The 72,089-nt window shown below is 34.5% G+C and overlaps 2 protein-coding genes across 3 annotated transcripts in view; both read right to left on the minus strand.

The window, feature by feature from the left end:
• Positions 1-1,055: 1,055 nt before the first annotated feature.
• LOC145256370 (uncharacterized) lies at positions 1,056-59,574 on the minus strand. Of its 2 annotated transcripts, none has more exons than XM_080115195.1 (7): positions 59,041-59,445; positions 58,615-58,688; positions 47,149-47,245; positions 41,817-41,938; positions 40,104-40,218; positions 23,738-23,836; positions 1,056-1,469 (listed from the first exon to the last, which is right to left on the minus strand). In XM_080115195.1, exons 1-7 carry the CDS (start codon positions 59,153-59,155, stop codon positions 1,351-1,353), a joined length of 741 nt encoding a protein of 246 aa, XP_079971321.1. In that variant the 5' UTR covers positions 59,156-59,445; the 3' UTR covers positions 1,056-1,350. The 2 variants fall into 2 exon arrangements, with proteins under 2 accessions (XP_079971321.1, XP_079971320.1); XM_080115194.1 differs by lacking the exon at positions 1,056-1,469 and adding an exon at positions 15,002-15,420 and having other exon boundaries at positions 59,041-59,574.
• Positions 59,575-66,699: 7,125 nt separating this feature from the next.
• LOC145256371 (thioredoxin reductase 2, mitochondrial-like) overlaps positions 66,700-72,089 on the minus strand; it is an 80,651-nt gene continuing 75,261 nt past the window's right edge. The window contains exons 16-17 of the mRNA XM_080115197.1: positions 71,083-71,180; positions 66,700-67,611 (exon numbers count right to left, since the gene is read on the minus strand). Coding sequence (XP_079971323.1) covers positions 67,488-67,611; positions 71,083-71,180 — 222 coding nt within the window. The 3' untranslated portion in view covers positions 66,700-67,487. The remainder of the gene's footprint in view (positions 67,612-71,082; positions 71,181-72,089) is intronic.

Here is a 72,089-nt window from a genome sequence, read left to right on the forward strand (position 1 = left end):
TATAATATGTTTCCATTACACCATTTTGAATTATAATATGGTTCCATTACGCCATTTTGAATTATAATATGTTTCCATTACGCCATTTTGAATAATAATATGTTTCCATTATGCCATTTTGAATAATAATATGGTTCCATTATGCCATTTTGAATAATAATATGTTTCCATTATGCCATTTCGAATTATAATATGGTTCCATTATTCCATTTTGAATTATAATATGTTCCCATTATGCCATTTTGAATAATAATATGTTTCCATTATGCCATTTTGAATTATAATATGTTTCCATTACGCCATCATATACCTTACGAACTCTCGCATACACAATGGACATTCAACGCATATTTTATTGAACTCTTGCGAGCAGACACACACGCGCGCACGCGCACACACGCTCGCGCGCACACACACACACACATACACACATGCAGATACATGTATGCACAAGTATATACACGTATAACAAACGTTCTTACTCCGTACACATATATACGATGAGCTCATATCCATAACGGATATTGCACTTCATACATGATATATACACACACACGTGTGTGTACACAAACACACTTTGTATTATTGAATGCTTTTGTGTAAATAAATAATCCTCGTATATACGTAAATGCGTAACCCTGTTTTAGCGTGCTTTATTTTTAATACTTCAAATGTACTTTGCTTGTAATATTAATATCGGCATATTTCGTGGACTCATTTCTCATCTTTATGAGCATGCTACTACCATCCTTTTATTCCTCTACTTAACATGATTTCGCCAGCTACAAGAAAAGGTGCTTTAAATTGTAAACATTATTAATTTACGTAGTCTTACTTTTGACTTTAAATTGCAAATTTGACCCTAACTTAACGAGGCTGTCTGAGCAGAAGGAGTTCTAAACTATGTGAGAATAAATTTCTCACAGCGGTTAGCAGAGTCTTTTTCAGCACATCGAAATCTACCAGAAGAATATTTTTTGTTCTACTTATGAGTTAACGCCTTTTTAAAAAAAATTACCAAGTTTTTTTTTTTAATAAACAAACAAACGAAAAAACATTTTAAAAACACATTTTATTTACAATTCTTTGTATAACTTCTGTGTTTATTTAAAAAGAAAATGGTATATACTTGCTTCCCTTCGAGGACACCGTTAAAATTTTACTATTTGCAAAAAGGTCCTTTTATTTAATGAGTTTTATTTCCGAAAAGGTTTTTCTTTTTTTTAAATTAGAAATGTTCGTATGATAAAACCCGCTTGTAAATAAATGTGCAAAATGAATGTCTATGCTCAAAATGTATAAAATATCTTGACCTCTTCTTTACTTAAAAATTCACCGGAAGTCAGGAATTCAACCAAATCTAATGAAATTTTTATTATTCATTAAATTATAAAGTTTAATCAATTTGCGGTAATAATCGGCGTCCGAATTCTTGATGCTGGCAGAAGCATTGATCGAGACTCCTTTCCCTAAAAGAGAAAAACAAAAATATAGCATCAGTTAACAGCAACAACTCAGGAACAAATTCTAAAACTCAAACTACTACATTTTATTTGTAAAGGTAACCAGATGGGGTTCGAAAATCTAGCTTTTGTCATATTGTGGAATATAAGATCTCCATCGAGCCTATAACATGTAAACAAAACGCAATTATGCATGAAATGTTGCATCCCTCTGCCTTTTCTACAAGTACTTTAACGGTGAATGCTCTGACGAACTGCAAGCACTTGTGCCCCCTCGACGTAAATACCCCCGACAAACCCGACAAGCAGCTAAATCCCACCCCTTCACAGTAGAGATCTCTAGATGTAAGAGAGCCTTCTACTCTAGTAGTTTCTTCCCCAGGACAGCTAGACTTTGGAATTCCCTGCCGGGTCCCTGCTTCCCCAACTGTACTGACATGCAGAAGTTCAACTGCAACGTGAACCGACATCTTGCTGCCCAACTCCCTACAAAGTACCCTTGATGCCTATGTCCCTGATAGTAGCCCCCCCCCTACACCAAAGTGGCAATATGCCTTGTTTGGGGTGAAAATGTAATCAGAAATTTTAAAAAATTGAATTATAATGTTTCCATTACGCCATCATGTACCGTACGAACTCTCGCATACACAATGAATATTCAACGCATCAAGGAAGGTTGGCTCCCTCTACCGTGCTAGAAAACTCCTTCCGCCTGACATTATCCTATACCTCTATAAGGCAACCATTCGCCCATGTATGGAGTACTGTTGTCACATCTGGGCTGGTGCATCTGCTGCTTGTCTCTCGCTCCTGGACAGGGTTCAAAAGAGAGTCGCCAACCTGATAGGTCCTGAACTATCATCTAGGTTTCAGCCTCTGTCCCATCGACGAGATGTTGCATCCCTCTGCCTGTTCTACAAATACTTTAATGGTGAATGCTCTGACAAACTGCAAACACTTGTACCTCCCCGACGTAACTACCCCCGACAAACCTGACAAGCTACTAAGTATCATCTCTTTACAGTAGAGATCCCTAAGTGCAAGAAAGCCTTTTACTCCAATAGTTTATTCCCCAGAACTGCGGGTCTTTGGAACTCCCTTCCGGGATTCTGCTTTCCCAACTGCAATGATATGCAGAAGTTCAAGTGTAATGTTAACATGTCACCACCTTCAGCCGGTCGGTTGAGACAATCGTCGACCTCAGAACTCTTCCACTCCAATTACGGCAGCCTGAAAACAACCCGACTCTGGCGGTTTGCAGCTCACTATTTTCGTCCTTCCAGTGACCACTGCCGGTGATAATTCTTAGCCGTTTTAATGTTGCTGGTATTGGGTAGTGACAGAACTGTCAGTTGATCGTCTAAATTTATACTCCGGACCTGTCATTGTGTACTCGCTTACCGGCGAACATCGCCGATAAGAGAGCCGTGGATTTTAGTGTGGTGAAAAAGGAAATAAAAACGATTCCACACACGAATAAACAATTAATCTGGGTTTATTCACAATAATAATGGTCTAATAATATTTCAGAGTTTGAAGGAAGTTGGCTGTAGCTATTTTAAAACGATAGCTTGTGACTCGAGTTCGGATAAGTTTTTCGGCCATTGGAGATACGTGTTTTAAGTCAAAAGCCCTCTCTGCCCGACTTTAACACCATCTGAATTCGCCAAAATCGAATTCTCTCTTCTCCTTCTCTTCTCCTCTTTTTTCTTCTCTTTTTCTGTTTACTGTGTTCGAGGAATATATACATATCCATCAATGCCCTTTAAACATCACGAGTTTGTATTTATTTACAACAAGAAAACTTGCCTGTCATCAGCCTTCAAACCTTGTTTTCTAAAATAAACAACCGCCTGTCATTTCATCTCGAATTCTGTGTTTAAAAATAAACAGCCAGCTCACTCCAAACTCTGACCGTTACAACAATAAGTATCTCTTGACATACTTTTTCCTTTGTTTGTTCTAACCACAGAGTCATTTGATCGTCTTATTTTTTCGTTCTTTTTGCTCTTTCTCTACAACGGCATATCAACTCCATAACTTGGTTACAAACAAACATCTTTCTACTCATCTCCCTTCATAATGACCCCGCTAATTAAGTCCCTGATAGTATCCCCCTGCTTCAAAGTGGCACTGTGCCTTGTTTGGGGTGAAAATTTAAAAAAAAAAAAAAAAATATTTTATTAAACTCTTGCGAGCACACACACACACACGTGCGCACGCATACACACACTCCCAAACACACGTATGCACAAGTATATACACGTATAACAAACGTTCTAACCCCATACACATATATATGATGAGCTCATATCCATAACGGATATTTCACTTCATACATGATATATACACACGCACGTGTACACAAACACACTTTGTATTATTGAATGCTTTTGTGTAAATAAATAATCCTCGTGTATATGTAAATGCGTAACCCTGTTTTAGCGTGCCCAACTCTCTTCCTGATCTACATCAACGACCTCCCTAAACACATACTTAATCATTCGTTGACATCTATGCTAATGACACGACCATCTACGGCAACACATCAAAGGCTGTAAATGACAAAGCTCTCTGATTCTCTCTCCTCTGATCTTGAGCGCGTGGTTCAGTGTATACACACATGCTAACATACACACATGTACTCACATACACGCACGCATGGACAACGTCACTTCCCCTTTCAAAGGAAATCCACACATGCGCAAAAGACACACCGGAAACACCTATAAAAGGAAGAGACAAGCTGTTTCCAACCCCTTTTCCAGACTAGCCTCTGAGGTGGTTGGTTGGCGCACCAGCCACCGCCGTTTCGGCAGGCGCACGCACGCGCGTACCTCACGCCATTTACTACTATGTGGGACAAAAGGCCAACAGACATTACGTACACTCTTTCTCTCTCTATCTACTGTTTGTGCCAGAGAACACCACCGCGTAGCTGACGACTAACATGGCGCACAGCTTAACCTCTGTCCTTTTCTTTGTCTACTACTGGACTATCATTCCCATTTTCCACTACCTCACTTCTCTTCCCACGTGTGAACAAACGATAGTGAGATGAACATACATTTCCTTTTCTTTCTACAATCCAGTCCCGCAACAAACGATGGTTACACCCGCGCGGACATGAACACATGTTATATCTAAAACATTCATTCTTTCAACAGTAAATAAATGACACGTTTATCTTATCTATCAATTGAGTTTTTGTTTCCTTCAATTCCATTCGTTTCATTATTTTCTTTTGTAACAGGATTGGGATTTATATATACTAGTCCTCTACAAACGCAATATTAATTTTGAATCGGTTTTAATCTGGCCATACAATAGGTGGCAAGAGTTATGTTTATATTATAACTTTATATTTTCAAAAAAAATTTTCACACAATTAATTAAAGAATCTATGTTGTACCTATTTACTATGCCTCCCCACGGGACAGAGTTAGACACCAGGGTCGTTTTTTAACGTGGAGAAAAGGTACAAAAATAAAAATTGTCTCAGACGTGAAGGATTTCTCCTCCACCGAAAGAGAACAAGAAATAGAAGTGCAGCATCTGAAGAACAGATGGTATTTATTTGCTCCCCCACTGAGCAAATTAGGCACAAGGCCGTTTTTAGTGTGAGGTAAAAACCAGCTCCCCTAAAAGTAGGCAAAAAGGGGGCACTCTGGTTACCAAAAATAATAATTGTCCCAGTATAGAGGGTTTCCCCTCCATTGACTGGTACAAATTATCTTAAGTGCAGCATCTGAAGAACAGATACTACACTTTGAGATATTAAATCTTTTATTCATGTTAAAAAAATACAGAAAAAAATCAACGATGAATAAAAAACTTAGGCACATGGCCAACTCAAAAGGGGGGATTTTGGGGGTCGTTGGTCATCCTTGTCACTCCAGAACTAAACAAAGTCAAAAGTTTCTCCCAGCTAGTATCTTCTTTCACCATAATACCGCATTCACCCTTTCATATTGGGGGACGTCCTAGTAACTCCCAATTTTTAAAACATTTTTTATTGACGTGTAAAACCAAAAAAGATAACAATAAAATGGTAACAATAATTCATTTGTGTCGAGGGAGGGGGAAGAAAAAACAAAAGGTGATTAGTAGGACCCTCCCAACCCCGTCTAGTTGATAGACTGCCCGTTCCACTAGGTTTGTAAAAGGAACCTCGCTTCTGCGGGTCAGTCTCTAGGTGGGGATGCCCTCTAGATGGGGGTGAATGGAGAAAAGAAAATTTTTGTGCATAAGGGATGGAGGTTAGTTTGTATTTCTTTTTCTCCAAGATGGGTAAAATTTAGAGGAAGGGGTGAAAACAAAAATTGCAGGTAAGAGGGGATGGGGATCTTGGAGGCTTCCTAATCGGGGAGGGATGGAACACACACTCAGCTAGCTGAGAGACTACTTGTTTAATTTAACTTTACAGAACTGCGCGTTCCACACCTAGGCGGGGAACACGTATTCATATTTGGCTCCTCTTCGTACACACAGACTTGCCACATGTATCCATCTTCTGTCAAATGCCGCGCGATGCAGCCTTCTTCTATCACATCTGATCTTCACCCGTAGTTGGTGTTTAAAGAACGCGATCAGATCTTGATCAGAAAAAGACAACACCCCCCGGCAACCTTGCAGACGCGACGTCCAAATCACCATTCTCGCCACGGCCAGGATCGTAACGTAGACCATTTGTCTTTCCCGATCCCACGGCGGCCTCACGTTGTCCACAACATTGGATACAGTAATTGGGCGAGGATGCTCAGGATCGATGCGAGCCGTCACCCCACTGACATACGACCAGTACTGGCGGAGTTCGCGGCAATCGAAGAAAGCGTGATCCGTAGTTTCCACGGCCGTTGTCCCACAACGGGGATAATCAGGCGACTCCAGAAACCCAGAACTGCATTGTATGTTGTTGAGTGGAAGTGCATTTCGGGCCAATCGCCAGGTCAGAAGGAACTCCGAATTGTTCAGATGACTCGAACCTGGCGCCCAGCTCCACGCGGAGCGGATCTCACTCTGCTGCCACCCCAAACGCGCGCATAGCGGGTCGTCAGCGGCCCCCTTCACTAGATCCCTGTGGAGTTCCCTACGGGTAGCAGTCACAAGGTCACTGGACCTTGGTAGTCGTTTTAGCGCGGCTCGGCACTCTTTCATGTAGGCAGATTCTCCCCGCGGCCTGCGACGGCTCTCGATGGAAGGGTCGAGAACGAGGTCGGGGAAGGCGGCAGTAACCACGGGGTGCCATGGTTGGTCATCCTGCATATAGTGGCTCAGGAAGGCCAGTCTCTCAGCATCTCGATGACACTTCAAGTCCGGCATTCCCAAGCCTCCCTCACACGGACGTTGAATACAGACCTGTCTGCTCACCCAGTGTCTTCCTCTGTCCCAAAGGAGCGAGGACAAGAGTTCGACAAGAGCTTTTAGGTGTTGTGCAGGCAGGGGAAGTACGGCCAGTCGGTAAAGGATGAGAGGAAAGACGTAAGTGGTGCACGCCTCAGCTCTACCCTTTAAGGAAAGTTTCCTAGGAAACCACGAATTGACTGCAGCCTCCACCTTTGACCGTACCTCCAACCAATTCTTGTCAAGCTGGAGACCCGGTCCGAACCACACGCCGAGGATCCGGACCGGGCCATCTGTCCAGCTGAAGGGCGCAGGGAGGTTTGCGTTGCCACTCCATGCGCCCAACCGCAGTCCTACCGACTTGTTGCGGTTTATCTTGGCCCCTGTAATTCTTTCGTACTGTGTGAGTGCCTCCGACACGACCTCAATGTCTCTGAAGCCCGACACGAAGATCGTGACATCATCGGCGAACGCGGATACCTTAGCAGCTGAGCCGCCAGGCAGAGCCATTCCGCGCAGGGCCGAATTTGCCTCCCCATGTCTCAGCTTGCGGAGAAGAGGCTCCAAAGCCAGGACATAAAGCAGGGGCGACAGCGGACAACCCTGACGAACCGACCGAGAGATAACAAAGGGTTTCGAGCGCTTTCCGTTCACTTGCACGACAGCCATGGGCTGTCGATACATTATGGAGATCCACTTGCAAAAGTCCGGTTTAAAACCGGCGGCCTCTAAGACAGATGCCAGGAAACGATGGTCGACCCTATCGAAAGCTTTGGACTGATCTAAGTTTATCAGCGCGGCTTCCGTGTCGTCATCTATTCCCCCCTCTAGGATCATGCGGATCAGGTGCAAGTTGTTCTGAATCGATCTCCCCTTCACAGCGTAGTTCTGTTCCGGTTCAACCAACTCGTCGATAACAACCTGCAGCCGATTCGACAGGACTTTGGCCAAAATCTTCAACTCTGTGTTTAGCAGAGTTATGGGCCTGTAGTCGTCTAACTCTTCCCCTCCATGCCCGTCACCTTTCTTCAGCAATGTGATCACTCCCTTGGTCACCTGCCCTGGGATGGATCCCTGAGCAAACCAATGGTTGAACATATCCGTCAGAAGAGGCAGAAACATGGGCGACAGCCTCAAGTACAGTTCGTATGGCAGACCATCAAGTCCTGGCGATCTGTCACAGCTGACCTGCTTCAGCGCAGTAAAGACCTCCTGCTCCGTCACCCGGCCCTCGCAACCAGCCGCTCTAGCCGCCTCGAGGCGGGGAGAGTCGGCCAAATAGTCGCTAAACTCAAGGACCGGAAGATCGGGCTGCTGCGTAAAACGCTCCTCGAAATGTTCTCGAAACCCCTCGCAGATCTCCCGAGTCGATTCCAGGGTGCGTCCATCCGGATGTTTGATTTTTGCAATGTATTTGTCCGAGCCACGCCTAGAAACCTCACGGCGCACGTCTGCATCAGAATTGACTGCTTCGTTGCCTATCTTTCTAAGCCTAGCTCTAACTACTTGGCCTTCGTAACGCTCGCTAGTCTCGCGTAGAAGGTCCTGCTTAGCTAGTTCCTGACTAACCCTATCACCCTCCCCCATAGCCTGGGCTAGTTTCTGCTCTAGCTTCTTCTTCGTCTTGGCCTTATCTAGTGCGAGGCGCTGGGCATACTTGACGGAGAAGCTTCTGATCTTGGCTTTGAGACCTAACCACCACTTACTCCCGGTAACCGCCCCCACTAGTGCCTTTTTAATCAATTCTCTTAACTGATCTTGGAAGTCTTGTATCTCCAGAAGGGAGGTGTTTAACTTCCAGTACCCCGCTAACTTAGGCCTATTTCCTAGCTTCAGCCGGGCCATAACTAATTTATGGTCCGTCTGGCCTAGCCAAGTGAACGTGGGGCAAGATAAGAAGTCTACTTCGCCTCTCCTAACTAACATCCTGTCCAAATAGGTATTTGGATCGGAGGAAACACTATTGGTCCACGTCCACATCTCCCGCCCTGGATGCTCGAACCGAAACCTGTCGACCAGACCGCATCTAGCCATCAGATCAGCCAGGCTGGACTCGCACCTCTCCGATCCTCTAGCTCCGCCTCCTACCTTATCTATGTCGGGGTCTAAGATGGAATTCCAATCCCCCATTAGCACTACCCGCTTCCGACAATCTACAAACGCGTCAAGCTGACTGAAGAATGAGACCCTCTCACGAGCGGTGCTGGGCGCATGAACCGCAATCACCCGAAACACAGAATCTTTTACGGCAACATCGGCCACAACCAGCCTACCCACCGCATCTCTATGGACAACGTCGACCGTCGCCGACAGGGTACGTTTAACCAGCACGGAAACTCCCTTCCCCCGCGGGCTGCCATATGCTGAGAAAACCTCAAAGTCTCGGGCCAGCACCTGACAGTCCACAGAGGAAACGAAATGCGTCTCCTGAATCGCAGCAACATCCACTCCCAGGGACAAGAGGTCGTGCCGGAGGCGAGCCGCCCGGCCCGATGATCTCAAGCCCCTCGCATTCAGACTAGCCAAATTCAAAGCCATGGTACCTACCTTAAGGTGTGTTACACTCAGCTCCGAAGTCAGCCGGGGAAAGGACACCGACGTTGTGTGCAATGCTCAAGGTGGTCAGGTTTTTCATGTCCTGACCTTCTCTCACAATGCCGCCGACATCCAAAGGGTAAGTCAATTTAAGGGCCCTATAGAGTGACGGATGGACCAACACTGGGACCCTTCCCTTGCATTGTTTTGCGAGTTCCTCAAGGGAAGGGTCATTTTTCCTAATCAGTTCAATTCCCGGACCAGCCCCTTCAGCGGCTTCCAGCATTGTCCACACGTTGGTTTTGCAGGCCTCAGGAAGCCTGACGAAAGTTGTTAGCCGTGGGGCGTCCGGGAAATTAGAGGGGACATTAACGTCTTTTCCCCCTATCTGTTGGAAGTCCAGCAGAGGTTTTAAATTTTTTCTCTGCCGGTGTGGTAAGCCCATTGCCACAGACAAGGGGTCTACAAAACAAAGTTCCTCTCTCGTTTCGAGGGCGAGAGTCCCTGTTGGAGTGAGTCCGTAAGTGGGAGAATCTGAAGGGTCTCTCCCCCTCCCGGGTTCATTCTTTTCTTTCTGGGATGGCGGCTCAATTTGCATTGGTGTGGGGACGAGTGTCTGTGTGGTGTCTGGTGTTGGTGTTGGTGCGGTGTCTGGTGTTGGTGTGGTGTCTGGTGTTGGTGTTGGTGCGGTGTCTGGTGTTGGTGTTGGTGCAGTTTCTGGTGTTGGTGCAGTGTCTGGTGTTGGTGTTAGTGCGGTGTCTAGTGTTGGTGCAGTATGTGGTATGGGGGTGGAAGTGGGTTGTGTTGTTGTTAGAGGTGGTGTATGCTCACAGGGAGTGGGGGCTGCCTTTTCTTCCCCTTTCCTTTTCTTTTTTATTCTTTTGAATGAACCGGGGAGTGGTGAGGTTGAGTTCCTCTCCCTCTCACTAGCAGATTCATCCTCAGAGGAGCAGTGTTTTCTTCGCTTGATCCCCGTCTCAATTGGTGTGGGGACCGTTGGTTGTTGCTGCTCCTCTAATTGTTGTTTCTCCGGTTGGTGCTGTTGCTTTTCTGGTTGCTGCAGCCGTTTTGTGTTGCTGCTGCTGTTCTGGCTGTTGCTGCTGCTGCTGTTTTTGTTGTTGCCGCTGTTTTCGTGGCATTGGTTGTGGCATTGGCCGCGGCAGCTGATGTTGTTGCTGCGGCTGGTTCAACGGCTGGTTTGGCTGCTGCTGCTGTGTCTGCTGCCATGGCTGTTGCTGCGGCTGTTGTGGAGGCTGCTGTTGTTGTTGCTGCCTCAGTTGTTGGGTTGGTTGTGGGACGGTGGCAGATGGGATTGTGGGCTTCCGTTTCCGCCTCATTACCGTGATCCATTCCTCCCCTTTGGCCTCCTGCACAGTTTTGGGTTTCCTCGGTGCTGGGGTTGGTGCTCCGGTTGCAGGAGTTGTGACAGCCTGTTTGAACACTGGTGCTGTCTCAGAGGTTGGGACCGCCTTTAGTGTCACTTGAGTAGGAGTTGACCTTTGAGGGCAGCTCTTGGCCATGTGACCCTGTTTTTGGCAGAACCAGCAGTGCGGACGACGCCCCTCCACTACTACTGTCATAGTTGCCTCCTTAAATGTCAGCTGTGCTGGTATCGCCTGGAAGCCTTCTTTCTTTAGCCTCATGGCCACAGTGTAGCTGCCCAAGTGCATGCCGGTTTTTGACCGCACTGGGGTTATTTTTTCTACCTCGCCGAACTGTGTGAAGAAGGATCCCAGGATTTCTGCTGATATTTGCATAGGTACATTGAATACCTGCACCCGGGTCCTTGTCCTGCCCTGGTATTCGGGCTTTAGTTTTATTCTCCCATACTTAATTTCCTGTAGGGAGAGTCTCTCCGCATCTTCCTTGGTGGGTAGGAGGATGTCCCACATGGCGTAGCTCCTCTGGTACAGGTATAATACCGGGATGTTTAGCTTGTGTAGGAGCCCTGCCATGTCTTCCTTTTTCATCCCTAGGAGGCGGTTTTCCGGCATATCCGAGATGATGAGGGAGAGCACTCTGTCCTCGATTGCCTCCCAAGCGCCTGGCACTGGTTTAATTTCTGCCCCCTCTATGTATTGTCTGTACTTGGTCAAGTACAAGTCTCTATACTCTTGAGGGGACAGTTGCTTCTCTACAGTCTTCCCCCATGCCGACCCTCTTGTTGGTGTTGGATCTTTGGTGAGGTTGGACTGTTTTTGCTGTTCCTTGGCGGAAGGGTTGCTATTTTGAGGGGCATTTCCCTTTCCGCTTTCCTTTGGGACCGACTCTCCCTGCTCTATACTTCTTCCAGGAAATACTTCCCTTTTTGGGGAGTCGGCCTCCTGGGGAGCATTGTCCTCTTTATTGTCCTTGGGAGCTTTTGCCCCTTTTGTTTTGGGGACGTCTAGGCTGTATGCCCCCTCGTTTTCTTGATTTGCTCCCCTTTTGGGGCAGTAGCCCTCCTGGGGAGCACTGTCTCTCTTATCGTCCTTTGGGGCTACTGCCTCTTGATTTTTGTTGTCAGAGCGGGATGCCCTGTCCAACATTGTTTTTCCTCCCCTTTGTGGGGAGTCGCCCTCTTGGGGAGCACTGTCTCCCTTATCGTCCTTTGGGGCTACTGCCTCTTGATTTTTGTTGTCGGAACGGGATGCCCCGTCCAACATTGTTTTTTCTCCCCTTTGTGGGGAGTCGCCCTCTTGGGGAGCTGCTGGTGAGTTTTCTCCCTTCTGGGGGGCGTCCTTCGGTTTAGTGTCCGGGCGGTATGCCCCGTTGCTTTTTGCTTCCCCTGTTGGGGAGTCGTCCTCTTGGGGAGCAGTTTTTCTTGTGGTAGCCCCCTGGCTGGGGGTATCGGTATTGGTGGTCCCCGGGCTGGGGGTGTCCATTTTTGAAAAAAGCTCTCTCTTCCCTGTATAATTCACCAAAATGAGTGACGTGGAGTCGGCGTCCAAAGTGGGAGCCGACTTTGGCGCCAAAAAGAAGTGGCGCCAAAGGCGGCAAGAGGGGAGATAGAACTGAGAGAGGGAGTGGGAAGTTAGTGGAGGGAAGAGAGAAAGTGTTTCCGACCCTCCCTCGCGGGAAGGTCGTAAATTATCAGCTCGGATCCCCCCGTGAGGGGGGAGAGCAGAGAAAGACAGACCAAGTGGGGGTGCGGACAGAACGCTACCCAACAAGCTCGCCGGGCATGAGAATGTGTCGCCAGAACAACACTGCCTATCGCTGTGTATGTATCAGAGAACAGATGTCCCGAAGGCCAAGTAGCGGACATTTTGAAATAATGAAATTTTAATCATTTTAATTTTTTAAGAAGTTACTTTTTCTAGGCAATTCAACTGATTATAGTATATATTAACTAGAAAAAAAACGCTTTTTAAAAAACATAATATTAAGTTTATATCAAGGTAAATTTTTGTTTAATACGTGTATTTAAATTTTTAAAAAATAAATATTTTTTAAAAATTTGAATTCTTATGTTTCATAAAAATTTAAATATATTTTGTTCGAATTTCAAAAAAAATAAATATTGGGGGGAGGAAACATGCACTAAAAATATTTCCCCTCATATATTTTACGGAAACTGCCTTTTATATGTAATCTCATTCTAAATTGAGTTCTTCAACGTTAGTAGGAAGAAGGGGCGGGGACATAAACGAGTCCTTTCACATATTTCCAGAGGAAAAAATCACACGGTGTCAGGTCAAGAGATCATGGTGGCCATCTCAGCAGCCAATTGTCTTCCTCACCACCACACCAATCCATCTCTCTGGCAGATTCCCATTAAGATAGGCCCATACAGTGAGCTTCTAGTCAGGTAGAGCTTCCCGTCCTGTTGAAAAATGAAGCTTCATGTTCATTTTTCAATAAGCTGATCAAATAGCCAGTTCTGAAGCACTACTAAAATTATTGACCTGTGAAATGACATGAATTCTTTTGGAACACCCTGTATAAATCTGATCCCATCACTTTAAATTCTAAATTAAATGTTCTTTTTCGTATTTCTGTCACATTTTTAGGGTGTTCAGAAGTAATCACTTTAAAAAGTAGCATTTTATTTGTTTACATAATTTTGGTTCTTACCCCGAATTCAGCTATTACAAAAATAAAAACCTAAAAAGACTTTACGACGTATAAGCGTGAACTATTTTTCTTGTCGATTTCGCTGTGTGCGCGTGCTCAATCAGACAAATAATGTCATTGCAACTAATTATCAAAGGAAATAATCCATTGGAAAAATTTCTCCAGAACAATTAATTTGCGGTGTAAACAGTATGAAAAATTACATAACTTGAATTGCGAAATTTCATTGGTTGATTTGAATTAATGTATTGTTTTAATTACAGCCTTTCTCATTGGTTGATTTGAATTAATGTATTGCTTTAATTAAATTCAGTTCTAGTGATGCTAATATAATAGGCGATCGCCCTCAGGTTTCGATGGGAGAAAGCGTGCTAATTAAATCTCCAAATAAAACTCGACCTTTTTGGGGTCTAGGCAAGGTACTTTCTCATTGGTTGATTTGAATTAATGTATTGTTTTAATTACGGCCTTTTTCATTGGTTGATTTGAATTAATGCATTGTTTTAATTACGGCCTTTTTCATTGGTTGATTTGAATTAATGCACTGTTTTAATTACGGCCTTTTTCATTGGTTGATTTGAATTAATGCATTGTTTTAATTACAGCCTTTCTAATTGGTTGATTTGAATTTTAACCTGTGAGCGCGAGCGAGTTACATTGGCCAAGTCAGTTTCACTGAAGCCGTCAAATATGATGGACTCGCTTTTGATACTCTTATTAATTTAAGGAGTTTGGCGTCTTATATTGTCATGGTATATTTAAGACAATTTAACCTAACAAATTAGGTTTCCTTTCTTGGCGTAATATCGTCTCTTTAATCAATGTTGATATTGGATTTACCTGACCAATGTTATTAACCTCCTCCTTTCTATGTGAACATTGTTTAAATTGATTCAAAAGCAAAAACAATTGAAAATCTTATCCAAAGAACTTGACTACCACTTAAGTCTAAACTAATAGGCTCAGCCGAGCTGCAAAACGACGCAACATATTTTTGCAATCAAGAAGAACGGACGGTCAGCGTTAACCAACCAGGTAAGTTGCTTTTCGTAGTTGTGTCAATTTTTCATTCAGCCAAACTTCTGAATTATGTGAGAATAAATTTCTTGCACACTTAAAGTTGCAAAAATATGATATTTAAAAAAATCAATTTTAATTTGCTTTAATTACTTATTTAATTACTTATTTAATTACTTATTTAATTACTTATTTAATTACTTTATTTAATTACTTATTTAATTACTTTATTTAATTACTTTATTTAATTACTTATTTAATTACTTATTTAATTACTTAATTTAATTACTTTATTTAATTACTTATTTAATTACTTATTTAATTACTTATTTAATTACTTTATTTACTTATTAATTTATGTAATTTTACCTTTGACTTAAAATTGCAAAGTTATGACCTTTACTTAACGAGGTTGTCTTTGAGACGAAGGAGTTCTAAACTATGTGAGAATAAATTTCTCACAGCGGTTAGCAGAGTCTTTTGCAGCACATCGAAATCTACCAGAAGAATATTTTTTGTTCTACTTATGAGTTTACGCCTTTTTAAAAAAAATTACCAAAAGTTTTTTTAATAAACAAACGAAAAAACATTTTAAAAATACATTTTATTTACAATTCTTTGTATAACTTCTGCTTTTATTTAAAAAAAAACAAAAAAACTGGTATATATTCGCCTCTTTCGTTAAAAGTTTTACTATTTGAAAAAAGAGCTTTTTATTTAATAACATTTTTATTTATAAAATGATTTTTCTTTTTTAAATTAGAAATGTGCTTATGACAAAACGCGCTTGTAAATAAATGTGCAAAATGAATGCCGATTCTCAAAATGTATAGACATTTTGACCCGTCCCTTTACTTAAGAATTCACTAAATATTAGGAATTTCACCAAATTTCATGAAAGTTTGTGTTGTGTAATTAACAAGGTCAGTCAACGTGGAGAGAAATTTGTCAGGGCTGCTCTCCGGATGCTTGACGTTGATATGACCAATGACTGAAACCCCTTCCTCTAAAAAAGAAAAACAAAAAAAAATAACATTAGTAAATAGCAACAACTCGGGAACAAATTCTAAAACTCAAACTAATAAATTTTATTTGTTAAGGTAACAAGATGGAATTCGAAAATCTAATCTCTCTTATATTGTGAAATATAAGATTTCCATCGAGGCTATAACAACATGTAAACAAAACGCAATTTGCATCAACAGGAGCGAAGCCACTGATATCACAACGGCGACACATAAATGAAAATGGCGCCGACCTGTGTTTTACTTTGACGTTCAATCGACTGTTAACGACGCATTAAGTTGCCAGAAATTATGCTTTTTATACCCATCCTCCCACTACAATATACAGTTCAAAGAATTATCGGATAAAACACATTGCCAAAGGAAATAGCTACACTGAGAGCAGGCCAGAGAAATTCAACAGATCAGATAGAGAAATATGTGATAAAATATCTATAAAAAGTCTACAAGTGACAAACTTAAACTAAACTTCATTTACAGTCTGTGGGAGCCTTTCCTAGTCTCATACAAAAACACGCGTTCACATCTCAAGCCATATTTCTTGTCATATATATACGCGCACACAAGCATATGCGCGCACGTCCACACACGTTCATATATTCACATTCGCGTGTATATACACACACGCTAACGCACAAGGGCAACATCACTTCCCCTTTCAAAGGAAACCCACACATGTGCAAAAGACCACCGGAAACAATTATAAAAGCAAGAGCAATAAGCAGCATTTTCCCTTTTCGGACCAGCTTCCGAGGTGAGTGGTCGGCGCACCAGCCGCCGCTGTTTCGGCAGGTGCGCACACGCGCGTGCCTCACGCCACTTGTTACCATGTGAGGCAAAAAGCTAACCGACCGTACGTACACCTTAAATGTTTTCTCTCCCCATGGCCTGGATTGACTTTTTCTCATTTTCTCTCTATATATATACCGCAATAGACTTGAGACGTGCGAGAGACGCACACCAATCTGGATTGACTTTCTTTCCTTCTCTCTCTACAACAATAGACTTTCTCCTTCTCACCAGTAAGCAGCGAGAGACGAACGCGGAAATGAACACGTGTTGTACCCTTTTCTTTCACTTGTTTCTTCACAAAATAAATTCCTGTTCGTTTAATTCAATTTAACACGTAGTTCGTCTCTTTCTCAATTCAATTCATTATTCCTTATTTGCACCACCTCAACAAATTGATGACACCCGAACGCGAGAGGAATACGCATTTCTTTCTATACCCTAGTCCACTACAAATTGGTGACTGACGTGAAACGAACACGCATGGTGACCCTACTTTTTTTAAAGGAATTGTTTTGAGCGAGACGCGCATTTTATTTGATAACGAAAAAAAAAAACGAATTTTCAACAAAGAAATATAAGTGACCTCCTACCGACAAGAACCTCAAAGAACTACAATAACAAGACCCCTCGTCAGACTCGACAGAAAACAAACGCGGAGCTGTCGATTTCATACCGAAATTAAAAAAAAAATTCGAGTTCGACAAACATTTTTCATGGTTTCCTGACATTACCCTGCAACAAACGCGAGGAGCAAAATCACATAGGCCTATGCAATTCTCTCCCGCACAGCAGACGCAACAACAAAGAAACAATTACAGGACATCCCTATCAACACATAGGAAGAAGCTGAGTTAACAATGAGTTGAGATGCACCACGCACATGGATAAACTCACAACTTGAAGTTTCGTTGACACCGGCAACTGGAAACTCGTTCAAAACGAACGAATGCACAACAAACGCCTGTACAGACAATGTACACACACTACCGCAAACTCACATGCGAAGACACTGTCAACTTGAGACACGACGTCAACACAAAACAAAAGATTTTCCTTCCAAACGAACAATTCATTTCACTATCCAAGCAACTCGTTGCACATGTCAGCACACGACAAAAACCAACCAAACAAATGTCAGCCTAAAAAAAGAGTAAACGCTTTTCCACGCGTAAGTAAATACTTTTTTCACAAACACACTCCGTTTTTGAAGTTTTTTAAACAACCACACCAACAGCAAAAAAAAGCAAAAACAAAAAAAAAAAACAGGACGAAAAGTCAATTGTCGAAAACATTACTTATATATATATATATATATATATATATATATATATATATATATATATATATATATATATATATATATATATATATACTGCATATTCTTTTCTTTCCTAGGAAGGAGAGTATTGTGGGAGCCTTTCCTAGTCTCACACAAAAACACGCGTTCACATCTCCAGTCATATTTCTTGTCATATACATACGCGCACACAAACATACGTGCGCACGTCCACACACGTACATATATTCACGTTCGCGTACATACACTCACATTCACGTGTATACAAACACACGCTAACGTACACACATGTACTCATACACGCGCACATATTTTTATTTGAGAACATTTTTATTTGAGAACATTTTTATTTAATAACAATTTGTATTTAAAAACATTTTTATTCAATAACATTTTTATTTAATAAAATTTATATTTCATAACATTATTGTTTGATAACATTTTCATTTAATAACATTTTTATTTTATAATATTTTTATTTCATAACATTTTTATTTAATCACATTTTTATTTAAAAACATTTTTATCTAATAACATTTTCATTTTACATTTTCATTTAATAACATTTTTATTTAATAACATTTATATTTATAAAATTTTTATTTAATAATATTTTTATTTAATAATATTCATATTTTATAACATTTTTATTTAATAACATTTTATTAAATAACATTTTTATGTAATAATATTTTTATTTGATAACATTGTTATTTAATAACATTTTATTTAATAACATTTTTATTCAATAACATTTAATTTAATAACATTTTTATTTAATAACATTTTATTTAATAACATTTCTATTTAATAACATTTTATTTATTAACATTTTTATTTGATAACATTTATATTTTATAACATTTTATTTGATAACATTTTTATTCAATAACATTTATATTTTAAACATTTTTATTCAATAACATTTTATTTAATAACATTTTTATTTAATAACATTTTATTTAATAACATTTTTATTTAATAACATTTTTATATAAGACAATTTGTATTGGATAACATTGTTATTCAATAACATTTTATTTAATAACATTTAATTTAATAACATTTTTATTTAATAAAATATATATTTCATAACATTTTATTTAATAACATTTTTATTCAATAAAATTTTATTTAATAACATTTTATTTAACAACATTTTTTTCAATAACTTTTTTTTATTAACATTTTTATTTTATAAAATTTTTATTTGATAACATTTTATTTAATAACATTTTTATTCAATAACATTTTATTTAATAACATTTTTATTCATTAACATTTTATTTAATAACATTTTTATTTAATAACATTTTTATTTGATAACATTTTATTTAATAATATTTTGATTTTAAAACATTTTTATTTAATAACATTTTATTCAATAACATTTTATTTAATTACATTTTATTTAATAACATTTATATTTCATAACGTTTTTAGTAAATTACGTTTTATTTAATAATAATTTTATTTAATAACATTTTATTTAATAACATTTTCATTTAATAACATTTTATTTAATTACATTTTCATTTAATAACATTTTTATTTAATAACATTTTATTTAATAATTTTTTATTCAATAATATTTTATTTAATAACATTTTATTCAATGACATTTTTATTTTATGACATTTTTATTTTATTACATTTTTATTTAATAAAATTTTTATTTAATAACATTTTTATTTAATAATATTTTTATTTTATAACATTTTTATTTAATAAAATTTTTATTTAGAAACATTTTTATTTTATAATATTTTTATGTTAAAACAGTTTTATTTGATAACATATTATTTTATAAAATTTATATTCAATAACATTTTTATTTGATAAAATTTCTATTTGTTAACATTTTTATTTTATAACATTTTTAATAATATTTATTATTTAAGAAATGTTTTATTTACTAAAATTTTATTTGATAACATTTTTGTTTAATAACTTTTTTTATCTAATAACATTATTAGTTTATAAAATTTTTGTTTAATAAACCTTTTTATTTCATAACAGTTGTATTTTTTAACATTTTTATTTCATAACATTCTATTTTATAACCGTTTTATTTGATAAAATATTTATTTTATAACATTTTTATTTAATAACATTTTTCTTTAATAACATTCCTATTTTATTTAATAAAATTTTTTTGAAAACATCTTTATTAAATAACATTTTTATTTAATAACAGTTTCGTTTGATAATATTTTTATTTAATAACATTTTTGTTTAATAACATTTATATTTGATAACGTTTTATTTCATAACATGTTTATTTTATATCATTTTTATATGAAAACATTTTTATTTTATAACCTTATTATTTAATAACATATTTATGCAATAATATATTTATTTGATAACATTTTTTATTTGATAACATTTTTATTTAATAACATTTTTATTTTATAATATTTTTATTTCATAACATTTCATTTAATAAGATTTTTATTTGATTACATTTTTATTTAAAAATATTTTTTATTTAATAAAAGTTTTATTTAATAGAATTTTTTATTAACATTTTATTTGATAACATTTCTATTTGATAATATTTTATTTAATAAAATTTTTATTTTATAAATTCTTTATTTAATAAATTTTTATTTAATAACATTTTTATTTAATAACATTTCATTTAATAGTTTTTTATTTAATTAAATGTTTATTTTGTACATTTTTATTTCATAAAATATTTTGTCATAATATTTTTATTTTATAAAATTTTGATTGAGTAAAATTGCTATTTGATGACATTTTAATTTTATAGCATTTTTGATTGATAACATTTTTATTTAATAACTTTTTATTTGATAACATTTTTATTTTATAACATTTTTATTTTATAACATTTTTATTAAAAATAAAATTTTTATTAAATAAAATTTTTATTTAACAACATTTTTATTTTATAATATTTTTATTTAATAATATTTTTACTTTATAACATTTTAATTTACTAATATTTTTGTTTGATAACAATTTTATTTGATAACATTTTTATTTAATACCATTTTTATTATAGAACATTTTTATTTTACAACTTTTTATTTTATAAAATTTATTATTTTTTAAAAATTATATTTTGTAACATTTTATTTAAAAATATTTTTATTTGATAACATTTTCATTTAATAACATTTTTATTCTATAACATTTTTTATAACATTTGTATTTAATAACATTTTTATTTAATAACATTTTATTTAATAAAACTTTTTTGTTAACATTTTTATTTAATAATATGATTATTTAATAACATTTTTATTTTATAACATTTTTTATTTAATGACATTTCTATTTGATTACATTCTATTTAATAAAACTTTTATTTAATAATATTTTTGTTTAATAAACTTTTTTTTAATAACATTGTTCTTTAATAACATTTGTATTTTATGACATTTTTATTTAATAACTTTTTTATTAGATAAAATGTTTATTTCAGAAGATTTTTATTTAATAAAATATTTATTTAATAACATTTTTATTTGATAAAATTTCTATTTGATAACATTCTTATTTTATAACATTTTTGTTTGATAACATTTTAATTTTATAATATTTTTATTGTATAACATTTTTATTTTATAACATTTTTATATTATAACATTTTTATTTTATAACTTTTTATAACATTTGTATTTGATAACATTTTTGTTCTATTACATTTTTATTTAATAAAATTTGTATTTAATAACATTTTTATTTAATAACATTTTTATTTCATAACATTTTTATTTATAACATTTCTATTTGATAACATTTTATTTAATAAAATTTTTATTAAATAAGATTTTTATTTAATAACATTTTTATTTTATAATATTCTTTATTTAACAACATTTTTATTTTATAACATTTTTATGTAATAACATTTTTATTTAATAACATTTTTTATTTAATAACATTTTTTATTTAATAACATATTTATTTTATTACATTTTTATTTTATAACATTTTTATTTAATAACATTTTTATTTTGTAACATTTTTATTTAATAACATTTTTATTATATAACATTTTTGTTTGATAACATTTTTATTTTATAACATTTTTATTTAATAACAATTTTCTTTTATAACATTTTTATTTTATAACATTTTTATTTTATAATATTTTTCTTTAATAACATTTTTATTTGATAAAATTTTTTGTTAAAGAATTATTATTTTAATAACATTTTTATTTTATAACATTTTTGTTTGATAACATTTTAATTTGATAAAATTTTTGTTGTATAACATTTTTATTTGACAACATTTTTGTTTAATAGCATTTTTATTTTATAACATTTTGATGGTATAACATTTTTATTTAATAACATCTTTATTTGATAACATTTTCATTTTATAACAATTTAATTAATAACATTTTTATGTGATAACATATTTATTTTATAATATTTTTATTTAAGAAAATTTTTATTTAATAACATTTTTATTTGATAACATTTGTATTTAAGATAATTTTTATTTAATAACATTTATATTTGATAACATTTTTATTTAATAACTTTTTTTATTTAATAACATTTTTATTTTATAACATTTTTGTTTAATAACATTTTTATTTCATAATATTTTCATTTAATAAAATGTTTATTTCATAACATTTTTATTTTATAACATTTTTATTAAATTACATTTTTATTTGATAACATTTTATTTAATAAGACTTTTTTGTTATCATTTTTATTTAATAATATTGTTATTTAATAACATTTTTCTTTGATAACATTTTTATTTAATAACATTGTTATTTAATAACATTTTTATTAGATAACATTTTTATTTAATAACATTTTTATTTAATAACATTTTTATTTTATTTAATAACATTTAATTTATAACATTTTTTGTAATAACATTGTCATTTCATAACATTTTTATTTCATAACATTTTTATTTCATAACATTTTTATTTTATAACATTTTTATTTTATAACATTTTTGTTTTATGACATTTTTATTTAATAACATTTTTATTTCATAACATTTTTATTTCATAACACTTTTATTTTATAACATTTTTGTTTAATAACATTTTTATTTAATAATTTTCTTTAATAAAATTTTTATTTAATAACATTTTACTTTAATAACTTTTTTATTGTATAAAGTGTTTTTTTCTAAACATTTTTATTTAGAACATTTTTATTTAATAACATTATTATTATTTGATAAAAATTTCTATTTGCTTACATTTTTATTTTATTACATTTTTTTGATAATATTTTTATTTTATAATATTTTTATTGTATAACATTTTTATTTTATAACTTTTTTTATTTTCTAACATTTTTATTTTATAACTTTTTTCATAACATTTTTATTTGATAACATTTTTATTCTATGAATTTTTTATTTAATAACATTTTTATTTAATAAGATTTTTATTTAATAACAGTTTTATTTTATAACATTTTTATTTGATTACATTTTTGTTTTATAACAGTTTTATTTTATAACATTTTTATTTAATAACATTTTTATTTAATAACATTTTCATTTTATAACAATTTTATTAATGACATTTTTATTTGATAACTTTTTTCTTTATATTATTTAATTTGATAAAATTTTTATTTAATAACATTTTTATTTTATAACATCTTTATTTAATAACATTGTTATTTAATAACATTTTTATTAGATAACATTTTTATTTAATAACATTGTTATTTAATAACATTTTTATTAGATAACATTTTTATTTAATAACATTTTTATTTAATAACATTTTTATTTTATTTAATAACATTTAATTTATAACATTTTTTGTAATAACATTGTCATTTCATAACATTTTTATTTCATAACATTTTTATTTCATAACATTTTTATTTTATAACATTTTTATTTTATAACATTTTTGTTTTATGACATTTTTATTTAATAACATTTTTATTTCATAACATTTTTATTTCATAACACTTTTATTTTATAACATTTTTGTTTTATGACATTTTTGTTTAGTAACATTTTTATTTCATAATATTTCATTTAATAAAATGTTTATTTCATAAAATTTTTATTTTATAACATTTTTATTTGATAAATGTTCATATTACAGAGCGCGCCTGTAAATAAATGTGCAAAATTAATGCCGATGCTCAAAGTTTATAGATATGTTGACCCCTCCCTTTGCTTTAAAATTCACCAAATATCAGGAAATTAACTAAAGTTAATGGAATGATTACTTATGATGTTTAAAATGTCAGTCAACTCGGAGAGAAATGTGTAATGACCGACGTCCGTTTTCGTGATGTTGACAGGAGTATTGATCGAAACTCCTTTCCCTAAAAAGAAAAACAAAAAAAAAATAACATTAGTAAATAGCAACAACTCGGGAACAAATTCTAAAACTCAAACTAATAAATTTTATTTGTTAAGGTAACAAGATGGAATTCGAAAATCTAATCTCTCTTATATTGTGAAATATAAAATTTCCATCGAGCCTATTATAACATGTAAACAAAACGCAATTTGCATCAACAGGAGCGAAGCCACTGATATCACAACGGCGACACATAAATGAAAATGGCGCCGACCTGTGTTTTACTTTGACGTTCAATCGACTGTTAACGACGCATTAAGTTGCCAGAAATTATGCTTTTTATACCCATCCTTCCACTACAATATACAGTTCAAAGAATTATCGGATAAAACACATTGCCAAAGGAAATAGCTACACTGAGAGCAGGCCAGAGAAATTCAACAGATCAGATAGAGAAATATGTGATAATATATCTATAAAAAGTCTACAAGTGACAAACTTAAACTAAACTTCATTTACAGTCACACCAAGTTTAAATGGAAAAGACAAAGTGGACTCTGGCAAGTGACAATTCTAATTAATTTAATTCGAAGCAACTTTGGTGATCAGGACTTAGCTATTTCGTCTTCTCAGAAAGTTTTATCAACAAGAGACTATTTTAATTAATTTCATTCTAACCAGTCTTGATGGCCAGGACTTTGAATTTCCTCTTCTTTAAAATTCAGCAATTCAATAAATTCTAAATTTTTAAAATTCTATAATTCAAAAAATTCAAATTTTTTAAATTCAACAATTCAAAGAATTAGAATTTTTTAAGATTCAACAGTTAAAAGAATTAGAATTTTTAAAAATTAAACAGTTTAAAAATTAGAATTTTTTAAATTAAAAAGTTAAAAAATTACATTTTTTTAAATTCAACAGTTTAAAGAATTAGAATTTTTTTTTAATTCAACGGTTGAAAGAATAAGAATTTTGTTAAAACTCAACAGTTCAAAGAATTAGAACTTTTTTACATTCAACAGTTCAAAGAATATTTTTTTAAAATTCAACAGTGCAAAAATTAGAATAGTTTGTAAATCAAAAAGGTTAAATAATTAGAATTTTTTTAAATCAAAAAGTTCAAAGAATTTGATTTTTTATCAATTCAACAGTTCAAAAATTTAGATTTTTTAAATTTAAAAGTTCAAAGAATTTGAATTTTTATCAATTCAACAGTTCAAAAATTTAGATTTTTTAAATTTAAAAGTTCAAAGAATTTGAATTTTTATCAATTCAACAGTTCAAAAATTTAGATTTTTTAAATTTAAAAGTTCAAAGAATTTGAATTTTTATTAAATGAAAAAGTTCAAATAATTTGAATTTTTCATTTTTACATAGGCATCACTACTTATCAAGGCCCAGAGGCCACTCGAGGACGAGGATTAAAGAGTGTGCAGTAGTCGATGGGACAATATCATAGTAATCGTAAGGAATGGAAATTTGATAAATTGGATTACTTATGGGGAACGGCTCATCCAGTATTTGTTCATGTTGGACTTGAAGACGACCATATTGTAGTCAGTTGGAAAGCAGGCTAACGGAAAAGAGTTGCACAGGTGTGCTGTTCTGAGAAAAAAGCTTTGTTCATGGAATCTACATTTAGGTTTAGGCACAGATAAAAAGTGGGGAAATTATTGATAGTGTTTTCATCTAGACAAGTGTTTCTCGTGAAAGTTTGACGAGGGGGGACCATAGATTGGAGCTCAGACAAGCACTTTCCATGAAAAAAATCAATAAAGCAGAGACAGGCTCGCAACGTCTCTTCTGTGCGAAAGAGATTGCAGGGAAGAGAAAAGGGACTCCCCAACTAGGTTACAAAGTCTATTTTGAACTCTGTCAAGGCAGGATAAGTAATTTCCAGCAGCTCCTGCCCAAATGCATCAACAATACTCCATCTGTTGACATACCTAGCTCTTATATAGGTAGAGAATTGCATCAGCAGGATCAGGCCTTCGGGAGGCCCAATTTTCTCACAGGCGTTATATATTGGGAATTAACCAGCCATCCTTGATTCATTCGCGGTGTTCCTCTTCATATGCAGTCCTTATTTGGTCGAGCACATGGTACTCGACTACCTCATTCTGCAGTTTGGCTAGTTCCTGCTTTTCCGACCACTTGCATGAGGTGGTCCAAGCTTTCTGTTGCTGGTTAAATTCGACAATAAAGTCTGACTGATCAATCTTCAGTGCTGGAGCCTTCTCCTGAAATTGTACCTCTCCTGCTTGCATTATGTGAACACCACCTAGGGCTATAATGGCATCATAACCTAGAAGCAAGTCAAAGCTCAGGGTGTTTTTAGCGCTACCAGTGCACCAACGTTAGCCGAATTCATAGTTCTTGTGCAAATGTTCACAGCGCCCACCTGCAGCATGTCCATGTCTCTCCACTGATAGTGGTCGCCCTGACATTCTTCTTCTTCCAAGTGTGGCAAAGGTTCATGCATGGTCGGAAGCATCTCGTCTAATTTCTGCTTGAGGAAGAGGTATTTAAAAAAAAATTTTTGCTTTTATTGCAATTTCTCCCCAAACAAGGCACATTGCCACTTTGATGTAGGGGGCTACTATCAGGGACATAAGCTACAGGGGTACTATGTGGGGAGTTGGGCAGCAAGATGTCGGTTCACGTTACATTTGAACTTCTGCATGTCAGTACAGTTGGGGAAGCAGGAACTCGGAAGAGAATTCCAAAATCCAGTGGTTCTGGGGAAGAAACTACTAGAATAGAAGGCTCTCTTACATCTAGGGACCTCAACTCTAAATAGGGTGGGATTTAGCTGCTTGTCATGTATTAATTTAAGGTCGAACTTGTCCCCCATTATGCCGTTAAATGGGCTGATATTTAAGGAGAGAAAAAAAGAAACAAAAAAATCACAAAAGTTCACGTCACTGTATTTCCTGCTCCTCACAAATTTCTCTCTCAACTTCCATCTGCGGACGTTTTATTAAAAAACTGACTTCATTTCATTTGTATATGTGTGCAGTGGGAAGTGTGATCTCGTACGATTCTTGGAGACCACACCTTATAAAGCCACGGTCGCCATCTTTAATTTCTTTCTCTCTCTCTCCCTCCCTATCTCTCTCTCTCTCTCTCTCTCTCTCTCTCTGAAGGTAAGTTGTACAGTCACACAAGGCACACACACGTAGGTACTTGCTTCCTTGATTATTACATTCAACTCCAAGTCCAGGGTTTATTTAATTTATATTGAGAGTTGCATCGTGAGTGGAAGAGATTAAAAACAAACAGGAGGAAAAGGTGTGGACAAATCAAGAGAAGAAAACTTTATTATATAGTCTCTGATGCTTTTAACCACAATCTTTTGAGAGATGTCAGTTGGGTATATAAAGAAATAATGCTCAGCTTTCCTTTTCCTGCATAGTGTTCACGTAATATTCCGAGGGCTACAGCAGATGTGCTAACAGTTATATCTCATAGGATTAGTGAATCTCTCGATGAAGTCTTCCTTTCTGGGGCAATTGCTCTTGACATATCAAAGGCCTTGAATAGGATATGGCATAAAAGTCTAATCTCCAGCTATAGTAGAGCTGAAAATGTCTTTTCAATTCATAAATCATTTCTTTCTGATAGGTTCATAAGAGTAGTGGTTGATGGGCAGAAATCAGAAGCTCATAGTATTAATGCTGGAGTCCCTCAGGGGTCCGTCCTGGGCCCAACTTTCTTCCTGATCTACATAAATGGTCTCCCAAATCACATTTTAAAACCGTTTGTAGACATTTATGCTGATGACACTACCATCTATGGCAGCACTTCAAAGGCCGTAAATGGCCAAGTTCTCTCTGATTCTCTCTTCTCGGATTTTGATCACTTGGTGCAATGGGGAAAGAGGTGACTGGTTAATTTTAATGCATCTAAACTAAGCTTCTATCTTTCCATCATCTCATCAATGCTCTGATCCCCGTCTGGCATCAATTGAAATGAATGGCTCTCGTCTTGGAGAGGCTCCATGTTTTGACAAGCTTCTAGGTTTGATTTTTGCTCCTGATATGAGATGGAACACTTACATCAAATTTGTTGCCAATGCTGCTGGAAAAGTAGTGGGATTGTTCTACCTTTCAGTAGATATCCCACTGCTGATGCAATTCTCTATGTATATAAGAGTCAATTATGCTCAAGGATGAAGTACTGTTGCCACATTTGGGCAGGAGCTGCTAGAAGCAGCTTATGCTGCCTTCACAGAGTTTAAAATAGACTTCATCACCTAGTAGGGAATGCCCTTTTTTATTCCTGCAACCACAGAAAGATGTTGCGAGCATGTTTCTACTTTAGCATTATTTTCATGGTAGGTGCTCATCTGAGCTCCAATCTAATGTTCTCCCTTGGCCTGACTGTCACGAAAAACACTCGTCTAGTTGAAACCACTATCAATAATTTCCTCCACTCTTTATTTTTTTTTTTTTACATGGGGGTCACCACTTATCAAGGCCCAGGAGCCACTCGGGGATAAGGGTTATTGTGTGTACACTAATCAGTGGGATAGTATCGTAGTAATAGTTAGTATTGGGGATTTGATAAGGTGTCATTACTTAAAGGGGTGGTTCATCAGGAATTTGTATGTGTTGTACTTGAAGACATCCAAGTTGACTTCGGGGGGGGGGGAGAACAGGCAAGCGGCAGAGAGTTCCACAGCCATACAGTTCTAAGAAAGAAGCTTTATCCATGGAATCTACGTTTTCATTTAGGCACGGATAAAGCGTGGGGAAAATTATTGACAGTGGTTTCAGCTAGTCGGGTGTTTTTCGTGAAAGATTGGTGGAGGGGGGGACCAGAGAATGGAGCTCAGACGAGCACTTGCCATGGAAATAACGATAAAACAGAGACAGGCTCGCAACGTCTCTTCTGTGGGAGAGAGGTTGCAGGGAAGAGAAAAGTTCATCCCCACCAAGCCACAAAGTCTATTTTGTACTCTGTCAAGGCAGGATAGGCTGTTTTTAGCAGCTCCTGCCCAGATGTGGCAGTAGTACTCCATCCTTGGATGTACTTGGCTTTTATACAGATAGAGAATTGCATCATTAGTGAGATATCTTCTGGAGCGGTAGAAGGATCCCATCATTTTCCCAGCAAGCTTGGCCACAGACTTAATGTATGTGTTTCATTTCAGATCAGGAGTAAAGGTCAAACCCAGAAGCTTATCAAAACATGGGGCCTCCCCTAAATGAGAGCCATTCATTTCAATCGATGCCAGATGGGGATCAGAGCGTTTACGATGTAATGATAGGAGCTTGGTCTTAGATGCATTAAAGGTAACCCTAACCTCTTCCCCCCACTGAACCACGTGCTCAAGAGAATCAGATAGAACGTTGCTATTTATGGCCTTTGATGTGTTGCCATAGATAGTTGTGTCATCAGCATAGATGTCAACGAATGATTTTAGTATGTGTTTTGGGAGATCATTGATGTAGATCAGGAAGAGAGTTGGGCCCAGGATGGACCCCTGAGGGACTCCAGCATTAATACCGTGGACCTCTGATTTCTGCCCATCAACCACTAACTACTCTTATGAGCCTATCAGAGAGAAATGATTTAATGATAGTGAAAACATTTCCAGTTATACCATAGCTGGAAATCTTGTGAAGTAGGCCTTTATGCCTTTGATATGTCAAGAGCAATTGCCCTAGAAATTAAGCCTTTGTCGAGAGATTCGCTAATTCTATGAGATATAACTGTTAGCACATCAACTGTAGATCTAGCAGAACGGAAGCCATATTGCATGTCACTAAGAAGGTTATTTCTGTTTAATATGGATTCCAGCAACTTTCTTATGACACTTAGGAGACTTTTTGATCTGTATTGAGAGGGACATGACATCACCTGAATTCTTAAATACAGGGCATAATGATGAGGTTTTCCAGGGTGTTGGAAAGCACTTCTCCTTAAGGCAATGCTTAAACAGTTTGGTAAGTATGGGGGGCAATTTCTGGTTGTAGCTTTTATAATACTATAATTGGAATACCGTCAGGGCCAGTTGCTTTACTGGAATCAAGGTTCTTGATTAGCTTGGCGACCTCACATACAGATATTTGTATGTTACCTAGCGTGTTGTGTGTTGTAGGAGGAAATATGGGGAGTTGATGGCCTTCGTCGCATGGGATGAATTTGCTGAAAAGTTCTTGGCAAATAGTTTGGCCTTGTTGGATGCTTACAAGATGACCTCTGGACCATTGATAATGGTTGGGATAGAACGCACGCTTCTGTTCAGGATCCTATTTGCTATTTGCCAGAACTGGTGGGAACCAAGCCGCTGCTCAGCTACTTTGGATTTAACGGATTGAGCATATAGCTCTCTTGCATTTTTTATTACTCTTTTACAGTGGTTGCTGGCGGTCCTGAAAGCAGTTTTAGTCTTAGTGCATCTATTACGTTGGTAGCTATGGAAAAAATGATTTCTATGTGCGATGGCAGCAGCACATTGAGGGGAGAACCATGGCTGGCTGTTAGGTTTTTGTTGGAATTTTTTGGATGGTATGAATTGGTCTATGCCAACAAGTAACCATTCGGTTAGGTCTGATACTATAGAGGACACATCCTTTTTAAACATGGAATGGAGAGGTAGATCAGATATGAATGTACAGAAGCTATCCCAGTCAGCCATAGAATATGGGTATACAGTACGGTGGAGAGGTACATCTGTAGAGTTATTATCTTTCATTTTTAACTTAACTGATACAACGGAGTGGTCGGAGGATCCTAGAGGAGATAGAACGGCACATGACCATAGCTCCGGGGAAGTAGAGAGAAAAAGGTCTAGAAGGCTTGCGTACTGACCGGTAGTATCGGCCACACGGGTGGGCTCGCAAACAATCTTTGCCTAAACATAAACATAGATTCCATGAACAAAGTCTCTTTTTTAGAACTGCACACCCGTGGAACTCTGTTCCGTTTTCCTACTTTCCAGTTGATTACAATATAGTTGTCTTCAAGTCCAATGTGAACAAAATCTAATTCACCAAATGTCCACCACTAACAACTAACAATTACTATGACATGTTCCCCTTGACGACTGTCTACTCATTAACCCTTATCCTTGAGGTTTCTGGGCCTAGATAAATGATGACTCTTTTGTAAAACAAAAAAAAAAGAAAAGATTCTTCATAATTCAAAATATATTCGTGGAACTCCATTTGTAAAATATTTCTTCATAAAACTCGCCTCATAATGACTGTTTTTTGTTCTACCGACCTGTATACTTGTTATATATAGAAACTTGTAAAATTGTAAAGGTTATTATCTCTGAATTTGTAACGTAACTGTGGTCTCCATCATTTAAATACGTACGCATATTGACGACTCATGTGCCGAGTTTATGTTATGTCAGCTTTTAAGTGTGAGCGTGATTTGAATTTGAATTTTTCTAAGAGTTTCATAAAATTTTTCCAATAATTTATTCAAGAATATCGTTTTCATTTTTCAGTTAAGTTTTTATTTAAATTTTTTTGCGTTTTTCAATGAATTTTACATGCAGTTAGATTTGTACTGACGATAATAATATACTCTTCATTGAAAAAAATTGGCTAGTGTTTGTGCAAAAAAAAAAATCATAAACTTTCGTTTGGCACATTCCGGCGTTTTCCGTAAACCATCTGGACGATTTTGAGGATAGCACAGTCCTTATACTGTATAAGTGCGTAAAAAATAAATAAATAAAAAAAGCATTTATATAAGAGAATGCTATGCAAAGATTTTTTTTTACAAATATAATTTTTTTTTTTAATATTTAAAATAATATTGCATTGAATTTAAAGAAAAAAGTTAACTTGCATTTTGGCTTAAAAATTATTTATAATTTATCATAATCGATAAAAAATCAGTGTTAGGACAACATATGTCTTTTTGATTGATATTTTATGACAGTTGGTTAGAAAAAAATAACAAGAACATTTTTTTCTTTTTCATTATTGGAGTGGATGAGGTCCCTTAGTTTACCATTGTGAAGATCCACCTGAAAAAGTCGGAGGTTCCATCGGCCGAAACGTTGTGAGAATAAAATTCAAGATGAGAACAGTAGTCCACAAATAATACAAATTATCAAAATTTATTTATTTACATCTTATTTATCTATATATCTATAAAGGTGAGAATGTGCATGTGAGGCAATTCTCAACCTATATACTCAACAAATTTTAGATCTACAAACTTGAAATTTGGAATATAAGGTATTCAGACATATGGTGTTGTGAAGGAACATAACTGGCTATACACCGGTTACAAACTGTATATATATATTGGACTGTTTGGCAGACAGCGGCAGACAGCGGCAGACAAGCAGTCGCAGTAAGACGGATAGTCTTACGTGTTGATTATCAGACTTTCTTCCCCATACTTGTTACTATGTACTTCTATTTACCTTAGGCGAGCAGCCTTACGTTTCTGTATTATAAATAAACCCCATTACACATACCACTCGGTGTAACTCACGTTTGTCTTTATTTCCTAAGTATTTAGGAATATAACAATGGCGACGAAAGGATGTTCTTTCTCTTAACAGAGATAAATTACCGTACCAAGGACTGTGTACAATGCAAGGATTTTTTGTTTTACGAAAAAAACAAACTACACAAGGATTTTTGACCACGTGCGTCAATGAATTTAAAAATTTTTCCTACCTAAAGTAGCGAAAAGTACGGATTTTTCTTCGTAAAGAACTCACAAGAAATTATAGAAACATGTTCAAGGTAAAGTGGAATTTATATTTATTTTGACAAGTAAAAAAAAAAAAAAAAAAAAAAAAAAATGGTCGCAAGTTGAATTCGAAACTACACTAAAGGATTACGAGTTTCGAAAGAAAAAATATAAATACAACGACTATGGTACCATTTTATGCCACGTGGGAACGGCAGCCATATATTTTTTTTTTTGGAAAATTAATTGTTTGTTATTGCCTTTATATAAATAATTGGAACTATTTGTCGTGGGAAGTAAGAAATATTTTGTGTATGAACTTACGTTGTTGAAAAAAAAAAAAAAAAAAAAAAAAAAAATTATTTTACAAAGCCTGTTGAATTACTATGGATGAACTTTGTTGAAACGTGTTGTGTCTGCATATTGCTACTAATTTACGATATACGTAAATTTACGATTTTTCTTTGGAATTATTGTGTAGAATTCGAAAAGACATTTTTGTACTAGAAGCTAACATGGAACAATTAGCAGAGTTAACTAAGGCTCTAGCCCTTAGCATCCAGGAACAGACAAAAATGACTCAACAATTTTTAGCGCAACAACAACAACAACAACAACAAATTCAACAACAACAGCTACAGCAACAGCTGCAACAACAACAAGAAAGAACACAAAAAACTTTAGAGGCACAACAAGAACAAACAAACATACTACAACGACAAATGTTGACACAGCAAAAGAATTTAGAAAAGCTAATTCTAACGTCGACCGGGAAGAAGACTAATTTTTCTGCCGAGGGTATTTCAAATTCACTAACGGAATTTCGTTACTCCCCGGATACTGGTGCTACTTTCCCTGCATACTACAGAAGATACGAAACAATTTTTACGAAAAGATGTTTAGACTGGACCGATGAGGAAAAAGTTACCCTGCTACTACAAAAACTGGGTACTGATGAAAACACCAAGTATGCAAATCTAATTCTACCAAAAAAACCGGAGGAGGTTTCGTTCGAGGAAACAATTAGTACCTTGTCGAAAATATTTGATAAAAGGGATAGCCTATTTCACTCTAGATACAAATGTTTGAACATTCAGAAGGCAGAAGCTGAAGACTATCTAGAATATGCTTGCACTGTGAACTGTTTATGCGAATCATTTAAATTGAATGAAATTTCCGCAGACCAATTTAAATGTTTAATCTTTGTACAAGGTCTCACAGCACCAAGGGACAAAGATATACGTTCACGGATCCTAACAATTATGGAGACGGATCCTAACATAACATTGCAAAAAGTCACTGAAGAGTGTCAACGTCTGATTAACATAAAGAAAGACAACACTCGCATTGAAGAGAAAAATATTTTTAAGGTGCAGCAAGTAAAAAGGCAAGGGACCACAAGAAAGTCCAGGTTCCAAGAACACAGGATCCTTAAAGGATACAAAGACCCAAAGCTAAAGTGTAAATGTTGTGGTAGTTTAAGACACAACAATAAGACCTGCTGGTTTAGGAACAAAATATGTTATGAATGTGGTCTCAGAGGAACATACTGTGCCCAGAAGAAAAGACAAGGGACCGATAATGTAAATACGCTTCGCATGAATAAAGAAAAAAGCTGCGAAAGACGGAAATATGTTGATGTTCGGATAAATGGACATCTGGTTACATTGCTTCTGGATAGCGGTGCAGATATTAGTATTATAAATGAAGATATATGGAAAAGGATAGGTCGACCTGAATTAACGAAAACCAGAAAGACGGCGAGAAGTGTGTGCGGCAAAAGATTAGAGTTCAAGGGAGAATTAAAATGCAAAGTGACATTCGCTAACCAGACTCATAAATCCAAAGTGTACGTCGTACCAGGAAAGAATACATGCCTGTTTGGGGTAGATTGGATTGTCCTGTTTAATTTATGGGAGAAACCCATAAATTCGTTTTGTAACGTTTTAACTGCAGAAAAAGCAAACCAAAGGGAAGACTTCCTGAAGGATTTGAAAACTGAATTTCCCAATGTTTTTGCCGAAGGACTAGGACTCTGTATTAAGACAGAGGCAAAATTTGAATTAAAGAAAAATGCCACTCCAGTATTCAAACCTAAAAGGAATGTGCCTTTTTCAGCGATGGACGCAATCGAAAAAGAGTTGGATAGACTTCAACAACTGGAAGTCATTGAAAAAGTTAACCACACAGATTGGGCAAGTCCAACCGTGTATGTAAAGGAAAAAAATAACAGAATAAGGGTCTGTGGAGATTTTTCAACGGGTTTAAATGACTGTCTATTGGACCATAATTATCCCCTTCCGTCCGCAGAAGATCTGTTCTCTAAGCTTAACGGAGGAAAAATTTTTTCTAAGATAGACCTCTCAGATGCTTACTTGCAAATTAAGATCAGCGATGAATGCTCCAAATACTTAGGCATAAATACTCATAAGGGCATTTTTAAGCTAAAGAGGCTTCCTTTTGGATTAAAGGTTGCTCCTGCTATTTTCCAGCAAATTATGGACACGATGCTGGCAGGGTTGGAATTTTCAATGGCCTACCTTGACGATATCCTAATTAAAAGTGAAAATTTGCAAGATCATAAGAAGCATGTAAAAGAAGTATTCAAAAGAATACAAGAATTTGGTTTTAAATTGAGCCCAGAAAAATGCGATTTTTTTATGAAAAAAATTAGATATCTAGGTCAAATAATCGACAAAGAGGGTCGAAGACCGGATCCACAAAGGACTGAAGCAATTGAAAAGATGCCTGCTCCAGATTCAGTGACAAAATTAAAATCGTTTTTGGGATTAGTTCAATACTATGCAATTTACATCCCTAACATACATAATTTAAGAGCTCCTCTTAACGAGTTACTGAAAAAGGGTGTTAAATGGAACTGGAATAAGGAATGTGAATCTGCTTTCCAAAATATCAAAAGATGTCTACTGTCAGACTTAGCATTGGCACATTTCAATCCAGAAAAGGAACTAATACTAGCAACGGACGCCAGTGATTACGGTGTTGGCGCTGTATTACTTCACAAGTATGAGGATGGTAGGACAAAAGCTATCGCCCATGCTTCAAGAACGTTGGTTGCAGCGGAGAAAAATTACAGCCAAATTGAAAAAGAGGCGCTGTCGATAATATTTGGAATTACAAAGTACAATCGATTTCTCCATGGACGATCTTTTATTTTGCAAACCGACCATAAACCCCTACTTACCATATTTGGATCAAAGAAAGGCATTCCCACACATACTGCGAATCGATTACAGCGATGGGCTGTAACCCTCTTAAACTATCAGTTTAAGATGGAACATGTATCCTCAAAAAAGTTAGGACACGCAGATGCATTATCACGGTTGATCCCTAAAAGAAGCGAAAGTTTCGAAGAAACGGTAATTGCTGCGCTTAAAGACGAAAGTGAATGTACAAGTTCAATGTGTAATATGATACGTGAACTTCCGGTAACTTTCGAAAAAATAAAAAAAGAGGCAGTAAATGACATTTTCATTAAGAAAATGAAAAAGCAATTGGGATGGATAAAAAAAAATAAAAAGGTAGATCAAACAACGCCTTTTTCCATCTGTGAAGATGTGCTCATGTATGGTGAGAGGATCGTAATTCCACTAACGTTACAGAGGAAAATTCTGAAGGAATTTCATACAGGTCATCCGGGCATTTCGAGAATGAAATCCCTTATGAGAGGATATGTGTACTGGCCTGGTATGGACAAGGAAGTTGAAAAATGTGTCAAGACATGCAGAGGATGTCAATTAGCAGCTCGAGATCCTCCAGTAAAAACGACGCCATGGCCAAAGACGGACCTACCCTGGTCACGTCTGCATATTGATTATGCGGGACCTATAAATGGTTATTTTTACTTGATTATTGTAGATTCTTTTTCAAAATGGCCAGAAATATTTAAGTTTAGACATCCAACAGCAAAAAACACTGTGAGTGCGCTTAATGAAATTTTTAGCCGTTTTGGAGTGCCAAAAACCTTAGTGAGCGATAATGGAACAGCATTTACTGCTCATGAATTCAAAGAATTCTGTGACTCACTAAATATTCTACATATGACAACACCTGTGTACCATTCACGATCGAATGGGTTGGCCGAAAAATTTGTAGATACGTTTAAAAGGGCACTTAAGAAAAATCTTACTACGGACACAGACGAACAATGTATTCAAACATTTTTAGCAAGTTACAGGGTGACACCAAATCCTAATAATAATGTCAATTCTTCCCCGGCTGAGCTAATGTTTGCAAGAAAGATAAGATCTGTCTTCGATAGGCTGCTACCAGAGAAAAAGAAAGTTTTCAAAAAAGAAAACCTTAATACCAAGTGCTTCTCCCCAGGTGAAAATGTATATTTCAAAAATTTTCAAAATGGACGAAATCAGTGGGTTGAAGGTATTATCAAAAAAAGGATTGGGAGCATGGTCTATACCATCCAAGGATTAAGTTTTGTCTGCAAAAGACACAGAAATCAAATACGTCCCAGACTGTCTCCAAATGTGGAAGAGACACCAATGGAAACATTGTGCGATATTTTTGATATACCAAAACCAGCGTGTGTACCGCAAACAATGAATATTTCGCCTGAACCGACCATACGGGCTGGACAGAAACCTTTACCCCGGGTAACGCTGACCAGAAGGAAAAGCGCAAGAAAGAGAAAAGTTACCAGGAGATTAAGCCCTGACCCTAAAAGGAAGAGGTATTTAAGCTAAAATCAGGAAGATTTCAGCTTCAGGGGGAGGTGTTGTGAAGGAACATAACTGGCTATACACCGGTTACAAACTGTATATATATATTGGACTGTTTGGCAGACAGCGGCAGACAGCGGCAGACAAGCAGTCGCAGTAAGACGGATAGTCTTACGTGTTGATTATTAGACTTTCTTCCCCATACTTGTTACTATGTACTTCTATTTACCTTAGGCGAGCAGCCTTACGTTTCTGTATTATAAATAAACCCCATTACACATACCACTCGGTGTAACTCACGTTTGTCTTTATTTCCTAAGTATTTAGGAATATAACATATGGAAAACATTTTAATCGGTGTAAAATCTGGAAAAAAAAGTCCGCTAAGGGGTAAAAATTGCAAAATTGGTACGGGGGGGGGGTCATCGGATTTTATTCTGTTTGTTAACTGTTTCATGAATGTGCATGCATGGATTCTTCACATGAAAGATTGGAGGTTCCATCGGCCGAAACGTTGCTGCCAAGACTAAACTTGTCTCCTTCGATAATTACAAGAAGCCTTCTCTGAGCGTATATACCATTCACTTGACAAAGCAGGGGGGCGTAGAGCTGTAACTCTAGATATATCTAAGGCTTTTGACAGAATGAAGGTCTTCTCAAGGAAATCAGATCATACGGTATCACTGGAAGAATATTTAACATAATTAAATCCTTCTTAGATAAGAGAAAAATCCAGTTTTTCCTCGATGGTCGTACATCTAAACAATATGATATAAATGCAGGAGTGCCTCAGGGGTCTATCCTTGGACCTCTGTTATTCCTAATATTCATAAATGATCTCCCTGACAAAATTGTCTGTGAGATGGGTATATATACTGATTACACCATGCTCTATAACCGACACGACAGGAAAACAAATGAACACATATCTAAAGAAATGGTAGAAACACTAGAGGATGACCTTCAATCTGTAGTGGAATAGTGACAAAAATGGATGGTCACGTTCAATGCTGCCAAGACTAAACTTGTTTCCTTCAATAACTACAAGAAACCTTCTCTACCACCAATAGCAATGGTCAAAGACTCTTTATCTGAAAGTACATCTTTTAAACTCCTTGGCCTAATGTTCACAGGAAACATGAGTTGGAAAAATTACATTGAGAATATTGCCAGGACCTCTGCAAAATAGGCAGGTTCTCTCTACCATGTTAGAAAGCTACTAACGCCCGGAAGTATCCTGTACCTCTATAAGTCTACCATTCGCCCATGTATGGATTATTGTTGTCATATTTGAGCTGGGGCATCTGCTACTAGTCTCTCACTCCTAGACAAGGTTCAAAAGAGAGTTGCCAACCTGATAGGGCCTTAACTGTCAGCCTCTGTCCCATCAACGAAATGTAGCATCCGTCTGCCTGTTCTACAAGTACTTTAACAGTGAGTGCTCCGACGAACTGCAAACACTTGTACCCCCTCGATGTAAATATCCCTGACAAACCCGACAAGCAGCAAAATCCCACCCCTTCACAGTTGAGATCCCTAGATGTAAGAGAGCCTTCTACTTCAGTAGTTTCTTCCCCAGAACCGCTGACTTTGGAATTCCCTTCCAGGTTCCTGCTTCCCCAACTGTGCTGACATGCAGAAGTTCAAGTCTAACGTAAACCGACATCTTGCTGCCCAACTCCCTACATAATACCCCTGTAGCTTATGTCCCTGATAGTAGCCCCCTACATCAAAGTGGCGATGAGCCTTGTTTGGGGTGAAAATGTAATAAAAAAATTTAAAAAAAAAAAAGAACCATACAAAAATAAGAATTATCAAAATTGATTTATTTACATTTTATTTGTTTACTAGAAGGCCGCTCGACATTGCCCGGTCATAAAATATGCATAAATATTATATTTTAAATAATACAGATTTCATATTTATTATGAACAGAAATACCGTAAGCATTAAATGTAATGTTAAAAAGTGAAGTAAAATAAAACGGAAAGAAACTGAGGCATGTGCATGCGAGAATTATGTTTTCTTTGTAAAAAATTCAGTTCTTATAAGTAAAAAAAAAAATTTTTGAGCTGAAATCAAAACCAAAACCTAAAGACAGTGAGTCAAGTACGATAACCAATTGGCCAACTTGACACGTTCCTTAAAAAAGTGTTTTCAAACCTACTTATTCTTAACATAAGGAATCTGTCATTTGAATGAGTATTGTATTCCCATTCGTGAAACAGTTGACAAACAGATAAAAATTTGATGACTCCTTCCAGGACCAATTTTTCAATTGTGACCCCTTAGCAGCCATTTTTTTTTTCAGATGAAGACAAAATAAAAAGTTTTCCACGTGTCTGAATGCCCTATATATCAAATTTCAAGTTTATAGATAAAAATTCGTTGAGTACATAGGTTGAGAAGTGTCCTTACACTTACACACACACACACATTCTCACTTTTTTGATATATAGATTTATATTGTTTTGTTTCTTCACTTTTTTCACAACAAGTAAAGCGTCTAAATAAAGCCATTCGTACATAAGGGCTACTATTTGTGACAATGTCTGCAGGGACTATATGTAGGGAGTTTAACAGTAAGATGTTTGTTAACATTACATTTAAACTTCTGCATTTTAGTACAATCAGGAAAACAGGGAGCAAGAAGAGAATTTCAAAATTTAGCCATCTGAGGAAGAAGCTATAAAAGTAGAAGGCTTGCATGTCAAAAATGATGCTCTTGAACAGAATCTAATTTTCAAATTTAAAATATTTAAAACAGTTTTGGAACGTTAAAAGTATACTTCTCGGTAGAAAATTAAATTTTAATGCATTTGGTAAAAGTCGTTTGTTTTATATCTCTTTATTTAGTTTATATTTCTTGGCTGTTAATTATATTGCAAGTTTAACAATTTTCTGTTATATCTTACGTACCAATACATCTGTTATACAATTTCCCTCCATGCCAAGAGCAATGCCCCTCTTCTCTTTTAATGAAGCCAAAATCATATTCACAATATAAATCATGGCGATAGTCTTCGATTTTGTCCTGAAACAAAAGAGAATCCATATAATTGTATGGCGATTATGCATATCAACATACACAAGCATGGCCGACATAAATAGAAGGCCGTTCCACTAAAGTTATGTTACCTGCTGACGTTATAGAATAAAGTTCAGTGTGTTTGGGATAAATTTGACAGAATAACATTTAATTTTTTTTTTTCCCAGTTTTTTTTAAATTTATTTCTACCGACTTGGCTTAATTTTAAAGTTTAAACTCTCCTTCATTCATATACAAGATGATAGCGAGAATGGATGATTTGGCGCCATTTGAATCGCGGAAGAGAATAACTTGTATCGTGATGATTCGCATCGCTGATCAAAATAAAAAGATTATGGTCACTGCTCAGTGCTCCCTAAAAACTGTAAAAACAATCCGGCATAGACTAGAGAATTGGGCTGCATTGGATATAAAAACGTGGTGATGTAAATTTGAAAACAGAGGTGTGCACACATGCACATTTCAGATGAAGTTGATCTACATTTTTGGTGTCCCATCAAAAATGACCGGAATTGTAATGAAAATGAAAACAAAGAAGTGTTTACACTCCTAGATCAGAAGTTATGAACTATGCTATGCAAAATAGAAAAGATGAATTTTAAATCTTGATGTTTACAATTCCAGGTATGTCGATTTGTGAATATATAAGAGAAAAATAAATAACAGAAAAAAAAAGAGAGCAAGCACAATGGCAAGCGTGATTTGACATCTCTTTGTCGGCGAGTCACACACCAACCAACCAACCAACCAACCAACCAACCAACCTCTTACAACTAACATCTCTCTTTGTCAATGAACTAGAAGCTTGATTGTAAATAAAACTTATACTTTGAAATTCGTCTCTGTGTTGATTTTGAGAATAGCGACAAAAGAATTATATATACATTCGACAACATGACAGCTATGGCTAATGGAAGCAATATAACACAAGATCAACAAAATTCCTTTTACAAGTACTTTCATGGAAGGTGCTCTGATGAATTCATAGCACTTGTGCCCCCTTCGACATACATACGCAGCAAATTATCCGGATGCAAAAAGCCTTCTATTGTAATAGTTTATTTCTTCAAGCTGCTAGACTTTAAAATTATATTGTGCATCAAATGGATACCATAATACTTAGTTCGCTACACTTTATCATAACAAAGAACTATACAAATTTTCAACCAGATCGGCTCAGTAATTTCAAAAAAACTTCTAGAGTAAATGTCGTATTGTGGTAACAAATTCTTATTAATCTCTGTGCATTAAACGGATACCATAATAAATAGTTTACTACACGTTATCATAACAAAGACAATACAAAATTTCTGCCAGATTGTGGCCCAGAGAAAACTTCTAGAGTAAATGTGGTATTGTGGTAACTAATCCATATTGATATCTATTAATCTTTGTTAATCACTATTAACCTCTAACTGTACATTGAACGGATACCATAATAGTTAGTTTGCTGTACCTTATCATCATAAATGTCCATACAAAATTTCAGCCAGATTAGATCAGTAGTTTCTATGAAAAAGTATAATGAACAGACAGAGAGACAGACAGATTAAGAGAAATATAATATAGATAAATATACTTACAGTGCAATCACAACCCGACTCATATTCACCTTGTAAACCGCGTTCATGAGCTGGTGTTGCCAAAATCCCTGGCAAAACTCCAAAACACTTATTAGCAACTAAATTTCCATTATTTGCCCCACCTGAAAAGAATACAAAATTTGATATCATCAAAACCCACGCTTTTAATCTCCCCCCCCTCTCTCTCTCTCTCTCTCTCTCTCTCTCTCTCTCTCTCTCTCTATATATATATATATATATATATATATATATATATATATATATACATATATTTATAATTAGTTTTTGGGGGAAAAAGAAATCCAGCAGGGTGCTCAATTATAAGGAAAATCCAAAAATAAGAGCGTATTTATATATATATTTTTGTTTACAGAAAGTTTTTAGATGAGACAAGTCATTGATACCGTCGTTTTCAACCCCGATAATTAGGAACGCTTTAGATACCCATATCAAGCTCTCGTCAGCCAATACTATGAGTATTTTAAAAAACTATGAGTATTGGCTAATGAGAGCTTGACATAGGTATCTAAAACGGTCCCAATTATCGGGTTTGAAACCGACGGTACCAATGACTTGTCTCATCTAAAAACTTTCTGTAAACAAAAATATATATGCAGGGTCGAATGATAAAATTGTTGCCCTAGAAAAGACAACATGATTCCATTTCTGTTTGATGAAAACCGGTTTTCTTTTTTTGTTGCAGGCTATATACTAGTTGGCCAGTTGTGTACTAATCCCAAGAGCAATAGAAGCCTTCTATCATGTCCGAAAGTGACATAGTGTTCAACAAGCGAGATTGGAGATGCACCACTGTACAACTTATGCTCTCTACCGATCCAAATTATGACAACAGGACCATTGCCAGCACCCTTAAAATACATCGCTGGATTGTTATGAATAACGAGACATGCCCAGGGTGATGAAAACAAAGTTTCCGGCCACAGTTATGGTCTTTGGTGTGGTTTCAGGTGAAGGCCACATCATGCCACCTCACATCTTTGAAGTCAGCTTGAAAGTCAACACCAAAATGTACCTGGATGTGCTGAAGAATGTGGTGATTCCCTGGTGCAATCAAGTGACTGCTGGAAGACCGTAGGTGTGGCAGCAGGACTCAGCGCCAGCCCACAATTCCAAAGAGACCCAGGCTTGGTTTCAGAAGGAGCGCTACGAATTTGTTCCATTTATCTCACTGCTCTCCCCCCCCCCTCCGTCTCCTTTGATCTGAACCTGCTGGATTACTTCGTTTGGTCATACGTCGAAATATCACCAACATGACCTCCCACAACACCAAAACCAGCCTGATCACTGCCATTCACCGAGTATTCGCAGAGCTCCCACTGGCACTTGTAGAAAAGGTATGCTCTCAGTTCCAGACCCATATCGAGGCAGTGATTGAGGCTGCAGGCAGCTACATTGAATAGATGTCAGCTCTACTACATAATCAAGTTATCTAAATAGATTTTTTGAATAAAAGTTTTAAAATAAAGCTGTAGTGTTGTTTTATTTAAGGCAACAACTTCACCCTGTATATGCAATGAATGTTTTGAATTAAATTATGTAAATTCACTGCAAAATTTATTGTTTGGCAAGGAATACAAAAAATTAAAGTTTTATCTTTAATCCATGAATTTTCAATAAATGGCTTATCTCATCGAAGGAAATTTTTTTAGCAAAATAAATATAAGTAATTATCAATTTTCCTTATTAGCACATAAATTGAAAATCAAATAGAAATAAGTATATAATTATTACTATGATTATTTTTAATACCTACAGATACTAGTGTTTCATCCTGTCAGGAATCATCAGTGCAGGGTGTCACAATTTAGGAAACGATGTAGACTTAGATTGAATGAGGACCAATTGCTGTTTCACTCTTCCAGTACTTTTATTGACATTGTTATCGGTTAAATTGCCCATTTTTTTTTTCAATCTAATCAAGTCATTGCCTGCTCTAGTCGGAGACACACCATGGTGCACTGAGAGGAAACTTCACATGCGGGGACTTAGTCCACAATACTCGACATTGCACTGTAGAGAACCTACTATGATTTTATAGAAATATTTTTATATAGTGACTTGAATTAAAGTTTAAAATGCAAAAGTCAAGTATAATGGTTTAATTGTGCTCTAAACACAGACATTCATTTCGAATACACCTCTGCCTTATTCAATAACCTACTGTTGATTTCATACATTTGGCCTTTCTGCTGGTGCAATGATCGAACTTCCCAAATGCACTTGTAATGTTAGGCTGTATAAGGATGTTAACTTTGGTTAAAATCAGACTGTTTCTTCATTAATCAGATTTTTTCAATTAGTTCAATTCGATAATCAATTTTCAATACTTATTGGGGGCATTCTTATACACTCTCAAACACATAAAATACATTTGTGTGAAATCTAAAATAAAATTGGCCCAGCCATTTGAAGTCCATATGAAAGAACTCTCTCACACACACACACACACACACACACACACACACACGCACACGCACACGCACACACACACACACACACACAAAGTGCTCATTATTATTATATATATATATATATGAATCTGAAAAAGATATTATCTTTAATAAGGCAAACCAATCAAGATAGTCAAAGCTCTATCCAGTTAAGAGGAGCAATTCATAAATTAAAAACATGATAAACAAAAATTACATAAAACTTTATTTTATCATCAGATGAATAAGGATCGAAAATGAGAGGTGAGAACAAAAGAACCTATTTAGGGCCTGGCATTTTGAAGTTAAATGCTTCTCATCAGAAGAGGAGCAAAGCCGGCATTACACAAAGATAAGAGTATACAAATACAACCGACAAGAACATTTGGATTAGAAGTGGGAGGGTTAGGGTTAGGGGTTTCTTATTACACCTCCACACACCCGGGTAATGCCGGGTATCTCCGCTAGTAAGAAAATAAAAAAGGATCTAAGCTAAAATATGTGCACCGAAATTGTCTACATTATTCAATGAAACACGCTTTTAGATATGTTTGAGACGTTCTTAAGTTTTGTATATAAGTTTATCTAATGATGATGGCAATTTTATGTTTTTTCATATATCACATTTTCTCACATTATTTTTCCTAAACTGTAGCAAAGCAATTAAAATAAATACTTTAAATATTGCTTGTGTCTGTCAAAGCTTAAACCAAATAAGCGTAGACAAGCTTGAACCAAACCTATAGACACACTAGACGATTTGAAAATCATCCCTTCTCAGATACATGCCATTATAAAAACTAGACACCTCAAAAGCATGTGGACCAGATCTCATCCCGGCTGTGCTATTAAAAAAATGCTCTGCCGAGGTTGCTCCAGGTCTCTCCAAACTTTACAATAAATGCCTTAACGAATCTTGCTTCCCCGACTGATGGAAAACAACAGTACCAGTCTTTAAGAATTCTGGTGAAAGAACTGACCCACTAAATTATCGCCCCATTAGCCTCCTCCCGCTTTTCGCCAAAATATTTGAGTCCTTAGTTAATCAAGCCCTAGTCCAGCACCTAACAGCTGCTAAACTCCTGACTGACAAACAATATGGATTCAGGCAAGCCCGTTCAACAGCAGATATCTTAACTGTAGTTTCTGAACGTATATACCGTTCATTGGACAAAACAGGGGAGGGTAGAGCGGTAGCCCTTGATATATCTAAGGCTTTTGAAAGGGTATGGAACGATGGTCTTCTAAGGAAAATTAGATCATATGGAATCACTGGAAGAATTCATAATGTAATTAAATCTTTCTTAAGTAATAGAAAAATCCAAGTTGTCCTCGACGGACGTACATCTAAACAATATGACATAAATGCGGGAGTACCTCAGGGGTCTATCCTTGAACCTCTATTATTCCTGATATTCATAAATGACCTCCCTGATAAAATTTTTTCAGAGATGGGTATATTTGCCGATGACACCACTCTCTATAACAAATATGAGGGGAAAACAAATGAACACATATCCAAGGAAATGGCAGAAACACTAGAGGATGACCTCCAATCTGTAGTGGAATGGGGGCAAAAATGATTGGTCACATTCAATGCTGCTAAGACTAAGCTTGTTTCCTTCAATAACTACAAGAAACCTTCTCTACCACCAATAGCAATGGCCAAGAACACATTGCCTGAAAGTACATCTTTTAAACTCCTCGGCCTAACGTTTACAGGGAATATGAACTGGAATAGATACATTGAGAGGATTGCCAAGGCTGCTGCAAGGAAGGTTTGCTCCCTCTACCGTGCTAGAAAACTAGTATCCAATACCGCTATAAGGCCACCATTCGCTCATGTATGGAGTACTGTTGTCACATCTGGGCTGGTGCATCTGCTGCTTGTCTCTCGCTCCTGGACAGGGTTCAAAAGAGAGTCGCCAACCTGATAGGTCCTGAACTGTCATCTAGGCTTCAGCCTCTGTCCCATCGACGAGATGTTGCATCCCTCTGCCTGTTCTACAAATACTTTAATGGTGAATGCTCTGACCAACTGCAAACACTTGTACCTCCCCGACGTAACTACCCCTGACAAACCCGACAAGCTACTAAGTCTCATCCCTTTACAGTAGAGACCCCTAGGTGCAAGAAAGCCTTTTACTCCAATAGTTTCTTCCCCAGAACTGCGGGTCTTTGGAACTCCCTTCCGGGATTCTGCTTTCCCAACTGCACTGATGTGCAGAGGTTCAAGTGTAATGTTAACAAACATCTTTCTACTCATCTCCCTTCATAATGACCCCGCTAATTAAGTCCCTGACAGTAGCCCCCTGCTTCAAAGTGGCATTGTGCCTTGTTTGGGGTGAAAATTGAATAATAAAAAAAAAAAAAGACTGACAAGCCAGAACTAAACCTCAGGACAGATAAGGCTAAAAGAAATCTATGGATTGACAAGTCTAAACAAAACTTATGCATAGACAAGCCAGAATCAAACCTATGGACAAACAACCCAGAAACAAACCTATATAAAGGCTAGCCTGAACCAAACTCATGGATAGACAAGTTTGAATTAAACCTATGGACAGACAAGCCTGAACTTTATCTATGAACAGACAAGCCTCAACTAAATCTATGAAAAAACAAGTTTAAACCAAACCTATGAGCAGACAAGCCTAAACTTAACCCATGGATAGACAAGCCTGCACCAAACTTATTGACAGACAAGCCTGAAACAGACTTAAGGATAGACAAGTCTGAACCAGAGCTATGAACAGATAAGTGTGAACCAAACCATAAATACGGCTGAATGAACTCTATGATATGATTCATTCGAGTTTTTACTTCCTTTTTATATTAATAGAAATGTTTTCTGAAATAAATTTGGTTTTTGCTTTTCTTACCAAAAACGATGTATTCATCACCATAAATATTCGCGACATCCGTTTCTGTTTCCACATTCAACGTGTCATTCTCCGAAATGTTAAGTTGATCATTTTTCTGGAAAAGAGAAATTGCTTACCTTTTTTTTGAAAAAAAATAATAGGACATGTATCCATAGTTTACTTGTTTAAAAGCGAACTTTAAACTTGAAAATGATCACCTCCTCATGTAGGAGGGGTCTTCAATAAGTTTCCGGACTTTTTCGTACAGGTTTTTAAAATTGTCATAGACTCTTGAAAATTCAGTATGTTATTCCTATACATCTTATGAGATGGCTGACCACATTTTTATGATTTTTATGTTCAAATGAACAGCTACAGTAAGAATTGGAATACACCCTACTAAAGCCTGATTGTCACAGCTGGTGAATTTAAAAACTGTAATCTGGACATAAGGACACTTTAGAAGAACGATATGCAATAAAAGTATGTTTTAAACTTGGAAAAAATACCACAGAAACGTATAGAATGCTTCGGACTGCTTTTGGACAATCTTGCATGAATCAAGCATCAGCTTTCGGGTGGTATAAAAGATTCAAGAAAGGCAGAATTCTGTGACAAATGATGAGAAGTGTTGGAGGAGTAAGGAAGTCAGAACACCAGAGTTGATTGGCCAAATAAAGAATTTCATGGATAAGAACTGTTGTATGTCTATAGAGACAATAAGTACTCAGTTTGATGTCAGTGTGTAAACTGTATGTACAATTATTCATGAGGCACTGATGATGCGGAAGATTTGCATTTGTCTTAAGGGTGCTCAGAGAAGATCAGAAAGAAAGGCGATGTCATGACCAAGATGAGCATCAAGGTAGTTCCTCAGCCTCCCTATAGTCCAAACCTTGCTCCCTGTGACTTTTGGTTAGAAAAACCTTGGAAGCTGTCGTTATGAGACAACTGGGGAAATGAAAGAGGCTGTGATAATGACCTTTGACATGCTCAAGCAAGAGAACTTCCAGAACTTGTTAGAATGGAACAACAATTGAAAAGAAGCTAATAAAGATTATTTTGAAAGAGTTTCATGAGTGTACTATCGATGAAAGTGATCAGACAAAAAGAGTCTGGAAACTAATTGGATGCATCTCGTAAAATGGCAATGCTTAAAATGTAAAAAGAAAAAACTTTTCGTTACCACTGGCTGACTTTCACACACGCACATAGCAAAATATATATATGGTTAAACCAACAATGATACACGCAAATATACATATGATTAAATAAAAAAAATTGTACAAACAAATATATATATATAGTTAAATAAAAACTATTATACGCACAAATATATCAATGGTTAAATAAACAATTATACACACAAATACACAAATATATATATATATATTTGAATAAACAATTCTACAAAAAATATACATATGGTCAAAAAAGAATAATGCATACATATATACATATGGTAAAATAAACAATCACACACACACACACACACATATATATATATATATATACATATATATATAGTGAAATAAACAATTAAAGCCGCAAATATGGTTAAACAAACAATTACATACACAAATATACATATGGTCAAATAAACTATTATGCACAGAAATATACATATGATTAAATAAATATACATATGGTTAAATAAATATACGTATGGTTAAATAAACAATTATGCACACAAATTTTCATATGGTTAAATAAACAAATATGCACACAAATATACATATGATTAAATAAACAATTATACACACAAACACAAATATATATATATATGGCTAAATAAACAATTATACAGATAAATATATATATAGTTATACAAAAAATATACACACAAATGTAGATATGGTTAAATAAACAATTATACACACAAATATACATACGGTAATACAAACAATTATACACACAAAGACAAGTATATATATATGGTTAAACACACACGATTATGCACACAAATATATACATGGAAATTACACACGGAAATATACATATGATTAAACAATCAATTATAAAAACAAATATATATATAGTTAAACAATCAATCATACATACAAATATACATATGATTAAACAATCAATTATAAAAAACAAATATATATATAGTTAAACAATCAATTATTCACACAAATATACATATGATTATACAAACAATTATACACACAAATATACATATGATTATACAAACAATTATAAAAACAAATATATATGTAGTTAAACAATAAATTATACACACAAATATACATATGATTATACAAACAATTATAAAAACAAATATATATATAGTTAAACAATCAATAATACACACAAATATACATATGATTATACAAACAATTATACACACAAATATACATATGATTATACAAACAATTATACACACAAATATACATATTATTATACAAACAATTATACACACAAATATACATATGATTAAACAATCAATTATACACACAAATATACATATTATTATACAAACAATTATAAAAACAAATATATATATAGTTAAACAATCAATAATACACACAAATATACATATGATTATACAAACAATTATACACACAAATATACATATGATTATACAAACAATTATACACACAAATATACATATTATTATACAAACAATTATACACACAAATATATATATGATTAAACAATCAATTAAACACACAAATATATATATATAGTTAAACAATCAATTATACATACAAATATATATATAGTTAAACAATCAATTATACATACAAATATACATATAGTTAAACAATCAATTATACACACAAATATACATATGATTAAACAATCAATTATACACACAAATATACATATGATTAAACAATCAATTATACACACAAATATACATATGATTAAACAATCAATTATACACACAAATATACATATGATTAAACAATCAATTATACACACAAATACACATATGATTAAACAATCAATTATACACACAAATATACATATGATTATACAAACAATTATACACACAAATATACATATGATTAAACAATCAATTATACACACAAATACACATATGATTAAACAATCAATTATACACACAAATATACATATGATTAAACAATCAATTATACACACAAATATACATATGATTATACAAACAATTATACACACAAATACACATATGATTAAACAATCAATTATACACACAAATATACATATGATTAAACAATCAATTATACACACAAATATACATATGATTAAACAATCAATTGTACACACTAACATACATATGGTTATACAAATAATTATACACACCAATATACATGTGGTTAAATAAAGAATTATACACACAAAATATATATATGGGTGTACAAACTAATTTACACACAAATATACATTTGTTTATGCAAACAATTATACACACAAGTATACATATGATTATAGAAACAACATACACACAAAAATATATATGGTTAAATAAACAATTATACACACAAGTATACACATGGTTAAATAAACTATTATACAAGCAAGTATACTTATGGTTGAATAAACAATTATACCCACCAATATACATGTGGTTAAATAAACAATTATACACACAAATATATATATATATGGTTAAACAAACAGTTATACACATAAATATATATATGGTTAAATAAACAATTTACACACAAGAATAAACATGGTTAAATAAACAATAATACACACAAATATACATATGTTTAAATAAACAACTATTCACACAAATATAAATATGGTTAAATAAACAGATATACACGCAAATATACATATGGTTAAACTCACAATTTCTCGGATAAATGTTACTTTGTATGACCCCCCCCCCAAAAAAACAAAAAAAACAAGCAAACATAAAAACCGAAGGGTTCGGTTTTACTTCGGTCTCGAAGGATTTCTTAGGAAAGATCAGCATTATAAATTCTTAATTTGAACGTCGGTTTTTCCTATGTAACAGAGAGCATATGAAAATATCACAACGAAGGATGGATGACAAGCGATTTTATTAGCAACAAGAGAAGCATTTGAATGCTCATGTGAATTAGGAAGCGTGTCCGAACTGGTGCGAAAAGAAAAGAAAAACAATTGACACCACGTGGTCGGGAAGAAAAAAGATTGAGGCCTAATGAGACCGACGTGTAAAGTGAGGGTTAAAATGGGCTGGCTGTTGGCAGCGTGTGGTCGGAAGAAAGAGAAATGCAACGCAGAGTAGATGGACATGTGACAGCGACAGACTTTTTAAGTCGTGTACAGGCGAGAGAATAACGGTAATAAAAGCTTTTGTTAAAAAAGAAAAAAGTCGATCAAATTTTCATTTATTTTCAGTTTTATTTTTATGAATTACTAAAAGTTATGCATACATTAAAAATAAGTACTTACTCCTCCACCAAAAAATAATATAACTATTTAAATGTATAATAATCATCCTTCGTTTGTTTGTTAAAAAGTCTTGTAAAAACAAAAAGTAAAAAAAAAAACTTATTCTACACTAAAAAATTATTTTTACAAATGAAACACCAGACAACTCGTTTTTTATTTATTTATTTTTTTTTTTTTTTGCTTGTTTACAGAATATTACGTGCGTATGTAGGGGACTAGGATATATAAATACCCCAATCCCGTTACAAAAGAATAATGAAACGTATGGGAATTGAAGGAAACAAAGACTCAATTAATGGATAAGATAAATGTCGTTTATTTGCTGTTGAAAGAAATGAACATTTTAGTTATAACATGTCCGCGTGTATGTAACCAATGTCCGTTGCAGGACTGGCGTTGTAGCAAGAATAGGAAAGGTGTTTTCATCTCAAGTTCGGGTCATTATTGTTTGTTCGCGCGTGGGAATTGAAGTGAGTGTTGTAGTGGAAATGAGAATCCAGCGTGTAGGCAAGGAAGAGGATATTAGAGTTGTCATCAGTTAGTAGTCAACTACGCTAAGGTGTTCTTAATGGCCAGTCGTAGATGGAGAGAGAAAGAGGGAGAATGTATACATACAGTCATTAGCTCGTGCCCCATACATAGTAGGAAGTGGGCGTGAGGTGCGAGTGCGCGCGCGCCGAAACGGCGGCGGTTTGTAAGCCCAACCTCTCTCGTTGAGAGTTGGTTCTTAAGAGGATTAGAAACAGCTTATCGCCTTGTTTTTATACTCGTTTCCAGAGTGTATTTTGCGCATGTGTATTTCCTTAGAAAGCGGAAGTGACGTCGTCCATGTGCTGTGTTCGTGTTCGCGTGTGTGAGTACATGTGTATACGTAAGTGTGTGTGTATATATACGTGAATGTGAGTGTATGTACGCGAACGTGAATAAGTGTACATGTGTGGACGTGGGCGCGTATATTTGTGTGCGCGTATGTATATGACAGCTTGAAATATGAATGTGTATTTTGTGTGAGACTTGAAAAAGGCTCGTACACGTATATGCGAAGGTGAGAAGTCAACAAGTGTTAACCAAAAACCCTTCCCCTTGTTTCCCCACCCTAATAAATGTCACGGTAATATTATCTGTCGTATATCATTCGAGTTTTTAGTTGTTGCTTTTTACGCTATATCTATTTCTACACACATACACGCTTAGATCTGATGATTCCGAGGAAGATACAATCGGAATTTTTTTTTTTCTTCCTTTGAAGATTGTACTGCTGGGTATGGGGCAGCCAAACCAGCTGCCAACATTGCCCCGCTTTTTTATTGAAACCAACCGAGAGCTCTTTTTAGTATCCTCGCTGTTCCCTTAAGTGCAATTGTCTGAATCTCTTTTGCACTTGGTTCTCCAGGAATATTAGTTAGGTAGGACTTCAGGTTCTTCTTCATAAGTCTTGTGGCACCTATGATAACTGGTATGATTGATACCCCCTTTAGATTCCAGTTTCTTTTCATATCATACATGAGACCTTGGTATTTGGTCTCTTTCTCTCTTTCAGCTCTGTTCAGACCGCCATTATTAGGAATACTCACTTCAATCAAGGTTGCAACTCACTCTGACTTAAGTGTGCAGTTTAAAAGATAACGTTAAAAAACAATTGATTCAAAAAAGTATTCAATTTGAAATTTTTTAAAGTCCAACATGAAAATAAAAATGACTCAAAATAAAAAAAAACGCAACATGAAACTAAAAAAGCTTAACTCTATATTTGAAACAACTGAACGTAACAGAAACGATACGGTCGATGGGAGAAATGGTTTAGTGAATTTATTTTGTTGGAAAGAGCAATATACATATGGTTTAACTAACAATTTGTCGGGTAAATTTGACACACGGCTGTCAAAACTTCTAATTTCAAAACTTGACACTGTGTTGTCAAAACTTCCAACTCAAAACGCGACACTATTTCAAGTTGCTTGCACACGACTATTACGTAGTACACTTTCTTCCAACTCATACCCCGATGGCTTCACGTCCCTTTTTATCCACCTTTCTCATTTGCATAGAAACGTCGACAGTCTGCCGTCGTTCACGTGACCGTTAAACATAAAACCAACTGGATGTCGCCATTTTAGCCTTTTTTTTTACAGGACCGATCTATTGATGCACGCACACATGCCAGCCAAGTAAGTTACGCTTTTCATTACAATAAAAGTGTTAACATATTAGTTAATGTAGGAAATTTGAATCTAAGACGAATGTTACTTTGATGTCTGTCCGTCTGTGTCACTCATTTTGATAAGGTAAAATGTTAATTTTAAGAAGTAAATAACGTTAGTCTCTCTATGCAATGTGGTCGTTACATATTAACATTGATCTTGTATCTAACACTGCTGTTGCAAAGAAGCAAGTAAACATGAGAGTAAACTAAGAGTAAATATACTGAAACCACCAGGAAACGCATTTAAGCACAAAAATTAGGAACTCGTGATTTCTGGAAAATCTACAATAGTGTAGTAAATAATGAGCAATCGACAATATCTCCACTATCAAACAATTATGAGGTTGTTTGCACAGCAACTGAGAAAGCTAACATGCTTGCCCGTCAGTTTGCCTCAAACTCTACCTTGGACCCAGCAAGCCATTCTCTTCCTAATTTTCCTGTGCGGACAGAAACCATGCTAAATGATCTGAACATCACACCCTCCAAAGTATATGATATTATAAAAAATCTAGACACCTCAAAAGCATGTGGAACTGACCTCATCCCGGCTGTGCTATTAAAAATTCTCTGCTGAGGTCGCTCCTGTCCTCTCTAAACTCTTTAACAAATGCCTTAACGAATCTTGCTTTCTTGGTTGCTGGAAAACTGCTTCTGTGGTACCAGTTTACAAAAACTCTGGCAAAAGAACTGACCCATTAAATTATCACCCAATTAGCCTCTTCCTTCTTTTCGCCAAAATATTTGAGTCCTTAATTAATCAAGCTCTAGTCCACCACCTTACAGCTGCTAAACTTCTGTTACCACCAATATAGATTTAAGCAAGCCTGTTCTACTGCAAATATTTTAACTGTAATCTCTGAACGTTTATACCAAGCACTGGATAAGACAGGGGAGGGGAGGGTAGTGCCCCTTGATATATCTAAGGCTTTTGACATCGTATGGCACGATGGTCTTCTGATGAAAATAAAATCCTATGGTATTACTGGACGAATGCTTAGCATAATTAGATCCTTCTTAAATGAGAGAAGAATCCAGGTTGTCCTCGATGAGTATACATCCAAAAAATTTTATATAAATGCGGGTGTACCTCAGGGATCGATCCTTGAACCTTTGTTATTTCTGATATTCATAAATGACTTACCTGATAAAATTGTCTCTGAGATGGGTATATTTGCCGACGACATCGCACTCTATAGCAGGCACGTGGGGAAAACTAATGAGCACATATCTAATGTAATGGCCGAAACCCTAGAAGAAGACCTTCAGTCTGTAGTGGATAGGGTCAAAAATGGATGGTAACGTTCAATGCTGCCAAAACAAAGCTCGTTTCCTTTAATAATTACATGAAACCTTACCAACCAACAATAGCTATGGCTAAAAATACTTTACCTGAGAGCACTTCGTTCAAGCTCCTTGGCTTAACGTGAACAGGAAACATGAGTTGGAACAGATGCATCGAGATTATTGCTAAAACTATCGTGCTAGAAAGTTACTTACGCCTGAAAGTATCCTGTACCTCTACAAAGCCACCATTCGCCCATGTATGGAGTACTGCTGTCATATTTGGGTAGGTGCATCTGCTACTAGTCTTTTGCTCCTGGACAGAGTCCAAAAGAGAGTCGTCAACTTGATAGGTCCCGAACTAACATCTAAACTTCAGCCCCTGTCCCACCAACGAAATGTTGCATCCCTCTTCCTATTTTACAAGTATTTTAATGGTGGATGCTCTGACGAACTACAAGCCCTTGTACACCCTTGACAAACCCGACAAGCAGCAAAGTCTCACCCCTACACAGTTGAGATCCCTAGATGTAAGAAAGCCTTTTACTCTAATAGCTTCTTCCCCAGAACTGCAGGACTTTGGAATCCAATCCAAGTGTAATGTGAGCAGACATCTTGCTGCTAAACTCTCTACATAGTACCCCTGCAACTTAGGTCCCTGATAGTAGCTCCCTACATCAAAGCGGCAACGTACCTTATTTGGGGTGAAAATGTAATAAAATTTAAAAAAAAACAGCATCTAAATGCGGATAACAACGTCTGTTTTCGTTTGTATTGATCAAACTAATTTAGCTCTTTTGCAAAATTCTAAGAAACTTCATGTTTTATAGCATTTAATTCTGTGAATTACATATCAAAACATCTTAAGGTCAAGGTCAAGGTCATGGTCATGGTCATGGTGTGGTATCTGTTCTGATGCTGGACTTCACCTTTTCTGTCCTTAGATAATGGAGGAGGGACCCTTCATGACTGAGATAATTTTTATTTTTGTTCCTATTCAGAGTGCCCCTATTGGGGAGCTGGATTTTCCCCAAATTAAAAACCGACCTTATGTCTAACTTTGCCCTCGTGGGGAGGCAAGTAAATAGTAACATATTAAATCATATGGGCATCAATAATGGCCGGCATCAAAAATTGTCTGCATCCAAGGTGGAGGTTTCTACAATGGCGATATCAACACGTTATCAGCTTTTGAAGTTGATAATATTGTGAGTCATACAATACAGTTTTATTGGTTGAGTCCAAAAATTTAGTACACCAAGTTAAGACGCCGGAAGTGGACTTGGTTTAGATAAAATATTGAATGGAAGTCACTAAACATGAAATGAAATACGAAATCATGTGGAAATAATTTATTTTAAAACATGATTTTAGTTTTGTGCTATCGTGAAACAATAAAATAATAATAAACTTCGATTAAGATAATACAGTTTTATGAGGTTTAAAGGGTAATAAATCAATTTCTAGAACCTGATCGTTACATTTTCACTCAGATCCACACATTGCGTGGAGAGATAGTTGCAAAGCTACAACAAAAGGAAAGAAATTCAACGCAGCTTTTTCAGTTGAGATAAAAGACATTTATTCATGGTACTTTCCAAACTAACGCATTGCTTTAAAGGCCTTCTTTATTCATCTTGTCTACCATGTACTAAACAAAACCTTGCCATCTCAACACATGCTTAAAAGTCTCTCACACCACCATGGGGGTCACACGTCCATCTTATGTTGGCACATGCTTTCCAGTTCTCTGCTGTCCATGCATATGTCCTTTTCTCCATTTTTTCCCTTCTTTTGCTCCGTTATGATGTCACATCATACACTGGCTTGGTTATTTGCATATGTATTATGAGATTGCTGCTGTTAAATATGCTAGCAGCTCTGTTACATCTATTCTAAGTCTATTTTCTATAAATAAAACTTTGAAGAAAACTCTGCAAACGTCTCCTTACATCCGAAATATAAAGAAAATATATGAAGAAAATATATTAAAATATATATATATATATATATATATATATATATATATATATATATATATATATATAAAAGAAGTAAAGGATTAGAATTCAAAGTTAAATAAAATCTATTACATCTAAATCAATAAGGACAAAAGAAGACAGAAAACGTCTTTAGGACATGACATTTCGATACCTAATGCTTCTTATGAGAAGAGTAAAAGTCAGGTTCATGTACAAAAAAGCTGGCATAAGCTTAGAAATAAAATAAACATATTCAAATAGAAGGAGCAAGGATGATGATGTTCTACAAATACTTTAATGGTGAATGCTCTGACGAACTGCAAACACTTGTACCTCCCCCGACGTAACTACCCCTGACAAACCCGACAAGCTACTAAGTCGCATCCCTTTACAGTGGAGATCCCTAGGTGCAAGAAAGCCTTTTACTCCAATAGTTTCTTCCCCAGAACTGCGGGTCTTTGGAACTCCCTTCCGGGATTCTGCTTTCCCAACTGCAATGATATGCAGAAGTTCAAGTGTAATGTTAACAAACATCTTTCTACTCTTCTCCCTTCATAATGACCCCACTAATTAATTCCCTAATAGTAGCCCCCTGCTTCAAAGTGGCACTGTGCCTTGTTTGGGGTGAAAATTGAATAAAAAAAAAAAAAATAAAAAAAAAAAATAGGTATAGAAAAAAGGATTAATTTAATTAATTAAAAGATACATAGAAAAAGACATACAGAAAATAATTTTTTTATCATTCAGTGAAAAATACAAGAATAGAGGTCAAAATAGAATAAAATACAAAATAAAAATTAAAGTAAAATAAAATATGAAAATAAAAAATATAAAAAAAATAAAAAAAAATATAAAATATGAAAAATAAAAAATAAAAATATCAAAAATATCAAAACTTTAAATAAAAAAATAAAAATGAAGATATAAAAAATTAAAAAAATATATATATAAAACATAAATATTAAGAAAACTGAAAACTGAAAATGAAATAAAATATAATAAAAGCAACAAATAAAAAATATAAAAATAAACATAAAAAGGAAAAATACAAGAATTGAGGTCAAAATAAAGTACAATAAAAAATTAAACATTAAAGAAAAATAAAATATAAAAATATATAAAAAATAAAAACATATAAAATACGAGGAATAAAAAATAAAAATAAAGATTTAAAATAAAAACAATAAATAAAAATAAGATATAAAGAATAAAAATAAATAAAATTAAAATTAAAATTAAACAAATAAAAATACAAAAATAAAAATAAAATACGACAAATAAAAAATAAAAAATAAAAATAAAGAACAATGAGATGTCCAAACTTTAGAGATTTAAAAATAAAATATGTATTATTTAAGGGATATTATTAATACAATTCTTACTATTGGATATCCTATGAAACTGCGGTAAAGAATTTAGATAAGCCATATATGTTATGTATTATTATTGAAATTTATACCCATAGCATTTACAACTGGTAAAGCAAAAATGACATTTCTTATTAACAGACATATTCCGGTGTAATAGGTGATGGTAGTAGTGCATTTTTATGGGAGAGTAAAAAATACCACCATTTTTCTCTGAATAAGACAAATAAAAATTGAATTCAAATTAAATATTGAAATTACTGAAAGTACTTACCTTATATATACTGATCACTCGCATTGGGTATGTATCCGTAAAATTCATTGGCTTCAGGAGTGTAGTCTTTAATGCTGCAAAGTAATTGAATGTATTTATTTATGCATAAAAGGATCGCTGCATTGTGATCAGGAGAGGATTATAATAGATGCTCAACCATTGTTGTATGCACATATTTTTAGTGCATGTGCATCAAAGATACAACAATGGCCACCAATTTTAACGAAAGGAACGACTTTATGTTGTCAGTTTAAAGGAAAATGTAAAGGTAAAAATTTATGAAGCGTTTTTTAAATGTTAAAGTAAAAATGTATCAAATGCATTTTTTTTAGATATCCAGCTATAATGTACAAGCACTGAATAAAATTATATAGCTTCTTATGGCAGACCAGGTAGATAAAGTTGTTAATTTGTTATTTTACTTACCGAAATCGCTAGTGCAGAAATATTTTTGCAGATGCGTTTGTGAACATTTTAAACACAAACCTCCGACTACAAACATTTCAAATATCAGGAATCGTGAAAAGATGCCAGCAAACATTTTGTTGTCAAGAAATATTTTTTTCCTTTTCAATAGAAAATAACTTGTTGTTATTCTGAAGAATTATAAGATATTTTCTTGAAACGCTGAAACAGAGTTCTCTTCCGTTTCTACTTTGTAAATCACCTAGATTTGTCCCCTGTAAATATGCTTCTGTGGACTGAGATGAGCGATGGTTTAACACAATCTTAAACTTGACTTGAAAATCTAGACACGAAGGCGAGAAAGAAACATCCGATTTTCATAATTATATAAAACAAGAAATTGGACACGAGTTAATTTTTAATTTCAATAATTTATTTTTTATTTATGGATGTCACGATTTTAAGGTGATGTTTCGATTTTTGTAACTTATTCTCATTTGTAATCGATTAGAAATCGATGTGTGAGACGAATGAGCATAAAAAAGCTTTAGTGCTGCTGTTGCATAGTTGTGTGCGTATATGTGGCTCGTCTGTTTATGTGTATATTTATGTGTATACATGTAACATGTACATAACCATTCATAACAAATGTGTACATAACTGGGCGAGTATATATATATATATTTTTTTTTTTTCTTCCTTTGAAGATTGTAATGCTGGGTATGGGGCAGCCAAACCAGCTGCCAACATTGCCCCGCTTTTTTATTGAAACCAACCGAGAGCTCTTTTTAGTATCCTCGCTGTTCCCTTAAGTGCAATTGTCTGAATCTCTTTTGCACTTGGTTCACCAGGAATATTAGTTAGGTAGAACTTCAGGTTCTTCTTCATAAGTCCTGTGGCACCTATGATAACTGGTATGATCGATATCCCCTTTAGGTTCCAGTTTCTTTTCATATCATACATGAGACCTTGGTATTTGGTCTCTTTCTCTCTTTCAGCTCTGTTAAGACCGCCATCATTAGGAACACTCACTTCAATCAAGGTTGCAACTCTCTCTGACTTATTCCATATAACTATGTCAGGTTTCACAGCAGCATTTTCAAGGTAGGTGGCTGTAGGGATTACATGGTCGTAATGCATGGTATATATATATTCAACTGAGAAGCAGGACAGCGGAACAGTGTTTAACAGGCAGCCAGTTCTGCAAAAGAAGTTTTGTTCATGAAATCTGCGTTTAGTTTTAGGCATAGATAGAGAGTGAGGGAAATCATATATAGTGGTTGTAGCTAATTGAGTATTTCCTGTGAAAGTTTGGCAAGGGGAAACTATAGATTGGAGTTCAGTCAAGCACTTGTCATGAAAATAACAGTAGAACAAAGACAAGCTCACATCATATATCCTGTTGGAAAGAGGTTACAGGGAAGAGAAAAGGGTATCACCTACTAGGTTTTGAGCTCTATCAAGGCTAGGCAGCAGCATTACTCCATTTTAGGTCATACCTGGCTCTTATACAGATAGAGGATGGCATCTGCTGAAACGGTAATTTGGGCAACAGATTTGATGTATATGTTCCATTTCATATCAGAAGTTAAGGTCACTTCCAGAAGCTTGTTAAGATGTGGAGCTTCTCAAAGACTGGAGCCATTCATTTCAATTGGAGTGTGATGGGTTTCAGAGCAATTATGATGAAAGGAGGGAAGCTTGGTTTTAAATGTATTAAAATTAATTAGCTTATCTTTTCCCCCATTGGACCACGTTCTACAGAACAGAAGAGAGAGAATCAGAAAGATCTTGGTCATTGCTGGCCTTTGAAGTGTTGCCATAGGTTGTGGTATCGTCTGCGTAAATGTCCACGAATGACCTAAGAATGTGATTTGGGAGATCATTGACGAAGATTAGGAAGAGAGTTGGGTCTAGAATGGAACCTTGAGAGACACCAGCGTTAATGATTTAATTGAAACAACATTTCCAGCTATTCCATAGTTGGCAATCTTGTGAAGTAGATTTTTATGCCATATTCTATCAAAAGCCTTTGATATGTTAAGAGCTATTGCTCTAAATTTCACTAATCCTGTGTGATATTACAGTTAGTACATCAGCTGTAGGTCTTGCAAAATGGAAACGAATGGAAACCATATTGCATGTCACTGAGCAGGTGGTTGCTGAGGTGGTTGACCACTTCTCTTTTTCAGAGATTCCAAACACTTACTCATGATGCACAGGAGACTGATTGGTCTATATTGAAAGGGTGATGAATTATCTCAAGAATTTTTAAATGAAGTAGACTGATGAAGTTTTCCAGGCTGTTAGGAAGCACTTCTCCTTAAGGCAACATTAAAACAACTTTGTACGTATGGGAACTAGTTTTGGTTGAAACTTTTTGAGCATTATGACTGGAATGCTGTCGGGGCCAGTTTCTTTATTGGAATCAAGGTCTTTGATAAGCTTGGCAACATCACATACAGATATTTGTATGTCGCATAGTGGGTTTTCAGCCACAGAAAGAAATGCAGGGGGTGGGTAGGCGCTGCAAAGTTCTTGGCAGATAATTTTTCTTCACTTATGCTCAATTGATTTGTGCACTGTTTATCCAATCCGAGCTTTGTTTAACGTGTCCATATTAATGTAGACAACTTCAATCGAACGTTGTCAGAACTGCCCCTCTCATCAAGGTGCAGATCATAAATCTTTTAAAATTAAATTATTTTTTTAAATAGGATTTTCAAAAATTCATTTTTATTTACAGCATTACATCATGGTCATTAATACAAATTCAATTAAAATAAATAATCCAATGTGTAACATTGACAAAAGAAAAACACACAAAATACAAAAAACACAATATTTTTATATAAACATTTATTTCAATTAAATTTAAAATGTAACAATAAAAAACAATACAATAATTTCTTTAATCAAACAGATTTTTTTTTCTGTTCATAGTACAAAATAATTTCTTTCTCTCCTTTTTAATAAACAATGGAGAGAAGTTAATAAAAATGTTTTGGTTGACTCGTTTTCCATCTGTTAACCATCCAATTTGTTCCGTTCAGATTCTGAATTCTGGAACAAACCATCATTACAAACGGCGGAAAAAACTAAAGGAACAGATAAAAAAACAAGAAAAAAAAAAAAAAACTCTGCAGGAGGACAACTTAGAGTTCATATGTTATGTATTACTTAGCTACAATCTATTAATATACTAAATGTGAGTCAATCAATATTTGATTTCTTAGAGATTTTTTTCTATAAATTTAATAACACAAAATGCATGCTAACGTATAGTTCATGTTCAGTTCTTGATTTAAGTTAAAAACAATATTTTAATAATTCTAATTAATTTATAATTAGCTGAACAAATCACACACCTCTCTCTTAGCTATCTATGTATTTCTCTCTTTGATTCTAACTCTACTAGTTTCTAATGTCTCTGACCATTCAGAGAGAAAGAGAGAAAGAAACTTTTTTCAACATGCCCATTCAATTTTATGTGTCTGTACACACCCGATGTCAATTAGATGGCAAAATGATGTCTCTTTACATAAGAATAATAAAGAATTCTATGGTCACTGTCAATGAGAAATCAATGGTAAACGGCTGTTGCGATCATGCAAATTCATTTGTAAAGGTTACCAAAAAAGTGAAGAGTACTGGGAATCTAGGTAGATTTGTCACTCAGACTCCAGGGAACACCATATATATTAATATGATAGTATGTGTGTTATTTTCTGTTTCACGCTTATATCTGGGTCGTTTAATTGTCTATTTCTTGTAATAAATAATTTTACCAAGAATTCTTCATAATTTTGGTTTCAGTTTTGATTATAGTTAATGGCACTCCAGTAATCTATTTTTTTATATAAATAATTTTATCAAGAATTCTTTGTAAGTTTTGGTTTCAGTTTCGATTATATATATATATATATATATATTTTTTTTTTTTTCATAAGTTTGGGATTCAGTTTCAAGTCAAACTGATGAACTCAAGTCATAAAGACATATTTTTTATTTTTGAAATCGCAACTTATAATATATAAAAATCGATAGAACATTAACTCTATAATAATATATTCTTCATAATTTTGGTTTCGGTTTCGATTATAGCTGATGGCATTTAAGTCATCTATTTTTTTTATAAATAATTTTACCAAGAATTCCTCATAAGTTTTGGTTTCAGTTTTGATTATAGCTAATGGCACCCCAGTAATCTATTTCTCAAATAATTTTATCAAGAATTATTCATAAATCTTGGTTTCGGTTTTGATTTTTGCTGATGCCACCTTAGTAATCTATTTTTTTTATATAAATAATTTTATCAAGAATTCTTCATAAGTTTTGGTTTCAGTTTCGATTATATATATACATATATTTGTTCATAAGTTTGGGATTCAGTTTCAAGTCAAACTGATGAACTCAAATCATATAGACATATTTTTTATTTTTGAAATCGCAACTTATAATACATAAAAATCGATAGAACATAAACTTTATAATAATATATATGAAATCTACAAGAATTAAAATATCATATATAAGTGTATTTTACGGCCTAGCTATGCCGGGTGTCCTTGCTAGCTTAGATAAATACTTTTGCAGTTTTAACAAAATAGCTACAATAATATCAGGGCGTCTGCATTTATGCTGAATATCAACAGAATGCCAACATCAATATATTACGTATGAATGAGTCCCCTGTGGAATTTCCACAGACCCCACTAGTAAATTTATCAATAAATTAATCATTCTTTTTCTTCTTATTATTATGTACTCACTAGGAGTTGCCACATTGGTCATCCTCAGAGATTACTCAATGATATTAATCGGTTGTGTTCTTTGGCGTCTAGGTGACAACATGTCTCCCAAGATTTTTGGTATGCTCCAGCATATTCGATATCTTATGGTAATGACTTTACGTAATTGTAAGTTTCCTGCCATTCATCTCCAGAAGGATTTGAGTGGAAATAAGTTTCCTCAGATCCCAGATCTTTATAAACTCTTTCAGCCGAGGTCTAGTTAGTGCTCTCCGTTATCAGCTTTTCCATTCTGTTGGATCCTCGTTCTTCTTCTTTTAATCTTTATTAATTTCATCAGAAATAAAGTTTACACATTGATTAAAAAAAAATTCACTTGATATATCCGCATATAAAAACACTTAAATATTGATTGTAGTTTTTAATTTTTTTCTTTTTCATATCTGTTCAATGTCAACCAATCCATTTTTTCATAAATCAGCAAATGTGCAAGAATTCATAGAAAAGCAGACGAACAATAAATCAACAATTCATCAAACAATACGAGAGAGAAAAAAAATAACATTTGACAAGTTTTATACTAAATATATTTTACGTATCTACATATAGTTTCAGTGTTTACTGCGACAGTGCTCAATATGTGAGTAAAGCTAGGAAGTAAGTTTTAAAAATATATAAGGCAATTAAGCTACACAGAATTTTCCTCGTGAGGATTCATCAGGCTATATATCAGAAAATAATTTTAGCAACCCCCTGCCCCCTCCCCACAAAAGAGAATGAATTAGAAGGTTAAAAAACGATATAAAAATTCTAAATACATAAGCAAATGATAAATATAAATTCAATATAATGATGCAGAAGTTTACTACTAAATTTAAAAAAAAACAAGGCAGTAAACATTGCTTATATATATATATATATATATATATATATATATATATATATATATATATATATAATTTGGGGTTGTTATTTTCCAGAGGTAAGGTAACCAGTGAAGTGTAACAAGGTTAATACAAAAGTGCTCAATACCGAGGTAGAGCAGGTTATACATTTAATTTTTTTTTTTTACATAAGTAGTAATGTGTTGCTACACAGTTATGAGCATGTTTCGGTCTTCTAGTATTCAGTAACTAGAGACCTCGTCAGGCAATCTTGCTTACATTAAGGAAATCAGTAATGAATCACTTGTTCGTTACTGATTCCTTTAATGTAAGCATGATTGCCTGAAGAGGTCTTTAGTTACTAAATACTAGAAGACCGAAACATGTTCATGACTGTGTAGCAACACATTACTGCTTATGTAAAAACAAATTAAAAGTATATATTAGGTTGGTGCAAAAATAATGTCGTTTTTTGATGTTTAACTTCATGTTGAAAAAAAACATTATTTTTGCACCAACCTTATATGTATATATATATATATATATATATGAAATAAAATGGAGTTGGAAGGTCCTGGATACTCAACGTTTCGCCCGATTTAAGCGGGCTTCTATCCTTCTTGAAGAAGCCCGTATAAATCGGGCGAAACGTTGAGTATCCAGGTCCTTCCACCTCCATTTTATTTCATATTGTCGGATTTAATCCAGCTCAACAATCATATATATATATATATATATATATATATATATATATATATTTTTATCATATATATCATGAAACTTAGAATATAGGCTTTTGTCATTTATTTGTAATATGCTCTGTAATTATATTGAGCTTCATAAATTTAATGATTGGTATAAATAAAAGGTGAAATATAATTTAAAAAACATATTTCAACAAAAATAATATATATAATTTTTTTTTATTGATATAGAAAAATTTACATGGTCACGACACTGGACATACTAATGGTCAAGACTGCAAGTCCTCGTCAGGCGACTTAATAAAGTCTGCCTTCCACTGAAAGAGTCTGATTCTTTAATCTAAGGACCAGACCAGTGTCGCAACAAAGTAAATTTGTCTACATCAATAAAAATATATCTTGTTTTTTTTTTAATTGCGCACTCTTAATAACCTTGTTAAATTCATGAGTTTTCTCTTTTGAATATCTATAACTAGGTGTGTGTGTGTATATATATATATATATATATATATATATGAGATTGGAAATGGACCTTATGTTTACTTTCATCAGCTCCAGAACTTATTTTGTCCTCTAATTCTATCAACAGTGTTTTCTGACAAAGGGGAAAAATTGCTTTTGTTTGGATTAGAATCTAACACCTATTGTTCGATAGTTTTTGACCTTGAAGACCTGTTTTTTTTTTTAAGCCCTTCCATCAAGTATTAGAGATTTTTATAATATATATATATATGTGTGTGTGTGTGTGCGCGCGTGTCTGTGAGTAAGGATAAGAATCCAACATGATTTATGAGACAAATACTTCCAATCATAAATCATTTCTTCAGATAGATTGATCACTTGTACATGAATTGTGTTGAACACTTGTTTTATATTTGATTGGGTGTGTATTTTTTTATTCCACACACACACACACGCACATATATATGACAAAAGTCTATATTCCAAATTTCATAATGTTGACCATCTTACAATTTATTCCTTTAATTCAGTTGACATTTACACTTCTTGACAATATATATATATCTGTTTTGTAACACAAAATCATTCACTTAATTATTATATCAATCAAGGATTGGTATATATAAAAAGGAAATATATGTAAATAAAAAATATTTCCACAGAAATATATATATATATATATATATATATATATATTTCTGTGGAAATATTTTTTATTTACATATATTTCCTTTATATATATATATATATATATATATATATATATATATATATATATATATATATATAATGATTGCATACATGTTTCTGCTGCAACTCGTTTAAAGAAGCAGTATCATTAGGCCAGATATTATTTCTTCTCAGACCAAATTTTAATTATTTTTTCTCTCATACAAAGTTTTTCATTTCAATACATTATATACACATGCATACACACATAATTAATATTTTTCAATAAATAATAATTTTTATATCTGCAGACACTAGAGTTTCATGTTTATGCAATCATCAGTACAGGAAGTGATAATTACTGCTGATCGTGGAACTCAAATGCAGCCAATAAAGCCAACCTCAGCTTTATGAGGCAGCCTTCTTCCCCTTGCCTCCAGAAATTAACCTTTAAATGGAAATGAAATTAAGATACTTATGTAGCCATGTAAACAGGATTGTCATAATCAACTGCCACAAGAGTATTCTATAAATGGGAAGTTTGGAATGATGCATGTATGCTAATTGGTTGCTTTTTTCTCAATCCACTAAATAAGGCTCAACTTTAATCTTCTTAAAAAGGTTTATAACTATATTTTTTCAATAAATATTAATTTTTTTGTATACCTACAGATGCAGGTGTTTCATTCTTATACAATGATTGTGTGCAAACTTGTTTGAACAATGGAATCAAATTCTACTTGAATTCCTGTGATTATAAACAAAAAAGCATAAAAGAAAATTTAAAATACAAAAATATCTCGAATGCTACCCTGATTATTTGCCCCGTAACAATCATTTATTCTATGGATTCTTGCACATTTTAAACTCCAAATATCTCTACCTACCCCTTGACATAGCAGTGGGCATACCCAAGTGCACAGAGCTTATTCCCTCCACTGGAGGCTGGGATGCAGCAGAGTATGGTTTAGGCAGAGACAAATGGAGCATATTTAACCTCAGCAGCCAGTGACTTGTGGGTCTTTCCCTGAACGTTTTGTAATATTCAATTTGACGATCTCTTCTGCACAAGTCGGGTGAATTCCAACCGTACTCATCACTGTCGACATTGAAGCACCAGCACTAAAAAAATAAAACCAAAGAAAATTTCTTTTTTTTTTTTTTAAATATTTGATTATTTTCATTTTTCAAATCAATGTTCACATCAATATTTCTGCCAATGTAACCTGAAAGCTTCTGCAGGTGCATCTTGGTTTTTTGGCTTTAATGTAATATTGTTGGGGGGTTCTGTATGACATGGATGGGTTGTATATATGATGTGTATATATATGTGATTGTTTATATAACAATTATAATATTAAAAGACAAATAACAGTCTCTGGGGTTTACATCAGCCAATGAAAAACTTACCTATTTCATCTTGGGTTTTTCTTGATTTCATGGATCCTCGGAAAAGCTGCAAATGAAAATTTGTACGACCCAAAGTCTTGATACAGCAGCTTTATTTTGGATGTTTCCCCTCATTGGAAAGCTATTTTGCTATTGACCTCTGCTTTGAGCCATTACTGTCCACCACCATTTTTCTTCCTCTGACTACTGACCACATCTGCTAACTCTCTGATTTCCAACTCTTGACTAACTGATGTGTCTTTCAAGCTCTCTCATTACATCATTAACTCCACGTGTCCAAAGACAGAAATTGAATCATCTACCATCATCACGCATCTTGTTTATGTTCTAACATTCTTTTCTATAAAAACATATTTTTATTCATCTAAAATTCCTTTTTGTTATTGTTTATAGAATCTAGTCAAGTTAAATACCCATCTACTTAGTTGAATGACAGATTTGCAGCATCAGATCCTTGCCTGGCCCAACCAAAACACATAATATTCATTAACGTGGTTCTTTACTGAGAGCTGTAAAGGATCCAACCTGGCTGAAGAGGTGCATTAACTAATAGCTCTCCAGAAAACCAACTCCCTGCATCAAATGCTCAACTCCCTTTCACTTCTCTTCCTCCTCCAAGTTCTGACTGTCGTCCAACCCATTTCCTGAAATTTTTTCACCCTTGAGTGGCCATTTTTCAGAGGTTGGCTGCTGGAAACGCACACTGAAGATAACATGTAACTAGTCTCTGATTTCTGGGCTCACCCGTAGATAACCCTAGACATTATTCGTCTCACAAAGCTGTTCCTGGTGGAGCTCTTCCTACTCAATGAGGATCTTATTTTCTTCAAAGAGAATATCTCTTGGGTGGTCTGACTCTGGCTAGGTATTTTCAGTTTTCTGTTCCCTCAACAACTGCATGCTTACCATTCACATGCACCATTATAAACACGCTGCACAGCGCACATCTACAATGGTTACCAACATCGATAGCAAAGGTAATGCAATGGAAGCAACACAAATCAAAATAAAAATATTGCCTTAATGAATGAAATCATTTCTAAAAAAATCTGTTGCATTTCTGATTCAGAATGATCTGGCCAGTTTGAAAGTCACTTTCTTAAAAGCCGTCCACCACATGTCAGCATGTGAAACAAATGTTAAACTAATGATAATGACGATGGTTACTACTCAACAATAAATTACCATCCCTATTGCACTGCAAATGACATTTAAGGAATTATAAATAAAAACATAAAACTATTGGTGATGGGACGATTCTAATATTTGGACAATGTAGAGAATAAGGACCCAACTGGCTCCACTACAAAGAAAGAAAAAAAGGGACACATTTAGGTTGATACTGGTTTGGCCTTGACTACTGCACACACATTGGCTCTGTAAACAAATATTATGGCAAGGAAACTTTAAAAATAAAATACATAACTCGTTTTTATTATTATTTAAAAAAAAAAAAAGAAGATAAATCTAAAGTTTGTTTTAAAAATTTTATTGTCGTGATATAATAATATAACTCATTTTAATTATTATTTAAAAAAAAAAAAAAGCAATCCAAAGTTTGATTTTAAGTTTTCTTGCCACAATATTTGTTTACAAAGCCAATGTGTGTGCGAAGGTCAAGGTCAAATCAGTGTCGACCGAAATGTGTCCCTTTTTTCTTTTTTCGTAGTGAAGTCGTTTGGGATCCTTATTCTCTACTTGATCCCAATATATTTCCCAATTTCAATACAATTACTAATAACATACTAAATTACCAATTCTTTATAAACCTCTACATATTTAACTATAAAATTGTTATTTTTTTCCCCAATTACCATAAAAACACATTATATATGTTTTTATTTTTTTAAACGTAAAAAACACACTTGTGGCAGTGGAGCTATAGATTTTAATTTTACTGGTAATTTAAAATCAATAAATATTCATTATTACTATCAGCAGTTGAAAATTTTGTTTTAAACAAAATCAAATAAAAAAAGATAATTAAAAGGAATCGTTTTTGGCATCAGAAAATAGCCACATATTTTCCCCCCGATTCTAATTTTTTTGCTTCATGATTCCTATTAATCATCCGAACACTATTTATATTGCTGCAATGTGACAGAGGTTGGAGCTTGGCTGACAGTGCAGAACCTATTAGATTTGTGACTCATTTTTGGACTGTGTCTAAGATGGAGAGACAAGTTCTTGATGAGTCGTTCCATATAAGTTATCAAATTTACCAAATTTTCATTACTAATGATTGCTATATTGTCCAATTTCTACTGTACACTCTTTAACCCTTATCCTTGAGTGGCCTCTTGGCCTTGATAATGTGGTGATGCCTATGTAAAAAAAAAAAAAAAAAAAAAAAAAAAGTGGTGGATGCACCAACCCAATTGTGGAAACAATATTCGATGTATGAGTGCATCGTGGATTTAGAGAGATAATTATAGAAGGCATCTCACTGCAGAAACAATCCTCTGTATAAGAGCCAGGTATGCCCTAAAATGGAGCACTGTTAAAACATCTGGGCAGCAGCTGCTCGGTGTGCTCTATCCAACCTTCATAGAGTTCAAAATCGGCTTTGGAACCGAGTAGGTAATGCTCTTTTCTCTTCCCTGCAATCTCTTTCCCACAGAAGAGACTTAGTGAGCATGTCTCTGCTCTATTGTTATTTTCATAGCAAGCAGTTAACTGAATTCCAATCTATGGTCCCTCCTTACCAAACTTTCACAAAAAACTCGACTAGCTACAACCACTATATACAATTTCCCCCACTCTCTGTGCCTAAATCTAAATGTAGATTTCATGAACAAAGCTTATTTCCCAGAACTGCTCACCTGTGGAAAACTGTTCCACTAACCTGCTTCCCAGCTGAATACAACATAGTAGCCTTGAAATCCAATATAAACAAGTTCTTGTTGAGTCGTCCCCATAAATAATCAAATTCTACCCAATTTACATAATTAACGATTACTACACTACCACCTCACATTAATTGACCTTTATTTTCGAGTGGCCTTTGGGTCTTGATAAGTAGTGACACCAAAGTAAAAAAAAAAAAAAATAACTTTCAAGCATTGTAGAAAGATCCCACCTTTTTTTGCAGCAGCCTTGGCAATTTCCTCAATATATTTGTTCCAACCCATGACTATTCCTACAAATGACATTTAAGGAAGAATAAAAACAAAAACTATTTACCGAAAGGCAGTTGCAAATCCTTGAATTACTTCACCAGCATTTGGACCCAAATAATGAAGACCGACAAGTTTTTTTGGTCCTTCTCTCATGCAAATAAACTGAAATAAAAAAGATGAAAGAAAAGTGTGATCAATGGGCAAACAGATCAATGGACAAACAGATATACTTTATTTTGATATTAGTAATATGTTTACTTTTAACTTGCTTCCTTTTTTTTTAGAATTATGGGTCCTCCAGAACCAAATTACAATATTTATTAAATATTAAATTCTTTTTAAAAGCCAATACATAGTAAAAACAAAATAAATTATTTTCTATTGTTAGAATAATCTATATATCTATAAAAGTGAACGTGTCTGTCTGTGTACATTTTCCTATGCAATAACTCTGTCAATTTTCAGTCTACAGACTGGAAATTTGATATACAGGGTACTGAGATTTGGGAAAATCTTTGTAATCCATTTTTGGCTAGAAATTTGGCTGTTAAGAGGTCAAAGTTCAACGATTTGACCTTTGAGAACTCTACCAAACAATTTTGGGTCTAAACACTTGAAATTTTAGATATAGGTTCCTTGGACATGGATCTAACTTAATAACTTGATTTGAGCCCAAAACAATAAATGTTCAGGGGTCATAATAGGGGTCAAAGTTTTAAAAAATTTCACCTCTGCGGTCTCTAGCAAATTACAGACAATTTCTGGTCTAAACATTTGAAATTTTACACAAAGGGTATTCTTTTTAATTGGTTTGGGTCGAAAATTTTTAGCTACCAATATATAAATGTATGCATGTATGTATGTATGTTTTCATGTTTGCCTAAAACTTTCGACAGAGGCGACGGATTTTTACAAGATCAGTATCATTTTGAAGTTCGACTTTTCAGACGACAAATATCGAAAAATTGGTTAAAACATTAATCTCTTCACCTTCAACAGGGCACTTTTCTAGGGGGGGGAGGGGGTCGTTTTTTTTTCGCCGATATTTTTGAAAGTCATCCTCTCCTTTCG

Source organism: Euprymna scolopes, chromosome 32 (genome assembly GCF_053919585.1).
Source record: "Euprymna scolopes isolate OS-2025 chromosome 32, ASM5391958v1, whole genome shotgun sequence".
Lineage (NCBI taxonomy): Eukaryota > Metazoa > Mollusca > Cephalopoda > Sepiida > Sepiolidae > Euprymna > Euprymna scolopes.

Bases quoted from the DNA above. Each gene is read 5' to 3' on its own strand.
- LOC145256370 (XM_080115194.1), bottom strand. From the start codon at position 59,155: ATGTTTGCTGGCATCTTTTCACGATTCCTGATATTTGAAATGTTTGTA. The intron at 58,689-59,040 runs GTAAGTAAAATA...ATTACTTTGCAG, and splicing joins TTTCTGCACTAGCGATTTCG to CATTAAAGACTACACTCCTG. The intron at 23,837-40,103 runs GTACGTAAGATA...TTTTCTTTTTAG, and splicing joins ATTGTATAACAGATGTATTG to GGAAAGGAGTTTCGATCAAT.